Consider the following 72,089-nt stretch of genomic DNA (forward strand, 5'->3'; position numbering starts at 1 on the left):
AATGATGCACAGGAGATTGCCATCAACAGGGCTGGGATCAGAAGATGAAACTGATGGAGCAATGCAGGATAAGCTGGTTATCAGTACCAGACCTCCCAGTAGATGAAGGAGGAAGTCCAAAGTGAGGTAAAGCTGTAAAAAATCCAATACTGAAAGTCATTGAAGTCTAAAGTAGCAGTAGTTCATGTCCACAGGGGGTCCATGAGAGGTTTTATTAACAGGAGTGGCACTTGTTTAAAATCATTGTACGAGAAAGAGAAGGTCAAAGAGTAAAGAAATTAAGAACACTTACCTTGCAGCTGAATTTTTTTTGTGAATCAGTGTATGATTTTTTTTTTTATTTTTTTTTAAATAGTGCATGGAAACAGTAAACATTAGTCAGCAATGGTTGTTTCTTTTTTCAACAGAATTATTCAGCAGTGACTGACTATTCTGAATAATGGAAAGTGTTCACCGCAAATCAGCATATAATTAACATTTGAATATATCTGAAAATGCAGAGATTGAAAATGAAAATGCTTTAGATGCTAAAGATTCAGAAAATGTATTTTTACTTTCTGCTATAATATAGCTGATAATGTGTGACTATAATGTTCTCCCAACTGCAGCATGTTTCACATAATGCTAATATATTTATAATAATGTATATATATATATATATATATATATATATATATATATATATATATATATATATATATATATAACATTTTTAAAAACAGTAGCATTTTCTTACCAATATTTTGTGGTCTCCAATCATTTTTGTTTTCTTTCTTTTTTCTTTATTTGCATTATTGTAAATTCATAACTGTAAAAGTAAATAATGCAAAAAAATGATTTAGCATCTATCTATATTTTTAGTATCTAAAACAATACCCCTTTCGACATAGTGATCAACAATCACCTTTTTCCCAATTGTGCATTAGATCAGGGCATCACAATTGCTACTAATGTCACATACTGAGTGCAGTGATTATGTTAACTTTCTCATTAATAAGTAGCACCAGCAGGCCAATGCTTTTTCAAAGTGGAGACTCAACAGCTCCAACCAATAAATTCACAATAACAGAAATAAAGCTGACAATATGCAAGTAAGAATACTAAAATGTTCTTGGGAAGTTTCTTGCAATTAAGCCTGCATCAGCAAAAGACTCTCAAACATTGTTTTTCCTGTTCTTAGAGTGATTTGCTCATGTTTCTATATACGTCACCACATTCAATGAGTCAAGTTCCACAGTGTTTTTACCCAGCTTTTTTGGGTCTTTTTAAATGAAAACTTTTTATTAAACCACAACCCACCAAAAAATGTCGCTTTTCCAGTTGTGACATGACCATAGGAAAATGTGATCAACATCCAAAGACTTTAATGTGGCACCTTTGTGCATGCATAGTGGCGCATCATTTTATTATTTTTTTATTTATTTCATTTTGATGACCGAGGAAGTCCACTGCGCCATGAAGAGCCCGTTTTCAGTGGAGGCCCAGGAAGAAAAGCTACATCAGAAAAATTTATTGTACATAGTTTACATGTTACAAGCAAACAGAATCATTATGAATTATACAGTTAGTAGGTTTAAAAACATGTAGTAGATATAAAACATATAGTCATTGCAGATATAGTCATTGCACATATGTATTGAGACGTATACAGTATGTTAGATATAAACATATAGTCATTGCATGTAGTTAGTTAGGTATATACTGATCAAAGAAAGAAAAAAGTGTATAAGGATTTAAAGTCTATGGATGCAACAGATGCTTTGCCTGTACCTACACCACCAAGTCCTTATGTTTCCTTAGTGCCATCAGTCCAAGGAAACCGCAAATTCTATACAAGAATGGGATAACAAAAATGTTTCCTGATGGGGGAAAGTGCTGATCGGAATTTGATGCACTACATGCTGCAGTGATGAGGTATGTGTAAAAACACTGGCAAATTACTTGAAGTAGCACATGAGAGATCCCAAATGCTTCAGCTCTGAAGACTGCCAATAACTCCATCCACACTTCTTTTATTTTAATCAGGATAAAGGTACTGCAAGTTTTTGACTATTCCTGGGCCTGCAACACAATACAGACTTTCATTTTCATGGTTTATATGCTAGTGAAGTGTATTGTTTGGTCCTATAGTACTCCATGCTACTATATTCATGTTTGCCAAGCAATGCCAAGCATGAGATATAATGAGCATTTTATACTAATAAAAAGATAGTGAAATCGATTACACCCTATGCAGAACAGCATTCTTTCCTTTGTGTATTCTGGAAAAAAAATTGTTCACTAGGCTAACTAGCAAAAAAGACATTGGTATTGTTTTCCATGCAGTGGGACAGTTCCAAAGTAACTGCTGTCCTTCCTGACCCCAGCTGCATAAAGAAAGAGGGAACGAATTAAGGTTTTATGGGGTAAGAATGAGATTTTGTCAACTATGTATCAAAGCTATGACAGTCGCACTGTAATAAGTTTGATACCGACACAGATAGCGACCCTCACCACAGACTGCAACAGCACATATACTAATAAGCATTGCTGTTCAAAGACTCTCTTTAGCTCATTTATAACAAACTGTGGGAAAAGGATATGACAATAAGCATTGAAAAGTTCCACTAAATAATTTATCAGCATAAAGCTACTAGTCCTTTTACAATGCACCGCAACTGTTTCATGATAAGTAATTCAAGAAGATGAAAGAGTAATTTTGAAACTGTGGCGTAAAGATATTAAAAAAAAAGATATGATGTCTATCAGAATCAGAGATATTTGGACCATATAAAATATGGCCATGCTTAGAGGCCTTTGTCAGTGATGTTGAGACATACTCCATGGTGATTGCACCACAGTTGTATACTTCTGATTTAATCTGACCTATCATCACTTGTATGCGCTACCTTAGGATGTTACATATTATTTCAAATACGCATGCAAGATCCACTTTAGAATATGACTTGCTGTTGCTGTTACTAAGCTATTTAGTTGAATCTGACTGTTTCTGACTTCAAAGCATACCTGCCAGCTATACAGATTTTTACAAAATGTCCAGATTTTTGCCTCAAATATTTGGTCTTTTCCTCATAAAATCTGTGGTTTTCTGCCAAATCATGGAGGACTGAAGTCATTAAATAATGGACAAATTATAACAGATATTTTAGTTTCAGACTTCACATACTTAAAAAATGCATGCTAACACAACTCCTGTCATTTTAATGAATTTCTAAGTTTATAAGAGCAATATTTAAAATCAGTCCCTATTTTTGGGCCTTTACCCCCCCCCCCATTCTTTTAGGATTTCTAGATATCTTGCATTAAGAGGTTAAAACAATAAGTGAGAAGGTCACTGAAAAACCAGCCAGTAAAAACAAAATGAAAACTCCAGCAAAGCTAGAACTTCCACTGAGTGACCTCCCAAACCTCTTGTACTAGAGGCACATGAGATATATGCAAATGACCATTATGAACATTAGGTGTTTCAGCTAACTGACGATTCTGAATGCCCATGACTTGTTTCGTCATTTTAATGGACAATTTCAGGCCAATGAAGCCAAACCCCACTAGCTGAGAGGTATGCCTCAAAGACTATTAAAAATGCTTCTTTAAGTTCTTCCAAATTCATATTCATTATTTCAGCAATACTATCTATCCACTTTCTGCCTCCTTCCCTTTTACATTGCTTTTGAACTTTACTGGTTTCAGTGTGTTCTTTGCTGAATCATGCCTTCACATTATGGAGCCAACATATATGATTTTAATTTTGCTATCAATAAATGTAAGTCTAACAACTTGAAATGAACAATATGAGCAGTTAACCTGAAATGGGAAACTGGCTTATAACAAAACAGAAAGACATTACTTATGCGTAAAAATCATATCTGTATCCTTCTACAGGGAAGGTTCTCTTCCATTCTTAACTTTTTTTTTAATTTAAACTGGAATCATAGGTTCATAGGTTCATAGGTATGTACTAGGCTAATGGCCCTGGAGCTCTTACAAGCCTAGACCATAGGATTACCCTGGCATCGTGCCACCCGGCCTTAGTTCCCAGTGCCTCTGTCGAGTAGAGCCACTGGAGTGATCCCTGGGGTGAATTTTCTATTTCCTATCCACTCATCAAGATTTCTCTTGAAGAGAGCCAGTGAGGTGGTCTGCTTGACATGTATGGATAGTCTGTTCCATAGCATGGATAGTCTGTGGGTTATGTACCTGTCCCTCCAACATGTTTTTTTGACTGTGGTAATGAGGTTGAGGTCTCTGGAGTGTGTGGTGTGGAGGGATTGGGATTTTTTTAGATGTTGCATTTCTAACAGAGCTGGGTCAGACATGGCTTTGTAAGTCAAGCAGAGATCACCTCTAAGTAGGTGAGATGAGACACAGAATAGTTGGAGTTTTTTAAATCTGTCCATATAGGACAAATGTTTAAAGCCTAGGATCCTCTTTGTGAGGTATTTTTCTGGCCTCTACATTTGTTGCAGGTGTTTAGTGAAGTACATGCCAAACAGGGCATTGTACTCAATGACTGGCCTAATGAGGGAAGAGTAGAGGGAGACAATGACCTCTTTCTTTCTGGATGCAAAACCCTTATTAATGAGATGTGCCACATAGAAGGGCTTTTTTACCACAGTGGCAATGTGGTGGTCAACAGAGAGGTTGCTGTCAACCTGTGTTCCCAGATCTCTTATAACACCTTCTGTGTTCAGCAGACTACCATCGATGTGGTAATTCATGGGAACCGGATTTTTCCCAAAGGGGATGAGGACACATTTTTTGGCATTGAGCTTAAGGCCATGGTTCTGACACCAGTCATTGGTCTCAGTGAGGCCTTTCTGTAGGATGTCAACATCACTTGGGGAGTTAATAATAGCTCCCAACTTGCAATCATCTGCAACCTTTGTTAGCCAGAGTCTGTTCATGTTGGCCTGGATGTCAGAGATGTAGATACCAAACAGGAGAGGTCCAAGGACCAGACCCTGTGGGACTCCACTCATGACTGGTCGGCAGTCTGACTTGGAGTCAGCTACTTTTAATCTGTGGGTTCTACCCATGAGCCAGTTTGCAACCCACCTAGTGATACAGGGATTGATGCCTAGCTTAGTGAGCTTTTCTGTGATTCCTGAGTGGGGAATAGTATTAAAGGCCTTGGCCAGATCAAGGTAGGCTGTATTAACCACCTTGCCTTCATCCACAGCTCTGGTGACTGACTCAAAGAAGTTGACCAAGTTGAGCAGGCATAATCTACCCTTCACAAAACCAAACTTTGTGGGATCCAGAGTTTAGATATTCCCTATATCCTTGTTTATTAGGTCCATGATGATGTGTTCCATAGTTTTACATATCAGACTTGTCAGGCTAATGGGGCGATAGTTCTCAGGGTCTGTAGTCACTCCTCCTTTGTGGAGATGGATGACTGTAGCAGTCCACCATTTGGTAGGGACAGAGCCTGATGTGAGGCTGTGATTCAACAGGGCACACAGGTGAGGTGTCAGTTCACTCTTTAGTTCATGTAGAACACAGCCAGGGATATTGTTAGGTCCCATAGAAGCTGTATTCTTGGCCTTGGACAGTGCTGTTTTAACCTGTGCAGCAGTAATACTGGGTGCTGGGCAATCTACTGGTATTGTGACTGGTCCTTTAGGGTGGGGAGAGGAGTAAAGATGGCAGTGAATCTGTCTGCCAGTATATTGGCAATATATGTTGGCTCAGTATAGGAGGTACTATTGTGCAGTAGCTCAGAACAAATCTGGGTATTGCCATGGAGATTATTTACATAACTATAGAAGGTCTTGTGGTTATCTTGACTATCTGCTGTAATTCTTTTTTCATAGCTAGCTTTAGAGGATTTGATGAGGGATCTCATCTTTTTTGTTGAGGCTGATAAGGGAGGTTTTCCAGTCTTGGGACTTCACCTTATTCTACATCAGTTTCCTCCTTCTGTTGTACAATATGTTTATGGCAGGGGACCGCCATATTGGCTTCCTTTTTTTGGAGGAGAGCGTCTTAGTTCTACTGGGTATGGTGAGATCCATGCATTTGTTTATGTGTCCGTACAGTGCATTGGTGTATGATTCAGCAGTCATGCAACTATTCTCCATTTGCATGGGTGCCGTAAAGTTAGCCACCTCTGTTTTTAGGAGCCCAAAGTTAGCTTTGAAGAAGTTCTTCATGGCGGTTACCTTTGCAGGGCTGGGTAGGAGGGATGTGGATTTCCAAGGTGATTAGTTTGTGGTCGGATCTAACCAGGGAGGAGTTGTCTATTGGCTTAGAGCAACAGTCACCCATGTTAGTAATGACCAGGTCAAGGATGTTCCTACCTCTAGTGGGGGTAGGAATGAGCTGGTCCAGGGCACTGGAATTAATGAATTCCAGGAAACATTGGGCAAGTGTATTGATACATGAGTAGTTTTCCCAGTTAATGGAGGGGTAGTTGAAGTTGCCCAAAATGAGAGTGTTAGGTTGGACCCTAATAGTCTCCAGAGTGCTTAGGAATATGGAGTGTGAGTCTTGGGACATGGTTGGGGACCTATAGCAGGCTACAACCTGAATCGCTGTCTTACTCAATGTTAGCTGCACCTGAAGTATCTCAGATGCGTTATTTTGGGCTACCAGTCTGGAGGTGTGCACATCCTTTATGAATATGGAAACACCACTGCCTTTGGAGCTTCTGTCCAAGTTCTGGGGCCGAAAGGTGTTGAATGAGTTATAGCCTGGTAGTGCAGGGGTGCTTTCTGCTGTCTTGAACCAGGTCTCTGTTATGGCACAAATGTTCTCCATTTTAAGGAGTGCTTCGAGTGAGTGCATTTTGAGATTTAGACTTCTAGCATTTAGCAGCATGACCCTCAGACTGCATTTATTTGTAGCTGTTATGGTGGTAATTTGGTCTTTGGAACACCACCTAAAAAAGGCACTATATGGGTGGCAAGAGCCTTGGCCAGTATCTGGAAGCCCAGGGGTGACAGATGCAGGCCATCTCTGGCATAGCATCGAGGTCTGTCAATCATGTCATCCCAGGCAGACAAATACTGGATCCCTTAGAATGACACCAGACACTTAGCCAATTGTTGAAATCAGTCATTTTCTGCTTGTACTGTGGTATCATTCTGGGTGATGGTAGGATGCTGTTCAGGGCTAGGGTCATACCCACCTGGGCTACATAATCTGACTGCTCCTTTATGTCTCTTTTCATGTAGTCTTGGGAGGTATGTTTCAGGTCATTCACACCCACATGTACAATGACAGTCATATTTCATTTTATTAGAAAGAAAAAGAACTTTAACCCCATCAATTTCACAGTAGAACTAAAACAATGTGATTGGAAACCCCTAAAATACCTGGAATTAAATGAGGCAGTTACTTTAATAACACCTTCTTAAATGTATTAGATCTTCATGCCCCTCCTAGAACCATAAGAACCAGATCTAATCCCACTCCATGGCTTACCAAAGAAATAGAGATAAAGCATAGGATCACTGGAAAACTGTCTAGTCCCCAGCTGCAAAACAAAGATACCAGGAGCTTAGGAATAAAGCTAAGAAACTAGTAAAACTTGACAAAATTAATTACTACTCCAAGCAATCCAATCCAATCTTCAAATCAAGCACCAAAATAGCCTACAAAAATGTTTAGGCAGCCATTAACAAATTACTACTACCAGGCAAAACTGGTACCTCCTCTACCACCTTAGTAAATAACTCTGACAGCATTCCCACTCAATTTAATAAATTCTTTACTGAAACAATACTTACCCTAGCCAACCAACAGAAATATCAACATACACACCCTTCCTGTGAACCCATCATTACTCCCATAAGGAATAGCTCTTTCAAATTCCAGTCAGTCTTTATAGATAGGATAAAAAAGTACCTCAAGAAACTTAAACCCACTACTCTGGCTGCTGACAAATTACCAGGGGAATTCTTAAAAATTGCTGCTGATGCAGCGGCCTACCCTATAGTCATTCTAATTAACAGATCCCTCTCAGAAGCCACCGTCCCAGAGATATGGAAAATATCTCACATAATCCCCCATATAAAGAAGGTAACTCCACAGAGCTTACAAACTACCGACCTATAGCTATTATATCCTCTCTAGCAAAAATCCTTGAGAAGTGCATACACTTCCAAATGATTCACAACTTGCACACACACAGGCTCTTATCAAACACCCAGAATGGCTTCCAACACTTCCATAGTACCACCACTGCCTTATTGTCCTTCTCTGATACAGTAAACTCTCATAGAAATTCTGGCAAATTTGTTTCTGCCACTTTTCTTGACCTCTCAAAGGCCTTCGATATGGTTAGACATGACATTCTTATCAAAGAACTGTCCGAATTAGGACTCTGTCTTCCCGCCATAGCCTGGTTCCAGAGCTATTTTGCTGTACGTCAGCAAGCAGTCTTGTGGAAACAAGAACTCTTCCCCCTTCTCCCAGTTAATCTTGGTGTTCCCCAGAGTTCTATTTTAGGCCCTCTGCTGTTCACCCTCTGTACCAATAAGCTTCATTCCTCCACTCCCAAAGCATCTGTCATCCAATACGCGGATGATTCTATGTTAATTTGTGCAGCTTCCTCACTACAGGAACTTCACACATTAACTCAGGAATCTTTCCTCTCTATAGAAACATGGCTATCCAATATCCAACTCATCCTAAACCCTGTTAAAACCAAACTACTACTTTTTAAACCCACTAGGTCCACCTCATCAACTTCTATCTTTAATATCATGTCCATTAACAAAACTACTATCTTTCCCACAGAGCACACCAAACTCCTGGGCATTGAGATTGATAACAGTCTAAGATTTGATATTCATATTTCCCAGACCATCAAGAAAGCTCACAAAAAACTAGGTACCATCTATAGAAATAGACAATCCCTTAGCCAACTATCAAAAGCTACTATATCTCACACTCACCTTATTTCTACCTTCCTCTATGCCTCACCTATTCTCACCAACCTTAGAAAAGCAGGCCTAGCTAAGCTTGACTCCTGCTATAACAAAATAGCTCGATTTGCCTCTGACTCCCCATTTAGATCTCATCACTGCTCATCCTTGAAGCTGCTCAACTGGCTGGAACTTCCTTAACTCCGGCATAACAACCAACTCTCTCTGGCCCATAAAATTTTATATCAACCAGAAAAAAACCCTGCATTGCAAAGCCTACTTCAAATCCACACCAATAACAGAACTCTTTTCTCCAGTAAGAAACTTATTCTCACAGTAACTAAGTCAAATAATACGGCAGGTGATGCCCTCTTTTCTAATTATGTATCCAAAATATGGAATGCTCTACCCTATAACATAACTACTATGACATCATTCATACAGTTCAAAAATGCATTAAAACTGCATCTCACTAATAACTTGTATGCTCTTGCACGTCACCAGGCTAGACCCTCCACTATGTTAGCCCCTATGCCACCTTAACTATCTCACACCTCAAGAGGAACAGATAAGTTTATATTCTATTACTGTAGAAATACATACAATATAATAAAATAGATTGCTATGGTTTAGACCACAATAACCTTTAAGAAATTGTTGGTTTACACAACTCCCTCCAGCAATGATTGAGGTCATTGTATATATATATATATATATATATATATATATATATATATATATATATATATATATATATATATATTTTATACTAATTAAACTATTACTGTAAGATTTCTCTGTTTTCACTAATTGTGACTGTTGTGTATGAATATATTACTATTAATTAAGACTTACTGCATTTTGTATCTAAATATACTTTGTAAACTTTGTAGTTTATTTGTTACATGTTATTCATATGTGTGGAGATTTTCTCCCCGGGCCTCCACTGAAAATGGACTTGTGTCCAATGGACTATCCCGGTTAACAAGTGTAAAATAAAATAAATAATAATAAATAAATACTTGTACCTGTTGCTGAGGGACCTGAGTGGATGTGTTATGTTGTGGATCCTGGCACCTGACAGGCAGCTGACTGTTACTTTCTCCTTATTCAACCTTGTGAGTGGGACATCAGTGGCCTCACTATCAAATAAACTATGACTAGTGTGTTGGGCATGCTGTTTTGCCTTAGGGGCTTTGGTTGAGTGGCATACTGTTTAGGAGAGTTATGTGTCTCGTGATTAGTGTTGTGTTGTGGTGGTCGAGTGCGTTTCTGCCTTGGAGGTTTCTGCTGTTTGGGTAGATTTTTATTGAGAGCCTTCGCGAAGGTGAGTGTGTGGTTTGTGTTTTTATGTGAAGGCAGTGCTGGAGTGTGTTTTGGAAGGGTATGTGTTCAATGTGGTGTGGTGCAAGTGTTGACCTAATTTGACAGTGTAATCAGTCAGTTTTATTGCAAAGCAGATTTAAGGGAAGGCTATTGATTGCAGCTGCAGAACCTTTCTTTATGTTCCTACAGAGTTAATGAATATTGCTGAAGACTGCTTAATGTGCAGTTCTGGCAAATGATAAAAGGGTTGACTAGTATATCGTATACTTCCATTTGTTTTAAATTATAACTTGATATAATTTACAGTATAAAGGGTATATCAAACTACTCAGATGCCATAGCCCAAACTATTGCCAGCTTCTTCGATTATCATACAGTTTTGTATATTTTTAAACACCATTATTGAATTATCACTTAAGACATAGGCAAGTGTACATTTACATAAAATAATGCAAACCATATTAACATGTTCCTAGTTACAAACATTATGCATCGCATATGATTTTTGTATGTTTTATTTATTGAACATTTGTTTACTGGGAACATCTGACAGAGCCACTAGTGTTCACATTTAGTGGAGGCCCAGGGAGAAAAGCACCATTTAACAGAGAAAAATATGACAAAGACATTACATAAAACAGTTGAAAATTATACATTTCAAAAATAATCAACAAAATTGTAAAGTATAGAGATAAAACAAAATATTTTACAAAGAGTACAATGAGAAAAAGCAAAGTAAAACACTATACATAATTTCTGGAGAGCATCTTTTTGGCAATTCACAGTAGTAATAATTAAAAGTCATGTGTTTAGTTTAATTGTAACTGTGAAGGGGAGAGAGATTAGGATAGATTACTATAAATATGAAAGAAGTAATAGGAAGAGGTTATGTAAAGTGGTAGAGAGGGTAGGATAGCCAGGTGAAGATAAGGAAGTTGTGATGGGTAGAGAATCTGTACAGATAGGGGTGGCAAAAAGTATAACTATCACCGCTCCAACATTACATAAAGCAGTCAATTCCTGCCCTCATTAAATCTCACTCTTCATCCAAAACATTTTTTTCTATGTAATTTGCTCCTATAGGTTCATAGGTTTGTACTAGGTTATTGGTCCTAGGGCCTATAGAAGCGGGTCTATATCATTCTGATGAAAAGGCAGAAGTTTGAACACCATATGTTCGAACTTCTAACCTCAAAGTGCAAAACCATCGAAGGCTTAGAACAGCGATTTTTTTCCCAGGAAAAAAAATCCCTGTTCCAAGAAAACACACACACACACAACACAAGCACACCAAAATAAATAATCCACACATATACACTTCACAAAACCCTACTTCTAACCCTACACTAAACCGTACATACACTGCTATCTATCCACTTACTTTAACCCAAACCCTAACCCTAAGGTCTGTAACAATCGTACACTCACCTCACCTGCACCCTAACCCTAAATCACCTACCCGCCCTAACTCTAAAGTCTGTCACTATCGCACACTCACCTGACCCACACCCTAACCCTAACTCACCTAACCCACTCCCTAACCCTAAAGTCTGTCACTATTGCACATTCACCTCACCCGTGTCCTAACCCTAACTCACCTAACCAGCGCCCTAACCCTAATGTCCGCACAATCGCACACTTAGCTGAACCTGACCCATAACTTTCCACCACAGTGCTGAAAATAGCGAAGCCACAGAAATGGCCAACTGAATTCTTTCCCTAGGAAAAAATGTGATATTCTGCAGCTTTGCTATTTTCAGCGTTCACTGTTTTGGGTTCGATATTAGAACATTCGATGTTTTCAAACTTCGATGTTCTAATATAGACCCTATAGAAGCCTAGCCATAACAATTCCCTGGCTATTTTTTCCCACAATATTTACTTCCCTGGACCCCTGTCTAGCAGGGCAACTGACGTGATCCCTGGAGTGAATTTCTTATCTCCCATTCAATCGTCAAGGTTCCTTTTGAAGAGGGCCAAAGAGGCACTCTGCCTGACATGTATGGGCAGTCTATTCCAGAGTCTGGGGAGTCTCTGGGTCAGAAGCCTATCCCTCCAGCATGTTTTGTTCATTGTGATGACAAGGTTTAGATCCCTGGAGTTTGTGACTCTGAGGGATTGGGATTTCTATAAGTGTAGCATGTCCAACAGCTCTGGGTTTGACATGGCTTTTTATGTTAAGCAGAGATTGCCTCTGAGTAGACAATATGCGACAGACTATAGCTGGAGTTTTTTTAGATGGTCAGCATGGGGCATCTGCTTTAGGCCTGTGATTCTATTAGTGAGGTATTTCTGCAGCCTTTCCAGTTGTTGCAGATGTCTTGAGAGGTATATACCAAATGAGGCGTTGTATTCTATAATGGGTCTAATGAGAGATGAGTACAGTGGGACAATGGGCTCCTTTCTTCAGGATGAAAAGCCCTTAGTGATGAGGTGTTTCACACAGAAGGATTTCCTGACTGTTGTGGTGATGTGGTTATTGAAGGTGAGACCACTGTCCACCTCTGTCCCTAAGTCTCTTATCACACTTTTGGTGCGTAGTGTACTGCAACCTATGTGGTAATTCACAGGTACATATTTTTTCCCAAAGGGGATAACTATACATTTCTTGGCATTGAGCTTGAGCAATGGCTCTGGCACCAAGCATCTGTTTCTGTAAGGCCCTTTTGTAGAATATACACATCATTTGGGGATTCAATAATAGCTCCCAATTTGCAGTCATCTGCAAACTTTGTTAGCCAGAGTCCCTTAGTGTTGGCCTGTACTTCAGAGAAGTAGATGCCAAACAAGATCGGTCCCAGGACTGAACCCTGAGGTACTGCAATTGTCACTTGGATTTGGAGTCGGCTACTTTTACAGTGTGGATTCTGTCAGTAAGCCAGTTGGCAACCCATCGAGTGACGTAGGGATTAATGCCCAGCTTAGTAAGTTTATCTATGATTCCAGAGTGAGAATGGTGTCGAAGGCCTTGGCAAGGTCCATATAGGCTGTGTGGACCGCCTTACCCTTGTCCATAGCCCTGGAGACTGATTCAAAGATGTCAGTCAGGTTCAGGAGACAAGATCGGACCTTCACGAACCCAAACTGGGTGGGGTCCAGTGTTTGAAGGTTGCCAATGTCTTTGTTTATAAGTTCCATGATAATATGTTCCATGGCCTTCCAGATCAGGCTCGTCAGACTTATGAGGCGGTAGTTCCCAGGATCCAAGGTGGCTCACCTCTTGTGGAGTGGGATAACTGTAGCTGTGCGTCACTCAGTGGGCACGAAGCCTGAGGTGAGGCTATGATTAAACATGACACTTAGGTGAGGTGCCAGTTCATTTTGTAGTTCATGCAGTACACAGCCTGGGATGTTGTCTGGTCCCATGGATGCTCTATTCTTAGCTTTGGAGAGTGCGTTTTTTTACCTGTGTGGCCGTTATTACTGGAATTTGGCAATCTTTCAGTATTGAGATAGGGGGTGAGATGGGGGTCAAGTTGACACTGAATCGATCTGCCTTTTCTAAAGATTCCAATACCATTTTGTTTATCTCTGTTGCAATATTCAATACTTCAAGTACAGTTGGTTTAGACTTTGAGTTCCATTTCTCGTAATTGCTTTTTGGGCAGCCACCAGAATTAAACTTAGCAGGGCCTAACTATGTATAGGCAATTCACATCTTGCATCCCAGCTCAGAACTATAATTTCTGTACTCTTAATTGCAGTCATCCCTATTGATAAAATCCATTTTCATAATAGCTCAGTTTTTAGAATACTTAACTGCTGCTTTAGGCTATAATGTTCTGTATAGTGGTTGTCATTTTTCTTAAGGATCTGCATCAAATCAAAATCCCACTCTCTTCTTATTTCTTGAATCCCCCGTTTAATCATCATCTCTTTCCACGTTGAATTACATCTTTCTGCTTGCATTATGTATATGAGCCTTAACCATGTGGCTTTAAAACATCCTTCAAATCAGGTAATCCTAAACCACCTTGTTCTTTTGGAAGGATCAAGTTACCAACTTGGCCATTGCCCCCTTCCCCTCCCAGATACATTTTTTTCAACTTTTTGTTAATTATTGTCCACAACTACTGCTCTGGTTAATAAAAAATATGCTTGACCTGTATATAAATCTAAAGGGACTAAAAACATTTTCACTGTTTGCATCTCGCCATCCATATCCATAAACAAGAGCTTCCAGATTTTCCGTTTTTGTATTACCTTTTCTTTAGTCCTTTCCCACATATCCTTAGATGCCATAACAGAATCCATTTGAATCCATATTCCTAAATGTTTCATGGTATCATGTTCCCATAAATATGGGTATTGCCAGATCAATTCATGTGTGGGTATATAGTTTACAGCTACAATCTTTGTTTTATCTTCATTAATTTTTTATCCTGAAAGACTTGAAACTATATCAAGATGTTCCACAACACTGAGATGTCCTATTCTGGATGTATCAGATACAAAATAATAATGTTTACAAATACAGCCAACTTTTCTTGATTACCATATCAATTATATGCTTGAATTTTGTGTCCCTTATTTTCTTTGCCAATGGTTCTAAATATAAAACAAATAACAAATGGGAAAAAAGGAAACCACTGACTGGTTCCTTTGTTCAGACACAATTTGTCAGAGAGGAACCACCCCCCCCCATTAATGGGTGGAGTTATAGTTGATAGAAATAATTGGACCCTATAGAGCAGCATCTTGCAATTGTCAGCTCTAAGGCCATCTCAAAAATGTTAATACAGATACGTATCTATTTCTAAGTACTCTGTTGTTGATCCTATCATCATTAAAGCAAGGAGATCTGTAGAACACATCAGGCTCATATACTTGTCATTAAGAAGTTTCTTATCTTTGGAGAAACCACATTTATGCATTAAATACCATGTATTCCAATGCAGAATCATGCCAATGCCTGTTTTGGCATTAGTAGGATCAAGACAGAGAAACAAATTAGGAGATGTGCTGTCATACTCCTCTTCTGGGATGATGTATGATTGATCAAGATTATCAGTAAACGCACATTAAAAATAAGTGCCAGGCATGTGTTTTACTGACTAGTGATTAACATGCCTATATGCAATCAGTAATATGTAAATAATGAAATTTGTACATAAAGATAGAGATTTCACTAACGAAAGGATTTCTCTTTTACACAACATACAGCAATCTCAGAGCTGGTATATATAAGTGGAGGAAATGGGTGATGCAGGTTCCTATGTTGGGAAAATGTGGAAGATCTTCTCATTAAAATTGCTTTGTTTTTGTGATATCTCTTATTATGACTGCTACTTATTGTCAAGTATTTGTGATGTTTTGTGATCAGACTTAGGAGTGCTGATCATACAACTCTCACAGTTTCATTGGATGGACTATTAGAATTATATCAAAGAAATCCATGAAGATATCAGATGAGAAAATAGTGCAGTTCCTGCAGAAAATAGGGGACAAGTCTGCTTGAACTATTTTTCCAGTATAGTATATAGACACGTGGCCAGATAATATGTCAGACCAACAATATCCTGTAAGAGAATAATTTTTATTTTCTCCCAACCCCTTGCCAGCCTGCTAACTTCCAATATATTCAGTTTTCCCTTTTAGACTCTGGTCAGTCTTTGCATTACATTAATTTGTCGGTTCTACTTTTTTAGTAGGAATTTGACATTCACTGCATAAATTCAGAGTCCAAGCAATAACAGGAGAATGCCAACTGAATGGTAGGCATCCAGTTATATGGTAGGCAAATGCCCTAGTCAAAATTCTCTAGCCATGTAAATGCCACCTCAGGTCTCATATCAAGACAAGCAACTAGCCTATTAGGACTGATCCAGTCAACAAAGGATGAATAAAAATAAACATATTAAAATATGGATCAGGAGGCACACAGTAATGTGTCTGTTAGTATAAGAGTGAAGAGCACATGGGAACCTGTGGAGCTGCAATGAGCAAAGATACTAGGAGCAGCAGTGACTGTGCAGGAAATCGTGTTATCGCTAAGCATTACTCCTGCTCACCTTGTAGCGTGATGTGGCAAAAAGTAGCACAAGCGAAAATGATGCTGTCAGTTTATCACCTACCATTTTTGAGAGGACAAAGATATTATATAGGTACTGTTGGACATCCATTGCCCATAAACAGGATCATGAAGAATGGACAGACTTCTGATACTGGTATATACAAAGGAAGCATCTTTTATATTAGTTATTGGAACCTTCCAAAGTCCAAAAAGCTACATATTGAGCATATCACGTGTCAGCTTGCAAAATACTCAGTAAGTTCCTTGATATATTACTTATGCGTGTGGGTGAGCATACCTACGTTTTCCAAAACACCAGGAGACAGAGAGAAGCATAAAGTGAGGGAGAGAGAGAGAGAGAGAGAGAGAGAGAGAGAGAGAGAGAGACACCATCATTTATGGCTTCTATGACACTGTCCACTTTTCAAAAGTACTGGGTATCATAGATTGTATGCATGTGGCAATAAAGGCCACAAAAGATGCTCATAGACACTGTTCTACCAACAGGAAGGACTACCATTTTATCAGCTGACATGTAGTTTGCAATATACAGGGGCTGTTATCTAGAGTATCTGCATGGCACATCGGCGATTTCCATGATTCCTACATCAAACATACAGGACATCAGTTTTGCAAATTCCTATGTAGTAAAATCCTATAGGATAATTTTACAGCAGGTATAGCTAAAGAAGGACCAATATGTATCTATAAAATTACAAAAAAATGCTTCCTTGATACTGCAGAAAGATAGTAAAAGGCTATAAATGTAATTCACAATTTTACTATCTATACTACAAAATTTATAGGGGATTTTGACAATATGCACAAAACCATTAACCTACATGTGTAGCCTAACTCAATCAACAAAGACAATATCTCAAAGTTTTAAGTGTGTTCTCATGATTATCGCAAGGTTCCATTATCCAGAGATACCTCCGGCTACAGAACAATCTGCCAGTTTGCTAAATCCAAGAACAAAATGCATGGTGAAACACCAGAATATGTTCAAAATATGACATTTTAGCTGAATAGCAACAAGGCTTTAGGCCTGAATATAAAACTCAAGACATCAACCTTTACATTAATCTCTCTAATATATTCTAACATGGCAAATGGCTAACTAATTGAAGCATTCCTTCTAGATTTAAAAATGAATGAACAGAAAACATATTCTTTGTTTATTTTGCTTCTTTGTTTAAGAGTTATCTTATAAATAGATCAATTAGACTTATAGTCCATAACTCTTACTTTGAAACAGCTATGTTCACTAGGGATGTTCCTTAACATTCAGTTTCAGCCCCACCCCCCTTTTTTCTACCATACATATATGGCTTACCATGGGATCTTCTACATATGCACTTTATTATGTATGGAGATTACATTTTCCTAACCAGAACTTATTACTTATCATGGCAACTAATCCCATGTTTTCAGGAAGACATTCCATTGGTTTAGAATTGGTACAATAAAAATAATATGGAAATTAACTCAAATAAATCAAATCTGATGCTCTTTGTAGATTCTACCATACAAGCCCAACTGCAGCTTTCCACTACCACAGACTAAGCTCTTAATTCTCTTCTCTTTATTGTTCAGTAATCGTGCATTAGAATACTACCCAGGGAATATCTGTTTTTTCAAATCTATAAAAATGTGCTAGCATTTAAAGATCTAAACCAAGTTAAAGTGGCTTATGCAATATCACATCTGCACTCAGCTAAGGCTTGCTAGTTACATCTCTCCATGCTTAATACTGAGTTAGAGTAAGTTTTCTATATTGTAACTCTTTAATCGGCGCAGTACAATGCTTTACTACAAATAATTGTAAATAAGATTATCAGATTTATCCACCTAGCAAGTAATAGAAAGTATTGGTGCTATACAATACAAAATGCAAATACTTTCCCAGTTAATGCTAGGACCTACGTTTTTAGTAAACATTAACCTTCAAAGTACTTAGTGATGGGTACTCCCCCCCCAGCTACCGAGTTAACAGCATGTGATTCACCATGTTTCTTCTAAAGCAATCATAGTCTCAAAATGCAGATACTTCAGTCTTTCGCTGGCTTTTGGTAAATCAGCTGGTACTTCATTACTCAGTCTACCTATAAGATCGATAAATAGATAACTTCCGTTTAAAAACACTTAAGAAGGAATTTAAGAAATAATTTGAACATGTTTGCTTCAGAGATGCTACTTAGCCTGATTGAAGACATTTTTCAAAATTTGCCAAAAGAATATTTTTATGATGGGATAGTTGATTACATCTAAGGTTGAACAAATTGTAGTGATGATTGCTTTTGCCTCAGTAAAGATTTAATTTAATTTTTGCAGCTATAATGTCGTTAATTTATTTATATATAATGCCTGTCCCTATTTTCTTTATGTTTTTAATGAATATCCCTGTATCATAACTTTGACAAGTACACTGATGTTTCAGAAAAAATTGTGGGCAACAGTTATTTCTTCATACCAGCTGTAAATATCTGTTTATTTTTTTCTCTTCATGACTAATATACATATATTAATTGTCTTCCTATTATTGTGTTAGATTTATATGTATTTACAATTGTTGCATTTGCCATGTGGCGTAGGCTGCAGCTGGAAATGTTCTACTACCAATCCACTTAGTTAACAAACAAGCAAAACAACCGACAAACAAATACTCAAGAGAGGAGGACAGAAAGAGGAAACTTAAAGACAAATGTAAAAGAATTTTCATCAATACAGTCAATGAAAGACATGGAAAATCAAATGGCAGGCAGCTATCATTGATAGAATAGGCAGGAATTTTTAATTTAGCAAAATAGATAGATTTCTGTCTCAAAGACTCCCCCATTTGTGGAATAGACTCCCTCTCCATGTCAAGCAGAGTAGCTCTCTAATCCTCTTTAAGTGGAACAAGGACAACTGGATGGCAAACAAAAAATGCACCCCTGGGATCTCACCTGTGTCTCTGCTGGACAGGGGAGACAGGTGCTGACTTTGAGGGAACATGGGTAAAACTCTTGTCTAGGCTTATAAGGCTCTCCGGGCCTATAGCCTAGTATCATCCTATGAACCTATGAACATCAGGAAAAAAGAAGAATAAGAGTCAAGGTGGGTAACTCTGATTTTCTTCTACAAATGTCCTAAAATAATTAGAGATACTACATGTAAGCAGAGAAACTCCTTGAGGTTTTGTTTTGGAACATTGTTACAGAAAGTATTTATATAATGCAATTGATCAGTGAATGGGTAGATAATTGATTAAGTGATTGAGTTGAAAAGGAAAAGAATGGAACAATACAGATATTATTACGGAATACTGATGTTTCAAAAATAAAATCAGTAGATTAAGCATTTTACAATATATTAAGCAGTTTGAAATCATTAATTTTCAGAAAACCTAATGGAAGAAAAAGAAGATATAGGTTTTTAAGATCTTGAAAACTATGAAAGTCCAATAAGAAGGACAAAAAAGAGTTAATGAAAGTAATGACTAAGCATTAAATTATACATTTTGACTAAATTAATTAGCTTCTATAAACACTTATAGCTGCTCCGGTGGCATAAGGCCCTATGTACCAGATGATCTGAGTTCAATTAGCAGCTGTGGTGACCAATGGAAAGGCAAGAAAGGGATGTGTATGCCTGCCTTGGATGGAATGGTGATCCTTGATATGCTCCTCAAGGGGAGGTATTGTCCAAAGAGGGGAAGAGCCCTTGGATGCAATCAATGAACATGGGGGTGGGAAAAGGGAAGTGGGTAGGGCATGAACAAAACCCTCCCCAGATGGATGCAGAAACAAGCTGAGCCCCCAAGGACACCCTTAGGATCAATGTCTGGCCACAGCAATACTGGTGTAAGTCTAGACGGTAGAAGGATGGCTAATAGACCCAGTATGGATGTGGGGCACTGGGACCCTGGTCAGTAAAAATGAGGTCTGAAGCTATCAAAAAATAAACAGATAAAAAACAAAGAACATTTAAATGTATATGTCCCACCAAGGAAAACCACAGATGGCCTAGTTCTGAAGTCTTGGGAAGATCAGGACAATGTAATAAACAGAAGCAAATTAAATTATATAAATGGAGGTGCTAATATTCAGTGATTTTAACAATGAACTGGAATGAATGAAAATCAGTATATAACATAGCTGAAGAACAGGGAGTCTCCAGATATAATATAAACGTATACAGGAAGTAACTGCTCAAAATAGTTGAAGACTATAACTGAAAAATTCTTAGTGACCATATACAAAGTCAAAAGTTAAAATATACACGCTGCAGTAAAATCTGTGATAGATGCAGACTACATGATAAGTGAAAATTAAATAATGACCTGATATAAAATGGAAGTCTTGCTTATATCTGATAGTGATCAGTATAGCTGAGTCTAGAAACAGCCTTTAATTATCTGGATAGAGCAAACCTGTGGGATATGTTGAAACGAAAATGCTATGCAAAAGAGCTGTTGAGTATTATATTGAATTCTATTGTAATAATCAAGTTATCAAGTTAATGTGTGAAAATAATAGGGAACTGCACTGATTGATTTATATATATATATATATATATATATATATATATATATATATATATATATATATATATAAGATCACTACATAACCTCGAGATTTTGGAATTCTATAGCCGAAACCCCTAAATACCAAAAGACCAGAAGCGCAAAATTCTAAATCCCGATGTTCGGAGATATTGAAGTAACGGTTCTGGTGTTGCGGTTTGTTGATGGATAGGTGGAAGTTCAGGTAAGTATCTATGTTTATGTGTTGGTTAGGGGCTTTAGTGTGTGTCAATGTGTATTGTGACTGTGATGTGTGTGTGTGAGGGACTAAAATGTGTGGGTGTGAGTTTCCCTTGTGTGTTTGTTCCATCTCAGAGTTAGTATATTTAAGTAGGGGGGGGTCTGGGCGGTTCAGCCCCCCACATGTGGGTGCAGGGGTTCTTGCACCCCTGCTTATGTGTAGTGTAGGATGATATGTTTGATTGTGGGGGGAAGTTGTGTGTATGTGTATGTGTGTGATGTATGTGTGTTATATGTTCGGGATTTTGAATTTCGCGCTTCTGGTCTTTCTACATTTAAGGGTTTTGGATATATAGTCTCGAGATTTTGAAATTTGATATTTCAAAATTTCGAGATTATGTAGTGAACCATTATGTTGATTATCTACTGATTCTAACACTGAATTTCCTTTCTGTAAAATGCATCTAGCTATCACGGAGAACGTTGACAAAATACATATGTTAAAAAACAATGTTAAAAAAGCAAAGTAATGCTTTTTAATTAAAATAAATAAAGATATAAAGTATGTTAAATGAACACCAGTGAGAAGTTAAAGAAAATTATAAATAATTAGGATTGGTATATATTAGTAATAATTAATGGAAATTACATGTGCCATAAATTAAGTTAAGACATGAAAAGTGTATTGAACAGTTTACCATTTTGGCCAAGCATATCCTCAATAATGAATATCATTACCATTTTAATTCTAAAATTACTAACCATAACATGTGGTCAGAATGAGAGCAGTCAACTTCTCCAAAACAGTATACAAACTCTTACATCATGTACTCAGTTTATTCAAATAATTTGAAGATGTTATCCCTAAGAGAGAATCAGTAGCATACATTAAGGTATTAGTCAGTTGCTCAAAATAGTTTAGCTAAAAGGAAATATTGAAAAGATGATCCCCCACATTGGTGGGTTTAGTTTTATTTATTTAGTTTAGTTACTTTAATCGTGATTGCCAAGCGGTTACTTACCTCGCGTGAAACGTCAGTCTTCCAGATTTCGGTCTTGTGAAGGTGTCGGTGTTCTCTTCTTGGGCAACTGGGTGTCGGGTAAGTAAGCAGTCAGACTACTGAAGTAGACCTGTGTGTATATATATATATATATATATATATATATATATATATATATATATATATATATATATATATATATATATATACACATTTTTTTTTTGGGAAAATTGTCCTTTACTGGTTCTTAATAGTTAGAAAGAAAAATAAATGCTTAAGTGATTCTTGTTTTGCTGCACCTTGTGAAGATAATAAAGACGTTTTGGAAAGCAAAAGATAAAGAAGTAGTAAATCATGATGACTCGACTATCTCAGAAGTGGTAGAAACCTTATGTAAGATTAATATCCTCAAAGCTAGTTTACTGGAAAAATAGAAATTTAGACATCAACCACAATTACATTATTTTTATCAGATTTTTATTAACTAATAGAAGAGTTTAACGAACATTAAGAATTATTGAAAAATTGATATACTGTGTTCTGTTAAACAAAATCATTTAACGAGAGGTGTTTTGAGATTTTATAACAAGCATTTGGTTGGCAGAATAAATTTCAAGTTGACCTTTGAAGCTGAAATGTTATAGTGGCAATTTAACATGTGAAATGGACTGAAAATTTCTTTTTGAAAGTTATAAAATGTGGGTTATACAGGAAAATGACAAATGCCTAAAAATGAAGACTGTTGATATTAAAAGTACCAGTTACAACAAAATAGCCAACATCGTATTGATTTGTGACGTCTTTACCTCACAAGACTCTCTCAATTGGTCACAGAAAACACAAGACTAAACTTTAAAACAAGTCATATCTCCCTTCTATGCCTGTTAATTACAAACATCCCTATCAAGATCTCAAACTTTGGCATTTTCCCTCCATCAGTTAGTGACCACCACCCATAAGCAGTCTTCGTAAAATGCGTAAAACCTAAAGCAGTCCCTTGTTAGTCACCTTCATACCAAAACCTGATAAAACCATTAAAGCCTTCCAAAGCAAGTTGTCTTAGGCAAACTGGCACATATTATTCCCAGGATTCAGTAAAGTCCACACGGTCATATTTCACCATGTGCACATTGCTGCATGATGCGCACAGAGCCGTGGAAAGTTTTAGATTCAGTAAGTGCATTGTAGAGGTCCACACCCCCTCACAAACCGGGAAATACCAAGGTATGCTAATTACAGCATATGCAGTGGAATTGCATGCTAATAAACCAATCGAACATGGTGGAGCTATTCAATAAGCTATAAAGCATCAGTGTAGACTCCATGCTGGTTTGTCCTGCATATTCCAAAACTTTTGGAATACTGCCACAGAAAGCAATCTACATGGACAGAACCATGTCAACTGTTGCATTTACAATTTAGGTCTTGAACATGGGCTGTATTGTGTGATAATAGGAATGAGTGGCATATCCTTGTTTCACACTAATAGAGCAACATATCCTTGTTTGTGCCATAACAGTAACTCATCTTTGCTCCCCCAACCACAAAAGAAGAGTCTATCCTTATTTATGCCATAAAAGTAACTTACCTTTGATCCCCCCCACCCACAAAAGAACAGTCTATCTTTGTTTGTGCCAGAAAAGTAACTCACCTTTGCTCCCCCACCCACAAAAGAACAGTCTGTCCTTGTTTGTACCATAACAGTAAGTCGCAAAAATGACAAAAGGCAACAACAGAAACCTGAATCAAGGACCAACAATGAAAAACCAAGAGAATTTATTCACAGACACGTCCACCGACTAAGCGCTTTCACCTAAAAAGGCATCCTCAGAGTCGGTTAGAGCATCACAATCAACATATATATATACATAATTAAAACTTATTAAACAATGACATCACATTTTAAATGCACCAATGAGCCCAAGCACTGCCTCAACCCAGTTAAAGATACAAAACCTATTCTAATACAAAGCTAAAAAATACTAAAAAAGGAATAGAACACAAAATAAATCACAACCATTAACTACATACTGTAACTTATACATATACACTTATGTATTGAAAAAACTACAAAAATATAAATATAAAATACATATATCTCAGCCTAGAGACCTTAAAATGATGACTCTGTTAAACAGAATAGGTGCAACATAATACAATACCCTCACCCATTAAATTAAATACAACTTGCTTTTTGTTTTAACACTGGTTTGATGGATATACATTCATTGATACCCGGACACCTCATGGCATTTAATCTCACCTGCCATTGAACTTCTAAAAGGGCCACCTTGTTGCTTATGTCACCCCCTTGATCCTCATATACCCTGTCAATAACAAAAAACAAGAACTTTTAAAATTCTTGCAATGACAACTGTGTATAAACAACGCATTATGTGCATCTTTACTCTTTATACTGCGTACATGCTCACTTATTCGATCTCGCAACCTACGTGTAGTCATCCCAACGTAGAATGCGTCACATGTAACGCAAGAAGCCACATAAACTAAACATTTTGTGTTACAGTTACACTGACCTGGGCACGCAATTGTACGATCAAAACCTTTTACAACCAAGTGTGTACCCTCACTAATAAATCTACAAACTCTGCAACTACCACACTTGGACATATTTGATTTCCTGACCCTAGGCACCCTTTCCATAATTGCTTTTAAGTTTACACCTTTACTAAACACAATCCTAGGTGCCTTCCCAATTATGTCCTTTGTGTCCTTATCTAAACAGTGATTCCATACTTCACGTACCGATGCTGCAATGACAGTGGCCTTCTCATTATAGTTAAGAATCAAGCAAGCTTTATTCTTCCCTACATCCTTATTCATGTTGTTCAAATCCATACTACTCACCACTTTGACTTCACTTCTCAATATAGGTTCAAAAACAGTGTTCCTTTCCCTAACTACTTCCTTTTTAACCTTTAATAAAAGATTAAGTGGATACCCCCTGTCCATAAACATACCCACAAGCTTGTACATTTCCTCTCTAAAAAGAATGTCATCACTGATTATCCTAGATAACCGTACCATTTGTCCCTTTGCCACCCCTCTTTTTTGATAATAGGGGTGACAACTGGAAAAATGCAAAAAGGAGTTGGAATAGCTATCTTTCCTGTATAATGTACTAGCCAATCCTTCACGATCCTTGAAAATTGTCAAATCCAAGTAGTTCACCCTATCCACACAATATGTGTATGTGAATCGCAAAAAACTAGTGGAAGAATTAATGTATTCAATGAACTCAATAACACTGCTCTCATCACCATCCCATAGGATGAGTAAATCATCCAAATATCTGTTGTACAACACTACTTTCTCCCAAAATCTGGATTGAAAAATACAAGTTCTCTCCCATGCCAATAGTACAAGATTTGCGAAAACTGGCGCGCATCTTGCACCCATGGCTACTCCCGAACACTGTTGATATACCTCACCTTCAAATTTGATAAAATTATTTTTCAAAACAGTTTCCATCAAATCACAAATGATATTAATCTTGCTTTTGTCAAAACTGGAACTAAGCAATAAACTGTCACGAAACATTTCCATGCCTTCACTGTGCGGAATGACCGAAAACAAATTCACCACATCTATTGTCAAAAAACAAAAGTTCCTAGTACACTTAACAAAAGCCTTCAACCTCTCCAAACAGTGCCAAGAATCCTTGATGATATGAGCTACATCACTAATAACTATTTTGCACGCTTCATCCACAAAAGCTGCAAGGGGTTCAGTCTTAGAACCCCTGGCAGATACAATTGGCCTAAATTGTAGCTGCTCCAACCCTTTATGTACTTTAGGTATACCAAAAATATTTGGAGTAACAGGGTATCTAACTGTAAGAAAATCAAATTCCGACTCTGTTATTTCACCTTGAAATAGGGCATCCAATAAATACAAATCAATTCTTCTATAGGCCACGTTCATTTCATTAACCGATACCCTTGTGTAAGTATCTGTATCTGCAAGTAAACCCATCATAGATGTCGAGTAATCTATTTGGTTCATCAACACCATTTCCCCCCCTTTGTCTGGTTTCATGCATCTAATACTGTTCGAAGATTCAAGCTCTTTGAGAACACTTCTCTCTGCAGGGGTCAGGTTATCAGAACTAGTATCCTTTCTCCCACATATCCTCCTAACCTCGAACTCCATGAGATTTTCCAAAACTGAAACCACATAACTACTAGGTGGTATGAATATACTCTTCCTTTTTAACTTGGAATCACAGTTATCACAATCCATCTCCTTCTTATCATGAAAATATAGTTCCAGGTTTAGTCTCCTCATAAACAACTTAATATTAATCAAAACCTGGGAGACATCCAATCTGAAACTAGGTACAAAACTAGTTCCTTTAGTGAACAATTGAAAATGCACATCCCCAACTATCATATCAGTGTAATTGTATATAAAAAAACCTTGTTGTTTAATAATTTTACACTCAACACATAACCCAATGGAATTGTCACTTGCACACCCATATATGATGTCTTTTTGCCTGCACTCTAATCCATTACAACTATTATCACTAGTACAATGAGGCGATACTACTTCATGCAAATTGCCTGCATCATTAGAGTCATTCACTTCCCGATCATCACCATTGACTAAACAATTGCTGTTATTGCTGTTACACATAACACCATCATGTAATATCATACATTCATTACAATACACACCCCCCCCATTGTTGACACACATTAAAACATCAGTGCGATTGGGCTCAACACATACATTATTAGCATCAATGTCCAATTTGACAAAAGTCCCTATAGCCTCCTCAATTGGTGGCCCCTCGGACTGCTGTCCAAATATCTATCCACCCTCATCGGTCTCCGGTCTTTGTTCCTCAGTCTCTCGGACCTGCGAGGTCCCGTTGCCTGCTCCAAAAAAACTTCTTCTTCAAAACCAATGTCATGCAATACAGTTTTAGCCATATCAGAATTACTGGCATGGCCAGAGACAGATCTACCTTGCCCCACCTCACCCTGATGAAAAATGTCACCAACCCGTTTGTATTGCAATTTATTACCTGGGGGGTAGGCAGTGTGATTTTGATAGTCAAGCCTGTCCCTGGCTAACTTTTTGTGTTTCAATGCCTTACTTTTGGCCACAAAAGCTTCTAGGTTCCTAAGAACCCTATGAAATTTTTCTTCATATTGAAAAAAAATTAAGTCTGTGGTAATGCTGTCGTGCAATCTACAAATTTCACCTCGCAGTGCTGTTAATCTAGCCACATTGTTCCTGATAATAATGTCTAGCATATCCAACCCTGCCTTATTGAAAAGGGCAATCAATTCAGAGAAGGCTTCACTGCCTTCTTCAATTCCCATCGGCAATTTCCATAACCGGAGCCCTTTAGGCACTTGTTTAAGTGCCTTGGACTGCTCAAGAAACAAATTGTCAAGCTGGAGTGCCCTGTACTTCACACAAAGCTTGTCATACCTTGCTATCTGCTCTTCCAAGCTGTGGAAACTCGCCGACTGCATATCAGAACGAACCAAGCCATTAACATCCATTGAAAATACCGGAGCCTCAAGCCATGACTGCAAATCATGGCTCCGTCTTCCTCTTTGCACTTCCCCTGACAAGGCCCCTCTGGCAGGTCGACTCCGATTGGTTGAGGCAGCACCAACACCATCAGACTCCCTCCGATTGGTCCCTGGAGCTAGCACACCAGAATCCGGAACTCCACGAACAGCCGAAACACCGGGCAAACTCAAACCCGTTGTTTCCCTTGTGTTGGAAACAACATTTGCAAAGGTATCTGACCTGTTATAATTTTGCCCTGGTGGAATAACATGTGAAATGGACTGAAAATTTCTTTTTGAAAGTTATAAAATGTGGGTTATACAGGAAAATGACAAATGCCTAAAAATGAAGACTGTTGATATTAAAAGTACCAGTTACAACAAAATAGCCAACATCGTATTGATTTGTGACGTCTTTACCTCACAAGACTCTCTCAATTGGTCACAGAAAACACAAGACTAAACTTTAAAACAAGTCATATCTCCCTTCTATGCCTGTTAATTACAAACATCCCTATCAAGATCTCAAACTTTGGCATTTTCCCTCCATCAGTTAGTGACCACCACCCATAAGCAGTCTTCGTAAAATGCGTAAAACCTAAAGCAGTCCCTTGTTAGTCACCTTCATACCAAAACCTGATAAAACCATTAAAGCCTTCCAAAGCAAGTTGTCTTAGGCAAACTGGCACATATTATTCCCAGGATTCAGTAAAGTCCACACGGTCATATTTCACCATGTGCACATTGCTGCATGATGCGCACAGAGCCGTGAAAAGTTTTAGATTCAGTAAGTGCATTGTAGAGGTCCACACCCCCTCACAAACCGGGAAATACCAAGGTATGCTAATTACAGCATATGCAGTGGAATTGCATGCTAATAAACCAATCGAACATGGTGGAGCTATTCAATAAGCTATAAAGCATCAGTGTAGACTCCATGCTGGTTTGTCCTGCATATTCCAAAACTTTTGGAATACTGCCACAGAAAGCAATCTACATGGACAGAACCATGTCAACTGTTGCATTTACAATTTAGGTCTTGAACATGGGCTGTATTGTGTGATAATAGGAATGAGTGGCATATCCTTGTTTCACACTAATAGAGCAACATATCCTTGTTTGTGCCATAACAGTAACTCATCTTTGCTCCCCCAACCACAAAAGAAGAGTCTATCCTTATTTATGCCATAAAAGTAACTTACCTTTGATCCCCCCACCCACAAAAGAACAGTCTATCTTTGTTTGTGCCAGAAAAGTAACTCACCTTTGCTTCCCCACCCACAAAAGAACAGTCTGTCCTTGTTTGTACCATAACAGTAAGTCACCTTTGCTCCCCCCACCCACAAAAGAACAGTTTATCCTTGCTTGTGCCATAATAACAACTCATCTTTGCTCCCCCCACTCACAAAAGAACAGTCTGTCCTTGTTTGTGCCATAAACTCAAAAAATTACCCTGACGCAAAACGAACTAAGTAAAACAAAAAACAGATACTGCTTGGTAGTAGAAACCAAATTTTAATCCATAGTAACTTGAAGCGCTTTTCTTTTGTCCTCACAACAAACTTCCTCAGAAGTACATACAAAACCCAAAAGCAGGTAATATTCAGATACTCTAACATAACTATGTATCTAATCTACACATAACCACATGACCCACAGCATATACATAGAAATTAACGCTAGAACTAAAAATGTATGTTAAAATACCCTCTTTAAAGGAATGTGTTTCACATTTCTAATATATCATATAAACACATATAAAAATGTGTGCGCGTGTGTGTGTGTGTGTGTGTGTGTGTGTGTGTGTGTGTGTGTGTGTGTGTGTATATATATATATATATATATATATATATATATATATATATATATATATATAAACTCTCCCCTCAGTACTACATAAAAAATATATGTGTATATATAATCAAAACTTTTCAGTTAACATACAATCCCAAAAATTACATTTTTTAAAAACTGAATGTTAACATTAAAACCTATAGGTCAATGGTGCTTGATAATTAGCACCATAAACCTACCAAAATCTGGTTTCAATACTTGATAACTAAAACACATACAAAAACTTCTATTACTTTAGGTAGCTGAACCTTGAATTTATTCATCTCTCCAAGCTTTTTAATTTTAAATTGCTACTAATTGAACAGGTATCATTTAGCCCATTGAACCTGTAGGCATTAAGTCTAATTTGCCAAGCCAATTCAAGTTTCTCTAAATACAACAGTACTGGACCTCCTCGCAAAGGCCAGGAAACTTGGTCAATGGCCATATACTTAAATTTATGGTCATTGAATGACTGAATGTGTTTGGCCTGTGCATTGTCGATTTCGCCTTTAGATATCGTGTACTGATGTTCATAAACCCTCTCACGGAGTCTACGCTCTGTTTTATCAATGTAATATGTTGGACAATATTGGCATCTGGCCAAGTACACAACATTCTTAGATTGACAATTAAACTTAAATCTAAGTTTATACTCATACTGATTGATAGAAAACATGTTGGATGCATCCATGTGTCTACAAAAGTTACAGGACTCACATTTGAACATGCCTGTGATTTTTGGGACACTGAACCACTGCTGTTCCAACGAGTTTTTAAGATTTGTGCCTCTCTTGTAAATCACTCTTGGGTGTTCACCTAACTTACTAAGAAGTATTGGGTTAACTTTAATTAACTCCCAATTCTTCTCTAAGATTCCATTAATTAATTTACTGGCTATACTGTACATTATAATAAAGCTCATCTGGAACCCTTTATTACTGGAATCTGATTTATTAGGATCCACCGTATTACCATCATTATTTGAAACTAATGGACTACTGTCGACCATTTGGGCGACACTATAACGTTTACCACTTAAAATAGGATTGTACACCTTGTTAGACCTCTTGAACTTAACTTCTACTGTTAAGCAGTCTATTAAATCCTCAGGGTATCCTTGATTTAAAAACATTGTTTTAAGGAAATAGAATTCCTCTAAAAAAATCTTCCTGATGGGTAACAATGTGCACAGCCATTACTAGTTGGCCCTTGACTACAGAACATTTCTGGTGGTGTGGGTGACAACTTGAAAAAAGTGCAAAAATGCATTCAAATATGTATTTTTCCTATGTATTTTTGCTACGAAACAGTGTTGGACTCTGTCTTTCATTAACCAAACGTCTAAATATGCAATTGCTTCAGTGTTGAATGATGATGTAAACTGAGGAAAATCTGTGGACTGGTTGAAATATTCAACTATTTCTATGCTAGTCTACAAATTATCCTTTAGTAATATAAAAATATCATCCAAAAAGCAGGTGTAGTGTACTATGGACACGTAAATTTAAGTATATGGCCATTGACCAAGTTTCCTAGCCTTTGCAAGGAGGTCCAGTACCGTTGTATTTAGAGGAACTTGAATTGGCTAGACAAATTAGACTTAATGCTTACAGGTACCCTGGGCTAAAGGATACCTGTTCAATTACTCCCTCCATGTTTGGTTTTAATTGATTGCAACTGTGACTAATTAGTGTTTGGGAGAAGGAAAACACAACAGCAGTGCAGGCTACCTTAATTCCAGTGGGTGTGTCAGGTCATATCTACAAAGTTTTAGATGCAAGGATGGAAATGCAAGTAAGTAACACACAAGTAACAGGTTGTGCCCCTTCACAGCCAACCTGTCCTTCATTTTTTGGCAACTGCATATGATATTATTTCCACTTAACAACCACACACATTATAAGGCCAGTAATATAGAATGGCTTACACACTGCATGTCTCAAATTACTGATAAGATACATGGCAAATGACCTACAAGCACAGAAATGTAAAACAGAGATGTATATTTGCAAACAATAATCATGACAGGTTGTGTAATCACTAGGTGCACTACTCCTAAACTACAAAATGTACAAATCATACTTATATGGTTTGATATCACTGTAGATGCTGTTGCATTTGGCTGTGTCCATATTAAGTTCCTTGCTGCAAAGCTGTTTGTGTGGCAAAGAAGGATAAGGCACCCATCCTGTGTTCTGAAGGTGCATTGGAGTGAGAGTTCAAATCCAGACCTATGTAGTAATATTTTATGTCTACTAACATTTTCTAGTGTGTATGTCATAAGTTGCAAATACCTCTCCCTTTTCTTTCTTTTTTCTTTTTTTATTGGCCAGTGTTTGCAGGATGTGCCAGTTAGTGCAAGCATGTGAGATGGAGAAAAATGAATGTCATGTTTGTCTATGCTTATTTCATTTGCATGAAGTGCAGCAGTGTGCAAACTGGACAACTGGACTACTCAGGAAGCAGACGGGACACAGACAGCCAAAAATAGAAAGAGGATGGATTCAATGAATACTATCAAGCATCATGCCAACCCGATAAGTGACACTGCACTGTGGTTAACAGTGAGACCTTAAGAATGAATGGGAAAATAGGGAATATTATGCAACTAATCCTGCAGTAGCAGGTGTTAAGTATAGGCCCTGGGTTCTAGTGCAGGTTGCGCAACCTTTGTTTAACTGTTGTGACATTGCAGTTTATAGCAATGAACTTCAACACAGGCAAGTGTTTTTTTTAACATTCTTGTGGCAATGGATGGAAATGCAGAACTATCATATACATGGTCCTGGGTTTGAATACAGCATACTCCATACACTTTTACTGTTGTCCCTCTTCCCATTATAGTCACTCTCACTTATAACACTTGACATGCTGTAGCTGATATTAATTATATGTATAAGGGCTTAGGCCCTAGTATTATGTAAGTTGTGTATTCATTTAACAATGTATTGTCACAATTACTCTCAAATGTGTGACTGTGGGTATATTGTGTACTATATTCCTGTAAGTATATTTTTACTATCTGGACTGTCATGGCCTTCACATTTGTCTAATACATATACACAACTGCCTATAATCCAATAACGTTGAATTTGTTTTGCTTGCTACTGTTGCTCTCTGTTTACCATCCCGCAAACACAGTGCTCGGAGATGTGCACTGCTGAGCATTGTGTTTGTGTGATAGTAAGCAGAGCACAGCATTTTCAAACAGTGTGCACACTCCCAGTAAATGTGACAACTGAAACTGGTGTGAAACCATCACTCTCCATTGCTCTGGATCTGTGGCAGACATGGCAGGCGTTTCTGGAGAAGGTGTCAGATTTTGGGTATAGAGATAGGGTGTCCAGGTGTCCAATATTTTTATTGGACTCCTAGTTAAAAGCCACAGTGCCAGGCTTCTGCAGGGGGGCTATTCTATTTCCCATTATAAGTCAGAAGCATGGAATAGTTTGGCCCGGGCTGTAGCCAGTGCCACCAGTATCCTAAGCATCACTATAGGTGTAGGCATCACTATAATGCTCTACAGTAGAGGAAGAGGGATGCTCTCTATGCTTGGATCAAGGAACTTAGAACTGTGGACATCTGACAACTGTGTAAATATCAACTACAGAGAGCATGTGGAATATGTAAAGCTGAATATAGGCAAAATTGGTATTCATAATTGTATTCTCTTCTGTTTTGCCACAGCTGCCATGGACAAGGAGGTCAATATAAGAACCCACAGGGCTAGGTTGGTGAGGATGAGGGAAAAAAGTGGCATGTATGCAGTAGAAGAGTAGTGGTATTGCAGCATTAAAAGTTAAAGATACATTTTTTGGCACTTATAGAGTTGCATCAAATTGAGCATGCATATCTCAACTGTAAAAGCAAGCATGGAAATGTCAAGGAGTACTTGCTGCAATCTTTAATATAGTGTGCATCTGTTAGGAGGTGGTAGTCTTAAAAGTAAAGGATAAGATAATAGAGTCAAATAATTGTATTGATGCATTTTATGTCACATATGAAGGTACTAATTTTATCTCTTTTTTCTCAACCTAACCCTTTTTTTATTTTTTGTTATATTTTATTATGTGTCATCAAAATGTGTCCATGTCTTCCATGTATACCACATCACTAAATGCTCCACAGCACAACAGGGTAGGCCTGCCCCACAGGATCCACCTTTTCTCCCCTCAACCAGCTCCAGCACCGTTGCTCAGCACTTCTGGTAGCCAACCTCGCAGTGTCACCTGTGCTGCCCCTGCACTACCTGCCCCCTCAAGTAGTCCTGCCCTTGAGGCTGGTCCTGTAGCACCCTCTGGCAGCAGTAGTGGAGATGGTGATTTTATCATCTGCACTCAGATGCCAGGGATGGTGTGTAAGGTTGTCCACTGCACTGTTGGTGCACCCTTCACCAGCTGGAGAAGTTGCTTTCCCTCATTTTAAGCAGTAGTAGTAGGAGGAGAAGAAGATGTAAAGTACTCCAGCTAGAGGTAGAGTGTGGTGACAGTGATGATAGTCCAATGGGTGAGGACTTGATTCTCCTTGTCACCTAGCTGGAAGACCATGGTTTCTAGATGCCACCACCCTCATTCCAATCATGATGTCCCCAAACATTTGTGTCCATCACTATCACTGTCTCTTTTCTTGTTTGTATTGTCTATCTGCAATTGCTTCTTCACTTACCCAACTTACCTGACCTAGACATACCTACATCTCTTCCCCGACATTCTTCTTTCTCTTTCAAGAAAAACAAATGGGCACCTGTCCCACAAAAAAAAAAATCCCATACATAGCTCTCCATTTCACACATGTCTTCATGACACACTTGATTCAGACCAATTGGCTATACAACATGATTGTGTTGTGGTCACCCCTCTCTCTAGAGGTGACAGTCCAAATTCAGTTAATATTTTGCACATATGTTCACTTTACGCTATTAAAGAAATGGATAGCTATAGTTCATTCCTACCTCCATCCAGCACACTTCTGCCCTGCTTTCCCTTTGTCCTCCCCCTGCTTGCTTGTCATTTCACCACTGTCTGATCTTCCTCATTTCTTTTCTGTAATGTATTATTGCCCGATGGTGCATATCATGCACCAATGTGCAGCAATACTAATAAGAAAGTAGCTAAAAGTATTACATACAGCTGTATTTAAACCAGTTCCATATGGCCCCCAAAAGGAATGTATAGTATCATTAACTGCATTAATATGTGCTGCCACAGAGCCAGTTAAGTAGCAGTATTCCGGAGACTGTAATAACCGTCAGATTTTATTCTTTCCCCTGCTTTCTACCCATTTCACCACTTTCTTATCTACCCTATTTTAACACATTTAATCAGGTCAAAAAATAGAATCACACACAGCACACATAAGTAGCAGCAACAGCAATGGATGCCCTCCACTTTTCGGGCTCCATGTTTGTGAGGAGGTGTGCATCATGCACCAATGCACAGCGACAGTGAGCAGTGGCAAAATGCTGCTATCTCCATGCAATGCCACTTAACCCTGCTGCGCTATGCCAACACACAGCAACACATCTTGTATAAACAATTCATTTCATTGCATTATTACTCTTTAATGAAAAGTATTTTAAAGTATTAGTAAAATCTGGCCCAAAAAAGTAATGTTTCAATGCATTAACACATGCTGTCACAGAGTCAGTTAAGCAGCAGGTGTATTTCATAGACTCAATATTAATTGTCAGGCTTTAGCAATGTGGCTCAGTTTTGTGCACTGCTTACCTACATGCAGACATGCGTATCTTGCATGTGTATGCACTTTGCTAACCATTGCACAAATCTGCTGCTCACTGTGCTATGGAAATGTACATATTATGCTGTATTACTGCTGTTTACTGTCCATTTCCTATGCGTGATATGAATTTGCATGAGGGCCCTATCTAACTAATAGCACATCATATATTTAGGGTATATATTACATCACCAAAATGCAATTCTGGTGAACACCTATACATTGACACGTAATCAGCGAAGTGATCTGCTGAATGTAGTAGGGCAAAGACATAGTTGGCCAACAAAAGAACTTTGCCCTTTTCTCCACTGTAGCATGATATCAGAGTTGGTATATATAGTTAGGGGATGTGGGGGTGAAGCCCCTCATTTAGATGGGTTCGATTCCATGTAGATGTTGGTACGTTGTGCTGTGGACAACTATTTCCTTGCCCTCATTAAATTCAGTGAATCACTACGCTGACTAGGTGTCGATGTATAGCTGTTTTCCGGAACTGCATTTTGGTGGTGTGATATAGACCCCATATTTACAAGACATCAGTGTGTTTGCACCACCCAAGCACTGCAACCCTGGGGTCTCAGTGCTTTTTTCACACATATATCAACCACACTACAGGATATCAAATGTTGAGTGCTATGTAATGCACATCAATCTGGTAACATGCAGAGCTACAACTTCTGACCCATGCACCTAAAAAGCCTCATCTGCAAGACTTGTGCAGGAATCAACATGGATGCTATCCACAAGCCCTTTCTTGCCCATTAGTTAAGTGATTGATATCACAGTTGGCATACATATGCTGTGTCCAAACAGCTGCCTGAACAACCACAGCTTGTGGGCAATCTTTGACTCCAACTGTGACATTAGTATAATAGAGGCAATATCAACACATACCAAAAACTGCTCCCACAGCCATGACAACACCTGCATTGACAAGAAACATGGAGGGATTTGATAAATCAGGAAAAAGACACACCACCCAAGCATAATGTGGACATCACACCCTGTAATCAGAACAATAGGTATGTGACCTGTGTCCTGGGGAAGAGGGTAACTGATAAATATACCAGCATGTGGTCACAGTGCTGACTACTCAGTTGAATGTAACACAACTGCTGCATGTGTGAAGGACATGCATATCAAAGGCCATAACAACTTCGTGGTTATCAGCCTTCATCACACCAATAACTGAGTACAATGCACCCTTCTACATGTACCGCCCTACACATATTCCAGTAATGTGTAACTGACGTGTACCACCTTTCTCACACTGCACTGTCACACAGCTTATTGAGCATACCTAGGCATTCTTTCTGTGGAATATACATGACTGTCTGATGGTGCAGAACACCAGTCGAGTCGTTACACCAGATGCATGTGTGATACCTGTTCTGGTGATGCACACACTACGTACATAGAGGTTTGACAACATCAATAGCATGTATTTCTTCAGTGATAATGTGTATTGTACCCTATATATATATATATATATATATATATATATATATATATATATATATATATATATATATATATTAATACACACAAGGCAACTAGCATGTATTGCCAATACTGTCTCATACAGGTATAGCAGTGTCCCTCCTAACACCTCCAGCAGATGTTACAGTACAGGACAGTGTGTGTGATTACCTCATAGAATGTGGATGCATCATAATAGTTGTACATGTATGTTTGTGCAGAATCATCTCTTATCCCTCTAAATAACATATGTTATGTCAAAGGCATGGGATTACTGATGGTTTTATTCTGATATTGTCCATGATTATGTTTGGTTATTGTAATGTTTTTTCATGATCCTTTACCTGTGCCCCACTTGCTAGAAGGAGATCACACTCATATTCAGGCATATCAATTTGCACAGCTTCACAATATGCACCCTACCCCAGTTGTTTGTCAGATCCCTGGTGGATGTTCTCTGCATTATGCATGTAAGGATTCTTATCTCACACAGACATCCTCCCCATTGTTATGTCACCTTATGGGATAGTCACAGACAACACATTTTTAATGTACAGTCTGTACTGTACCATATAGATATGTGCATGGTGTTGCTGCTACAGATATCTTACATTGAAATGTCCTCCTCTGCTGTACATGAGGGAGTTTCACCTGTCCTCTTTCCCTGTGTTCATTTCTACTGTTTATCTGTGTGTCCCTAATCAATACAAACATTTCCTCTGAATGATCATTTTACATGGCAGTCCCATGTCTTGTTACAGATCATTAACACAGCTTCAGTACAGAATGTCAGGAATGGGATCTCACAATACTCTGTAGTGTAACTACACTGTCCTGTATTGTGTTTGTACCATATATGTCACATTCATACCTATCAACAGTGCAGATATTCCCAGGATGTCCAGATGCTTTCCTTATCAAATTTGTGGCTTTCTACCATATCACTGGGATGATCTCTGCACTGATGTGACTCAATATTACATACATTTGAGTGCATACCTCTCAACTGTCCTGATATGTGAAGAATGTCCAGATTTTGTCTCATATTTGGCATCTTTTCCTCATTGCATTTTTGTTTTCTGGCAAATCATCAGCATGTCATTGCGGAGTGAAGTCAGAAACTGATGACTGATATTTCAGTTTCCAACTTTGTGCTCTTCAGGCAGTTTATGCTAATGTTCAACCTGTTTATTCCATCAATGTTCTAAGTTTGGAATTGCAATATTAAATATCAGTCCCTACTTTTGGGCCTTTCTCCCCCCATTATGTATGCCTTTGTTCCTATATCTTGCTCATAGAGAATGACAGGTATGTTGGAGTTTTATTCTACCGCATGTCTATGTGACATCTATGGCAATTATGTCCTTATTTCTGGTTAAATGTCCCTGTATTATGTTGACCTTTGTGGAGATATGTTGAACTAACAGATGCACAGTTATATGCGAAGCTCTGGTGATAATAGCGGCATTCTGCACAAATCAGCAGAACATAGGTGCTGTTTCCAAAGCTGAATAAAAATGATTGCAGCACTGATCAACATTCCTTCTATGATCGGTTGTACATAAACTCCTCAGTCTTCAATCCTTTCCTTATTTGTCAGCAGATTTCACTAGTAAAACACCCACTAGAATCTATGATTCTTAACACCTTAAGAACATAACCTGAAGGCCCATTATAACAAATTACATATGACTGACCACTTCCTTTTGATTCTTGGTAAATAAACGTGGCACTCCATCCCTGTCTACTCCTTCTAGAGAGCTAGAGCCATCTCATTCTTCACCAAGCATCGCGTTTTAACTAAAAAAAAAAAAAACGTTCAGCCTTCCCAATGCAAATGCTTTCAAAAGTATAGTATCACTTAAAAATTCCCATATTAGTTCCTGAGATCTTACTTCACATTCAAACTTAATTCCTCCCTGACTCAAAACATACTAAGAGTTTCCCTACATTCCACTAACTCACCTAAGAATTAGTTATGGTCGATTAAGTTTTCGTTGTTGAGAAAGGTAACTCAAAAAAAATCATAAAAAGTGAAAAAAAAACTTTTTTGCAGTGGAGTAGTCAAACGTACACCCCCTATGTGCAAGACATTGCCTTGCATCCTCTAATTTACATATACAAACTCCACAGTTGCAACACTCTGGGGAAAATTTAGAAAAAAGAAAAGAAAAAAAACTACAACAGGCTGCCCATGCACTCCATACAAATAACAAAGTAAAATTTCACTAAAGCCACTCAAATGGGGATATGTTAGTGAAGTATGTAAGCCTATACTAATCAAGTCTTAGTAAAGCACTGAACAAATATTTTTGTAAAATCCCACGTCTTCCTTCTAATGAACTCATCCCTACTACCACAGCAAGCGACTGCTTCCAGAGTTTTCTCTTCACTTCCTTAATCCACTTTTTCTTTTGAATCTTTCTCTCCCTCATTTTCTTTTTTTTTTATTGTTATATTGTTTTTGTACAGCTAATTCATATGATTCTACTCCAAATAATATTTTCAACAGAATTTCTCCTTTCATTTTACCGTTCACAGCTTTGTCCGTGTCAATATATCATTCCCTGTAACTTACTGTGCCTATCCAGGATTTATTTACTGTAAGAAATTGTAACTTTTTACATTTATATTTTGTTCTCAGCAGTGTCTATAATTTATAGCTCATATTTTATATATCTTAGCAGTGTATAATTTTAGCTTTAATTTTGTTGGTGTGTAACTGCAGACTGAACTTGAATATGTTACACTGACAGCAGTGTCCCACCAGTGTCAACAAATATAAATAAATAAATAAACAAGCAAACTAACAAACTGTATTGTTACAATGCAATGCCATCATACGTTTGTGTGTCAACATTAATTTTAATAATTCAATTTAATGATTTGTACAGCGTTACATTCTGGTTATGCACTCATTACATTACCACAGTTAGAGCTGCTACTGTGGGGAAGCAGAATTAATAGAAAATATAGACATCTTTCTGGGAATTTACAAAAGATTATCATGAGTGTTAGACCCTACCAAGAGCTTTCAGTCCTTACAATTACTTTCTGATTCAGATACTGATGTACCCTAGTGATCGTCTGTGAGTGGAGAGTGGTCCCACCAGCCATGTTGCATCATAATGAGGCAATACAAGGGAGTAACTAATGCTAATTATTTATAATCTCTCCCTGGATATGCGTGTTGCTACCCCTTTACTCTGCCAAATAATTCAGATTATCAGTCAGCTACATAAATTAATTCAGCCGAGATATGTCAGGCCACCATTCTAGCCAACAGAAAGACCACATTGCAGGTAAGTAGAGTCCAGTGGTGCTGTAATGGTGAGTAGTGTATGAGTGTGAAACAGTGAAAAAAATAATTTTGCAGTGGTGTAGTCAAACTTGCCCTCCATATGTGTGGGACACTGTCTTGCATACTATGATTTATAATGTACATGTGTAGCAATGTGTGTGGATGCCTGCAAGGGTATGAATGCAGTCAGATGACAGCTTGTACATATGATAATGTGCGTCATGTGTAGGTGAATGGTTAGTAGATGAGAATGTCTGGGAGTCCAGTCAAGGGTGGGAGATATGTTTGATGTTGTGCAGACAGCTTTGTGAGTGTATGAATGCCAGTGGGTGTTTGTGGGTGTGCATACAGGTCTGAAAATATGAGCTTCAAAGTGTATGGGAGTGCTGCTGTTGACTGCAAGACTTGCTGGAGGAAATTATTACCAGGAAGTGCTTGTTAGCATGGGCAGTAATAAAGAGTGATTCAGAAACATGCACATTGTGGATAAAGCTATCTTTGAATAGCTTTTTCTGACACTGTATACACTTGACCAGTACATATGGGTGCAGCTAACCTTTCTAATTCCAGCCACCTGTATAGTCCCCTCTTCCATCTCTTTCAGTGAGTAAAAAATAGGAATCATGTCAACAGAATGAATCCTTTTAAAATAAAATGACCAAAGACTGCATTATTAAATGCACCTTAGTTGAAAATAACAAACATCTAAGAATTTTTCTGAAAGGGCAAGCTCTCCAGTACCCTCCTCCCCCCAACATTCACATGCATAAGTATGCTAATTTGAGAATTCCACTTCCATGGGAAAAGGGCAGTGACCACATTTACTAAAAGTCCATCCTGATCCAATACTAACAAATGTAGGGAAGCAGCTCAACTAATAATAGAACATTTCATGCATATCCAACAACATAGATTTCAAACAGTGCAAAAATGTCATGGCAGTTTCCATTCAGAATTCTTTAAAAACACAACATTCATTGAAGCTGTCATTCAACATAAAGGAGACAGGAACAAAAAATGTCTATGCCACAGACTTTGATGGAACTACTCATTCAGAATAAATGCATGATCTTATCTGATGTAATTTGCAGCTCAGATATTAATGAAAGTGAGAACTTATTGCAACACTTATGCTAATATATCTCTATACTAACCATTTTAAAATTAATAAACCAGTGAGCTTACTAAAACTACTGGACTTGGTAAACATGTAAAAGAAAAACATGCCATATTTATGTGATGTGAAAAATATGATTGTTAGTAAGTAATATACTGCCATGGAAGCAACTGATTTATGTTTCCTTACTCCATTCTAATCTTGCTAAGTAAATGGCAAAGAAAAAAACTATAGCAGATGAGTATCTTATATAACAGGAAACAACACATATATCTAAAACTTGATATGTGTATTACAAAAACCCATAATTATATTTGTTATGGCACTTTGTTAATTTCTGTTCTTGTGGTTGTTAGTGGGGAGGCACAGATATCCAGTGGTTAAAAAATGTTGCTATACAGCATTTTATTTATTTATTTTACATTTGTTTACCAGGAAAGTCTGACTGGACACAGGTCCTTTTTCAGCGGAGGCCCAGTGAGAAAAGCTCCAGTTATGCAAAAATTACAAGTTTGAGTTACAGTTACAGGTAATATAAGACTTACACACAGTCACAAAGAATCATGCCAGGAGATGCGCTGGGATTCCTGTGACCCTTAGGATAATTAAAGTGATATTTGAGAATGAACGAACAAATGAATGAACTAACAAATGAATGAACGAACGAATGAAAGAATGAATGAATGAAAGTACGAAGTGGCACTAAGTGAGCTTAAAAGCCTCCTAGGTTGCGTGCCTTCATAATGGGTCCTAACTTTCTAAAAAAACTAACAGCAGATAAGATATGCAGCCGATTTAATAAATCCATTAACTTCCTTCAGACGTATAATAGGTAATAATGTCTCAGTCCTTGACAGAAAATCTGAATTCATTATTATCTGGAAAAATACATGGCAGGTGGGAGTCCTAACTCTGCAGTAATATGGAGGGATTGGATCAACATTATGCATTTTTAGTCATCTTGGATATTTATAACCTACCTAGTGCTTTAAAAAAGAGAAATGTACTCTACCGAGTGTGTGCGTGTGTGCGTGTGTGTGTGTGTGTGTGTGTGTGTCTGTGTGTGGGTGGGGCACTACTGACATATCTGGCAAGTGTTAAAACTGATGGTTTACAGCAGTACACACTGCTAATGGGTGAGAGGAAAAATTAATTAAACAGGATTTATTAAAGAACTAAATAAAGGGAAAGTTAAGAGAAAACTGAGGTCTAACCAAAGCACTCAAATCTTGGAGAAAGAAATACAACTAGACCTTATTTGTTACAACCCCCTCAAAAAGGACTCTACATAAAATAAGTGTGGATGTAGCATCAACTAAATCCTATCTAACTAATGCCTGGGAGTGTGATCACTGGCTGGAGAAGCCAAGAAGAGTTTGGTGGGCAACTTTAGGGCTACTTACTGCTTGATTGATTTGTGGTGATCAGTGGCTACTGAGTTTATAGAAGTTTCAGAGTGTTGAAAAAGGATGTGATGCTGTTCAAAAAACTTGTGATGGTGTCCTTTACCATGGAAACACAATCAAAGGAATAGAAAATCAATAGCACATGTCAGATGGAGAAAGTGAAGGAATGGTGGGTGCTTATAGGTTCATAGGTTCACAGGTAGGTATTAGGCTATCTGCCAGAAGGAATTTATAAGCCTAGCCAGAATGTGTTGGCTTTCGCCACCCCCTTAGATTAGGTCCCTGTGCCTCTGTCCAGCAGAACCATTGAAGTGATCCCCAGGGTAAACTTTCTGTTTCCCATCCACTCGTCAAGGTTTCTTTTGAAGAGGGTTAGCGAGAAGCTCTGCTTAATGTAGATTGGAATCTTGTTCCAGAGCATGAGAAGTCTCTGGGACAGGAATCTATCCCTCCAGCACGTCCTATTTATTGTTGTGGTGAGATTTAGATCCCTAGAGCGTGTGGCTCGAGGGGATATGGTTTTCTTTAGGTGGAGCATGTCCATCAATTCTGGGTTAGACATAGCCTTGTATGTCAGGCAGAGATCACCTCTGAGTAGGCAGTATGCAACCGAGTACAGCTGGAGTTTCTTCAGTCATGCTGCATAGGGCATCTGTTTGAGGCCAATGATCCTCTTGGTGAGGTACTTCTGTGGTCTTTCCAGCTGTTGCAGGTGTCTTGTAAGGTACATCCCAAATGGGGTGTTGTACTCTATGATGGGTCTGATGAGTGATGCGTAGAGGGGCACAATGACTTCTTTTGATCTGGATGCAAACCCTTTTGTGATTAGGTGAGCCACATAGAAGGATTTTCTTACTACTTCGGCAATGTGATTATCAAAGAAGAGGTTACTATCTACTTGGGTCCCCAGATCCCTTATTACGTCTTCTGTATTTAGGGGGCTACCACCTATGTGGTAGTTTGTGGGTACTTTGTTTTTTCCAAAGGGGATGACTATGCACTTTTTGGCATTTAGCTTGAGGCCATGGTTTTGACACTGGGTATCTGTCTCAGTGAGACCCTTTTGGAAGATGTCTGTGTCCAACAGAGAGTCAATTATAGCCCCTAGTTTGCGGTTGTCTGTGAACTTGGTCAGCCATAGTCCTTCTGTGCTTGCCTGTACCTCTGAGAAATATATGCTGAACAGGAGGGGTCCTAGGACTGAGCCCTGGGGAATGCCACTTGTAACCGGTTTAGAGTCAGACCTAGCTCTCACAACTTACCATGTGGGTTCTGTCTGTGAGCCAGTTGACAAACCATCTCATGACATAGGGGTTTATGCTCAGGCTGGCGAACTTGTCTAAAATACCTGAATGGAGAATGGTGTCAAAAGCCTTTCCAAGGTCTAGCCAGGCTGTGTGTACCACTTTTCCCTCATCTATAGCCTTGGTAACTGTCTCAAAGAAGTCCACCAGGTTTAGGAGGCATGATCTGCCCTTAACAAAGCTGAAATGGGTAGGGTCCAGTGTTTGGAGGTTCCCAATGTCTCTGTTTATGAGATCCATGATGATGCGCTCCACAGCCTTTCAGACCAAGCTAGTCAGGCTTATAGGGCAATAGTTCCCAGGGTCTGTTGTGGCTCCATCTTTGTGGAGTGAAATATCCGTTGCTGTGCACCACTGGATGGGCACGTAGCCTATGGAGAGGCTGAGTTTGAACAGTGTGTTTAGGTGATGGGTTAGTTCATCTTTGAGCTCATGTAGGATGCAGCCTGGGACACCATCCGGTTCCATTGATTCTGTGTTTTTGGCTTTGGAGAGGGCTGTTTTAACCTGAGTGTCTGTGATTTCAGGGGCACTACATTCTTCTGGTATGGTTATGGGCCCTTTTGGGGGTGAGAGGGAGGTGAAGTTTGCACTGAGCGTGTCTGCCAGGATGTTGGCGATATCGGTCAGTTCAGTGTATTTCATGCCATTCTGCACTAACTCCGAGCAGATCTGAGAATTGTCTCTTAGATTCTTGAAATAGCTAAAGAATGCCTTGTGGTTATCTTTGGAGTCCTTGGCAATTTTTCTTTAGAAGCTAGCCTTGGATGATTTTATGAGGGATCGTAGTTTCTTGCTACTACTTATCAGGGATGTCTTCCCTTCTTGGGATTTTACTCTTTTCTGTACTAGTTTCCTCCTCCTATTGTATAGCTTGTTTATGGCAGGGGTCCACCAGACTGGTTTCCTTTTCTTAGAGGAGTGAGTCTTGGTTTTCCTTGGGATAGCATGATCCATGCATTCTTGTAGGTCAGCCATGTTGGTGATGATCAGGTCCAACATGTTGTCACCTCTGGTGAAGAAGCAGAAGGAAGCTTTGAAGAAGGAATCCAATGATGAGGTAGAGAGGGAAAGGGGTGGCAGATGGGACAGGGTAGATGTGGAGTGATATCATAGCAAGACAGGATCAGACAGCACTGGTTCCAACAAAGCAACCCACAAAGAGAAAGAGTTGAAAGGGGAAAAAGTTGCACCTTATAACATATGACAATGCCAGAAGGACTGACACAGTTAGAGAAAAGCCTAAGGGAATGAGACAGGGGCAATGTGCTAAGTATTCCTACAGGGCAACTGTGTGGACCAAGGAGATTGCAGTGACTGTTTAACCAAGATTAGGGACCAAGATATTTGTGCACTGGGCATCCAAGCACATAGCCAAGTAAGGCAGCCACAGGGATAATAAGGTCAGAAGCTCCAAGCACTCATGACTGGCATTTCACTTATGAAGAGCATTGGGCTTGGAGGAAGTGAACCACTGGCTAAGCAAAGTTATTGTAAAGTTATGAAGCTTGTGAGAGTTTCACAGTGATGGGGAAAGGCACTCACATGTAGTTACACAAGGGGCTAGAAATGTTCTATCCAGGGTAATGTTTGTTGTAGATCAGGCGAGCATTGGGAGGGTAACAAAGTCTCACCGGGAGTCTTGTAATGTTAATAATATCCTATACAAATATGCCTTGGAAAAACAGAATGTAATATCTGTAATAGCTGAAGTCTTGATTAAATAAAGCAAAATGTCGTTGGGTTAGTAAGAAGCTGACATCGGTCAGAATATGAAGAGAGATTCTATGCAACTGAAACTGCTCACCTAGCATCATCCGGGGTAGAATTTTGAAATGCATATCTGATGAGCTGTATTTTTAGAAAAACTTTGCAAGGAAGTGAAAGGGAAAACAGAAAGGGCAATATGCACATATAAGACAGGCGTAGCTTTAAGAAAAGTAGGAACAAGACAAAGAAACCTGGAATGCAATGCTCTGTAATGCTGGAAACCTAGAGCAAATGGGTTTGCTTCCAACCCTTGATGAAAGTAAGTATTGGATGCTCAAAAGACATGCATGTTTTGCTAGGGGTAGGCAGAACTTCATAGGCTTTCAAAACATGTTTAGAAGCTTTGCTTGCCCCATTGTGGCTTTCTTGTAGGATAAATTCATATTCATCCAGCAAACTGTAATTTGAATAATAACAGCTTTGCACTGCTCAGTGCTAGAAGTTTAAACTGCAAATGTTCTGAGCTTACAGCTTATGTGACTCTTGACTATATCCACATTTCAGTGATTATTAAAACCTGGTTTCAAACAGTGGCAGCACCAAAGTATTATGTCTTCCATACATTTGGGTCCAATGGGTGTTTATGTATCTGAAAAAAAATTACTTACAACATTATTGTTTCCTATCGGCCCCCTTCCATGCCCCTGCCTGTGAATTCTGGGTATTTCAGTTAAGTCAAAAACGTCAGCGTTAAATATGTTTTTTATAGCAAACATCAATTACCCTTCAATTATCTGGTTAAGTTATACCAACACTAGCAAACAAGCCTAGAGATTCCTTGACTTTATAAATACAAACTCACTACTACAAAGTGTCACCAACCGACCCCAGGCAGAGGTGCTAAGTGTCATCAACCACACCTAGTCAAGGGTACTAACCTCCCTGAGCTTGTACTTATCATCTTCCCACCCCAATTCATTCATCCCCAGTTTACATCCCATTATTTTATTGTATACCTCACTGTTATTAATCCAGACCTCTTCACCCCCCCCCCCAGAGAAAACACTGAGTTTCAGGATCATTCTAAAAATGACAGTTGACACATACCCCTGAACAAGAAAGTCCTGGTATCGATTATGCACTGCCCTCTAGATTTTACTACATTATGAATAAATGTTCCCACCCACAAAAATATTGAGATAAATTCAAAAATAAGCCTGTTTGGTGGCACTCCCATATAAAATACCTGAAAATGTATGTATCAGGAAAAGAAAATCCTCATGACCTTTCACTGAAAATCCCTTTTTCCCCATTACAATACTGATTTAAAATTTGATGTTCTCTGCAATTGGAGCTACTTGAACTTCTGTTCTAATGTCCTCATTTCTTTGTCTGTCCCACAGTGTGCATCCTACCACCTTTCTCAGGCACTTTATTTCCATCTCCACTAGTTTCCTCATCTGCTCTGCCTTTACTTCTCAGATTTCTGTAACATACAGCAGTACCGGTTGCATCACTGTTTGTACACCTTACTTTTCAGCTTTTTTGTCATTCTTCTGTCACTCACTATCTATGACACTCTGTGCTATTTGGCAGCAAAGCTTCTGATTCAGGGTTTGGCCTCCTCATTAAGACTCTCATTTTTCACAACCACCCCTCTCAGATATGTGAAGCTACTAACCTGTTCCACTATTGTCTCTTCTATCTCAGTTCTCAATGTCTAGACATTTTTCCCTTCAGCTGCCATAACAACCATCTTATCTGTACTCAGTTTCATCCCACGTGTCTTCAGTTTTGCATTTTATTCTCCTATCATTTGCTCAAGTTCTTGTTCAGAGTCTGCCTGTAATGTCACATCATCTGCATACAACAGCTATGCCAATCTATTCTCTCTGAGCTGCTTGCTAATGTAGTCCACCAACAATGTAAACACCAATGAGCTCAGAGTTGAACCCTGAAACACACCCACTCCCACCAGGAACCTCTCTGTGAGTCCAAACACTTTCTGTAACTATGTAATTGGGTCTATGTACATAGCATGCACTAATTTTACAAATGTGTCTGTGACTTCAAACCATTTCAAGACAGCCCAGATCAGCTTTCTTGAGACCTTGTCATGTGCTTTTTTTATTTCTCACTTCTCAGCTATCTGCAATGAACACTGGGTCGGCTGTGCTGCATCATCTGAACTGCTCATTGCTTGTCTTACTTTCTACTACTCTGTATTTGTTTATTAGTCTCTCTGTACAAAACTTGCATGCATTGTGACTGGAGTTTGAGACCTCTGTGCTGTCCGCAGTTGTGACTATCCCATTTGTTTCTGTACACTGGCAAAAGAATGGTTATGCTGCTGTGATTTGAAATATCTGATGCACTGTCATCTGAGCCTGCTGTTTTCTCTGACTTTGTTTTCCTTAGTGCTGTTCTTACTTTTTCTATGATGGGCACCTCCTCTCCTCTCATCATAGGCTTTGTCTGGGATAGTGCAATTTCAGTGGGATTAAGTTTGTTCAAAAGGTGCTGGAAGTATTACTTCCATCTGCATGCAATGTCCTTTGGATAAATAAACAGGTTGTTGCTGAAGTCCTATATGAGGGGTGTCTGATGACTATCTTATTTATCTTTATGTCTTTACCTTGAAAAATGATTTAATTTCTTTGTACGATCTGCTGAATCACTTTCTAGAAGCTGGTAGAGTACATCTAATGACTTGCTCTTTGCTATTCCAACTCCTTTCCTAGTCTGATCTGTCGTTTCCACTTCCCACTTTTTCCTGCATGCTTTCTTTCTTTTAATGACTTCTTGGACTTCTGTAGTCCACCACTAGCTCACCATATGTACCTTATTTCCATATCTGTCTCAACTGTATATCTGTTCTGTAGCCCTCCAACATGCTGTTTTGAGGAACTGCCATTTTTCTTCTTCAACTCCACCTATTTCCTTTTCTTTCTAGGGTGCTTGAGCCCTGACTATGTCCTTGAAATCTTGTGCATCCTCTCCAGTCACCTTCCAGGTCTCCACCGTAGTCTCTGTTGACCTTAGATCCTTCTTTGACCAGTGTTTGCAACTGATTGTGGCAACCAGTGGTTTATGCTGTGTGTTGTCTGTTTCATTGTGGATGACTTTGCAATCAGTAATTCTACCGCAATGTCCTTTCCTCACTAGGAGGAAGTTTACCTGTGTATTATGTTGACCACTCTTGTATGTGATCTTGTTTAGACAAGTATTAGCCACCATCAAGCCATTTGATAGACAGAAGTCTGGGATGATCTCTCCTTTATTCCTGTTGTCCCACTCATGTGAACCCAGGCAGCCCTAATATCCTGCTCTGTCTGTCCAGATAGAAGCATTCAGGTCCCCCATTATCAACACCAACTCATGTTGTCCTGTTTTATCTGTCAGGTCTGCAACTGCTGCCAAAGGCACACTTTTTTCCTCATTATCAGATCTCTGCAGTGGGGTCATTGGCTGAGATGATCAATTCTGAGTCATGATTGCCAGGAGTCTGTCATTAACTATGATGGCATCCATTATTGTCTTCAGAATCCTCTCCCTCACAACAATTCCCCTACCATTTTTAGTCTATCTTCCTTCTGAGTAGTAGATTCTGAATCTCAAACCAAGTGGCTTTGGTGCACTGCCCTTCTGTCTTGTCTCCTGTTTATAGAGGATGTCCATCCCTTTCATTACCTTCATGTCAGTCACTCCTAAGATTCACACTGTAAGTAATTCTATTTACTCATTGGCAAGTTGATTGTTTTTAGAGCTAGCTTTTAGTAAACAGAGCTATTACAAATATCCCAAGCTGGGCAACTGGGCACCAGACAGTTGTTTATTGCTTTATGGTGGGCACAGACTGGCAAATAGAGTCATATTGTGCTTCCCGCTGTCACCATGGGTTCATGGGTTTCCTGGAATAGGTTGGAGAAGGCCAAGTGCTACCCATGCCCATATTTGATAACATTAGTCAATGAGAGTAGATCACTTTTCCCCCCAGTAGGCACCATTCTTTTCTGAGTTTGAGGTGTAAACACCCAGCATGTTTTTAGAAGGTAAGATGAACCCCATGGAGAGACAAAGGGAGACCATGCAAAGTCCACACAAGTACAGGCTGGAGGTGAGGATCGAAAGACCTTAACCATTATGCTGTGTCGTAATAATACACAGTCTTCAGCACTATAAGGATGAAATGGCTAAGATTATTGATAACTTTTCAGCCATAAGATAAACTCATCAGCATATGAACCTTTGACTGTGATTAAAACCTGGGCAAATGATGAACGGCACTTTAGTAAAATCATCCCAAGATATAAAATGTTCAGGAGTGACAGGAAACATGAATGAGTTTCTGTACAAAGTATGGGCTAGCGATACTAGAGGAAATGGTATGAGAATTAAAAGAAGAAGATTACGTAGAAGTTAAGGACCATGGTCATCAGATTGCAAGACAGAAGGGAGAGCATGGTCATTCGACTGGAAGGCAGAAGGGAGAGTATGAAGGGAGAGTGCCCTCATCGGACTGCAAGACAAAAGGGAGAGTGTGGTCATCAGACTGCAAGAGAGAGAAGGGAGAGCATGGTCATCAGACTGCAAGACAGAAGAGAGAGCATGTGCATCCATCTACAAGACAGAAGGGAGAGCATAGTCATCAGACTGCAAGACAGAAGAGAGAGCATGGTCATCAGACTGCAAGATAGAAGGGAGAGTGCAGTCATTGGACTGCAAGACAGAAGGTAGAGTGCGGTCTTCAGACCGCAAAACAAATGGGAGAGCTATTGTTGGTCCAGTATTTTCCATCACCCACTAGTCTGAGAAAAAGAGGGTAATTACAAAATCAGCAGAAATCCCAGCTCTGCAGCATAAGGAAAAAGATAAGGTTCATTGGGAATCTAACTCACCTGGGAACAACCTGGAGTATTCCTCTGCTCAGGCCTACCAATAAGAATGAACTGGCTAGGTCAGTGTAACCCTAGTTCTCAACCTCTTAGCACAAACAATCTGGGCAAAGCCAAAAATATTGGGGGGAAGAAAGCCACAAAAATAGGGACACATTTTAAATATTGCTGTTATAACCTTAAAAACTTGCTAGAGTAAAAGGTATTGTAGTGCCATGTATTTTCTGAAGGATATGAAGTCTGAAACTCAAATACCTGTCAATCTTTAGTGAATTTAATCCTCACTGATTTGCCACAAAAATCCAGAAAACCCTAAATTTTATGAGGAACAGACCAAAATGTGAGACAAACTCTAGACATTCTGTGAAAATCTGGACAGCTGAGAGGTATGAGTGTAACTGGCCAGCTTCTAACATCCAGTAGAAGGTCTAGAAAAAGGGAATATTCTGGATACTGTACTGTCCAATGGAGAAAAGGCTCAAAAACTGGACATCCCCTGAGGATGCACTTCATTGTAAATAGAAGGAGTTTAAATGTGTATAGCAGACCTCTTGGATTTTGTTGTGTTAATTCATGACTCTCTGGAGCATTCTAAAAGTGGAGCGCAGAGGAAAACTGAGTTTACTTCACAATGGTAGGTGAGGCAAAAAAGTTACTAACTGGCCATGCTCAGTTAAGAAAAATGTGTTTTGCTAGGATACTTGGATTATGCATGGAATATCAGCAATTGTCTGCTTAGTCTGTCAGCAAGAAAACTGGACTGTCTTGGGATGTGGATGTGGACTGTCAAAAGGAAGCAGTTGCTGTTAAAGGTCAACTCCCACGTTATCATGGTTATATTGCATTGTTAGGGTTGAGATGACCCCTTGCCCCTGCTTGTGTTGATATATCATGCTACTGTCTGCATGGACTGCAGTGTGCCTATGTGATAGGTGAACCACTTGGAGTAATATCATGACTGCTTTTATTTCTAAAACATATTTATGCAGTTCTGCCTCTTATTTCTACAATAAGCAGTACACTGAATGCATCCCCAGATGCTTCCCCATCAAGTGGATGCAGTGCTTGTGGTTACTAAGGTTGACAGAGAGGGCATCCCAAAGCATCTTCCCTCCCAGAAGGATCGGCAGCAACATCCACCACTTGAGGTAATGATTGCAAGACTGAGAGGTTTTAATTGTGATCTGTGAGTGAATTTGTCACCTGCATCCACTGTATCTTACTGTTCAGTGGAGTAGTATTAAGTGGTACCTTGCATGAGTCCCCATTTGTAAGATGGTTTCCATGAAGCTGAAATGTTTTAATCAATTCTTAACCGCTGCAGCACTGGAAGACATGAAGCAGTATGAAGTGGGAAAGAGGTCACAAAGATGGTGCTGAAAGACAGGAAGCAGTATGAAGTGGGTAAGAGGTCACAAAGATGGCGCTGAAAGACAGGAAGCAGTATGAAGTGGGTTAGAGGTCACAAAGATGGCGCTGGAAGACAGGAAGCAGTATGAAGTGGGTAAGAGGTCAGAAAGATGGCGCTGGAAGACAGGAAGCAGTATGAAGTGGATAAGAGGTCCCAAAGATGTGCCATGAGCATAAAGGCTCGACAAATCCTATTATCTAGAAAACAACTTATGAGTATCAGTAGCTGTGACTTGTTAAAATTCATGGTGATTCTAGCTGAAGGATTGTAGCAGATACTTTGCTGCACAACACTATCTCAGGGTTCAAATGTTAGAGACCACTAATTCAGCTAAGCGAAGACTGAATCACCATAATCAGATGTGAATGCTGACCGTGCACATCAGCGTGGTGAATATTTTGATTGTAAAGCTAAGAATGAATCACAGTTTTCATATCTAATAGTGGCTGGCTCTTATACAAAAACATAGGAATCCTCCACACTGCTTTTCAGTCTTAAACTGTAGATAAGAGTCACAAATCCCTTAAAAAAACATTCATTATTCTTTAGATCAGCATGGGAGAAGTGACCAGAGGTAGACTGTGCTAAAGAAATGTTGGGGTATGAAAGTGATTAAGCCATTTAAGCCTAATAATGAATGGATATCTCTGGATTTCTTTAGCACCAAAACTAATCTAAAATAAAACCTGAGTCCCTGCTGGCCAGCTCAGACCTCATGACTGAGGTTATTACCTAAGAGGCTATGAATGTCCCTCCTTGCTTATTGTCCTTGTTTGTGATGGACCAAGTGGTCTGGATGGAGAAATAAAATCAGTAAGAAAAGAAGAGTGGTATTACAGGAACTGAGTTCATCTCCAAGTCTCGGTGAGTACCTTCAGTGGAAGGACCATGCTTTCACAAAAGCTCACCAAGACAACACTGGTATATAGACTGTACAGCATATGTCGTGAAAAACTGTAGATTAAAAATAAAAAAAAAAAACAGATGGGCACTGGTCCCATGATAAAATGTACCCTATTCTAGAATATGCAGTGGTGCCAGGACTGGAAAAAATGCAGTATAGAATCCTCGGGATACTGAAACAATTCTACCACAGGGTTAGGCCAGACTCAGGGGAGTTGTGGAAAGAGAAGTAGGTCATAAAAAACAATAACTGACAGAGTAAAGAAGATCCATACAGATGACAAAGTGGATACTGAGGATAAGGAAAAAATAATGTATTGCTACTATTATGGAAGAAGCAAGTTCCATATGGAAGATATTTAGAAAGATTAAAAGGGAAATTAGAGGAAAGAAAGATACTTTCACTGTCATATTATTAAAGTATAAAAATGCATTCATCAGTACAACAAATTTATGAAAAGATTACATAGACATAGGAAGTTTGAAATGCCAGAAAAAATGAAGTAAAAGAAGAAAGAAAAAAAACAGAGATTTTTGAAAGATATAAAAAAGAAACATGAACATGGAAAAACAAACTGGTCTGGCATAGATTTATGCAAAAGAGAAAGCCAAGTAAAAAAAAAGTAATAAAAAAGAGAAAGCCAAGTAAAGATATTTGAAGACAAATACAGGCAAACGCTTCCAGATATGGAAGTATCACAACACACACACATGCACACACGCGCACACACACACACACACACACACACACACACACACACACACACACACACACACACACACACACACAAAAATAAGAAAACAAGGGGAGAATGTAAAAAATAGGACTATTAACACAGAAGTTGAGCAAACAGAAACTGAGGTTCGGGATTACCAGTGGAGTGAAGCTTTTAGTGTGGAGAATCCAGTATAATAATGTTACAGCATGAAGGAATAATGGGTCCCCAGATTAAAGAACAGGAGGTGGAGCAGGAGGCATCTGAAAATTTGCCACATGGTGTTGTTCTGGAACCTTCTGAAGGAGACTTGTATGAAAGTTCAGTTAAAGTTGCACAACAAGGGAAGGACAAGGTAACAGTGGCAACTCTCACGTACATAATATTGCAGAATAATAGGCCATTAGGTTCTCATATGAAGGAGCAGCAGATGAAGTGAGGTACATCTGAAGAGGATATGTCACAGGAAGATTTTCTGGAGTTTTCTGTAGATTATTCACAGGAATCGGAGAGCAAACAAAACATTCTCAGTCCAGAAGAAAATGATTTTAGGGAACTCCAGCTTGATTTAACTGATTCAAGCCTAATAATGTATTTTTGTGTACTTCATTTCACACCCATACCCCCTTATCTCATCCAGAATTTTTTGGATCTGGCTTCATAAACTAAGTGACTTACCAACTAATAAAATGCAGTATTAGAAAGGGCAGGAAGTTATTAACAAAATTACACTAATTATTACTCTAGGATGTCCTTCAGTGGATAAATTAATGTTTATTTGCCACTTATTATTCATATATATTCATAACTGAGAGACCTATATATTTCTAAGGGATACTTATTAGATGACCAAAGATGCATTCTTTCGAATGCGTCTTGGTCAAACTTGAAAAGATGAAAAGGCAAAATGACAAAGCGGCATATAAGCGAATTCTTTCCCTGGGAAAGAAATCACTTGGCTGCATCCGTTACTTTGCCGTTTTCGTTACTGTAGTGTGATCTTGGAGTTGGTATATTTAAGTAGGGGGGTGTGAGGGCAAAGCCCCCCACTTTATGTTATGCTTTAAGTGTTTTTTTTTTCTTGGAACAGCGATTTTTTCCTTGGAAAAAAATTGCTGTTCTAAGCGTTCAAGTTTGTAAGCTTTCACTTACATGGGGTCGATAAATCATTATTCGCTTTTCTAAACATTCGATGATTTAATATAGACCCTTTTCTAAGGTATATGGTGTAAAATACAAATGTAGGAGACAGATCAATTCGCTGTCAATGTGGTTTTATATCACACTATACAGGAACTATCGCTAGCAGTTTGCTAGTAATTATGAAAATAAGCAATATTTCCTTATGCACTTAATACTTCAAAAATCAAGTGACTTACGTGCTGGTGCATGACATTAGGTGAAACCTTAGATGATGAAGAGAACTAGCTTTGATATTTGCACTCTGAGTTGCATATAGAGAGATATGCAGTATTATGCACTTTGCTAATTACACAATTAAGCATTAAACAACTCCTAAATCCTGATAAAGCCACCACTCCCTTTCCAACCTCCCCCCACACACCAAGAGTACAGCAGCCCAATTTAAGTCCTTTATTAACTCCATACAGTCCCTATTAAACAACAACAACTCCCCACTTACTATTCCCAAGGTTACTACTCCTTAACCCATCACACTCTCATTTCAGCCCATTCAAACCAGCTGCATAAAAAACTCTTTCTTTAACTAAAACCCATCACACTTACCACAAATTAACCTCCCAATGAATTTCTAAAACTAGCAGCAGACTCCATTTCATATCCAGTTTCCTTACTCATTAGCCATTCCATCACTGCACAATATGTCCCTAAACTTTGGAAAATCTCCCACATCGTCCCCTTGCATAAGGGAGGCACATCCTAAGAAGTATCAAATTGCAGACCAATTGCCATATTTCACCCTCCTCAGCAAAATACAAGAAAATGCATACATTTACAACTACTGACTTACCTACTACAAAATAACATTCTCTTCAGCTCCCAACATGGTTTCAGGTCCAGACACTGCACCACTACTGCTCTCTTAAGCTTCACAAATTTTATCAATCAGGACAGAAACAGTGGCAAACTTGTATCTTCCATTTTCCTAGCCATGTTAAAAACTTTCAACACAGTCTCACATCCAAAGCTACTGCATTAATTATCCACCATTAATCTCTCCCAATCATCAATCATATGGTTTCATAGCTACCTGTCCGAATGTCAACAAGCAGTGAAGTGGCAAGACGAGATCTCAGTCCTGCTGCCTGTCACTGTAGGGGCCCCACAAGGTTCAGTTCTAGGGCCACTTCTTTTCTCCATTTTCACAAATAAACTCAGTACTGCATCCAAACATGCTACAATTCTGAAAAGTGCAGATGATTTCACTGTCAGCTGCACAGCCCCCTCCCTCTCTGAATTCTTGCTTAAATCTCAAATAGCCTTCACTGACATAGAACACTATCTTACAGAAAACCACCTCATACTAAACCCTAACAAAACAAAACTCATTATATTCGCTAGCAGCAGATCTTCAATACCCCCCTCTCCTTTTTACATCCTCTCCTGTAATAATACCAAAATAGAATCAGTTGACGATACCAAGTTATTAGGAGTCACTAATGATAACTCACTAAAATATGACAAGCACATAGCCCTCTCCATTAAAAAGGTCCACATTAAACTTGGATCACTATATAGAGCCAAACCATTCCTCACTCCAACCACAAGACATTCTGTTGCTAAAACACATCTTTATCCAATATACTGTATGCTTCGCCTATCTTCACTAACCTCAGAAATTCTGAACTAAACAAATTAGAGGCCTGCTACCAAAAAATTGCAAGATTTGTTACTGACCTCCCCAACAAAACACAACACTGTACAGCCCTAAAACAACTCAAATGGCTTGAATTACCAAATCTGCTGTCACTCAACCAACTCGCTATTGCCCAGTCCACTATACACCAACCCAAGAACTGCTCATCCCTTAAAAATCTAGTACAACCTTACGCAACCAACTGAACCTTATGGTCATCCAACAAACTACTATTAAAACTAACCAAAGCCAATAATACCTTTGGGGACTTTCTATTCTCAAACCATAGAGGATAAACATGGAACTCGATACCTCAACATATAGTCAACGCTACTACTACCTCCAAATTCAAACTCCTTCTCAAGGAACACCTAAATAACAACTGGTTATGCTCCTGCACGAATCTTGGATGAACAGGACACACCCACCATCCCAGCTTCTCCCTCACTGTCCTTGCATAGCTCCTTCTCCAGTCTCCTAACAAGATGGTCCCCTTACACCAGTCATTTGTGTCTAAAAAAAGAATGATACAGTTAACATTTTACAGTACACTCTGTATATGTTTGCCTACATGTAATCTTTTCTTATAGTCTTGGTTGTAATATACTACATTTTGTAAACTACTGTTAGATGGTATAATTGTATCTGAAATTTATCATGCTTTACAAAATGTGTCTTCTAATTGTATTTAGTAGCTTATGAAGCTTTTCTCCCTGGGCCTCTGCTGAAAACAGGCTACTATCCCAGTCAGATCATCCCAGTAAACAAATGTCAAATAAAATAAATAAAAATAAAATGTTTTCATATTTTTGTAAGTAACTCAGTGAATATGCAATTATAGAGGAATTGCTTGCTGTCATGTGGAAGCTTATGCCTGGCTAACAAAAATGTTTTAACAATACATGTCTAGGTTTTACAGTTTTCAAGATATGAACATTTGTTTGTGAAAGTTTAGAAAAATATAATTTGGGGGTTGTGTGCACTATAGTATGACAGTGTTTATGGAAAATAATATGAATACACTATTATTACTGTAAATAATATTTTTTTTACTGATAGCATTGCTATTTGTACAGTTTTAGTAGCTTTTTGTTCACAAAATATTTACATTTGTTTATTTTATGCTTTTTAAGTTTATTTTTCAGAAAATACACAGGAATGCAAGATGTGTGTAGGCTGGTACAGGTGTGACATGCCACACCATATAGGTGTTAATGAGTTAATCAATCTGTAGATAGACATATTCGGATAGATGAAAGAAATAGATTACAGAAAGAAAATAACATCCAAATCATGAGAAGTTTGTTAAAACAGATTTACTCAGGAATCAAAACTATTAAGAGAAATTCATGTAATATAACAGAAATACATAGTACATATTACTGTGCAGCTGAACTAATAATGGATAAAATGCTGCCACAAAAAACACAGAGCAGCAAAGGAAAGGTAGGAAAGAAGCCAGATGTCACCTTGGTAGAATCAAATAAAGAAAACTATAAAGCAATTAAGACAAGAATACAGAAAGGGGAACAGAACTTCAAGCGTACCCAGAAAAATAGATGTGGTAAAACCAATGCGCAATAACAAAACTAATCCAAAACCGAATAAATACTATTTCTAATAATAAACTAATCATATTGGCACAGGCAGAAAAACTTAGAGGTTGCACAGATAAATATAAAAAAGTAGAAAATAAGTGATTCACTAATGAGCCAAAAACATTCTTCAGAGAAATGTGAAACAAAGCAAAAGAAATAGGAACATTACCATTAAAAGAAGAAATAGGCACAGTCTGGATAAATATTTATGACTGTGTTAAACACAACAAATATGCTGAATGGATAGAAGAATTAAAAGAAACACCAAGGAACTCTGATATAGAGGATATTAAATAGGATTAAGTGATGGACAGAGAAAATGAGAAAAAAATTATGACAATATTCTAACTGGAAAACTGCAGGCCCAGATGCAGTACTTACCTTCTGGCTGAAAGCATTAATATCTTTACACAGAGATTTAGAGCTGAGTAAGATTTACTGATGTGTGCATCCCTAACAGACACCAGCTTGATTAACAACAAGAAAATTGATACATCTCCTTAAGAGTGAACATGGAAGTCATTTTTTTTTAACTATAGACAGAAAACTTTCCATCTAACAATATGCAAACTATATACTGGAATTGATGCAGAGTTTATACTCATTAAAAATAAATAAATTATGGCAACAGAACAAAAGTATAACAAAATGAAGTCATATGTTCCATATGAAGAATGATTTGTTGCTAAATAAAGCCATAACAGACAATTGTTAAAAGGAGAAGAATCTAAATATGACATGGATAGATTACACAAAAATATTTCACAGCATCCCACATTCATGAATAAAGGAATGCTTACAGATGTATAGGATGCGTACTGCATTGATTAATTACATTACAGTGACCAAACTTTAGCACCAAACCATTTTACAAGTGAGCCATGACAAAGGGGTAAATTAATATCTGAGTGATAAAAACTGAAAGGGGGATATTCCAGGGTGATTCCTTGTTACTGCTATGGTGTTGTCTCGGCCTTAATCCATTAAGCTGTTTAGATAACAGGTTAGGGTTATGTTACAATTTGGCTCCCACAAAATATCCCACAAAATAACCTTGTTTAAAGCTTTCAAATCTAGTTTTTGTAGATGACTTAAAACTATATAGTTCATTAGATGAGGAGTTGAAAGTAAAACTACAAATGGTTAAAACATAGGGCAGGATTCACGAAGGCTTGCACGGAGTGTAAGAGACGTGTAACACTCCATGCAAGCCTCGCGATCCAGGAACAGCCCGAAACTCCATGTAAGAGACCAGCTAAAATGTCTCTTACACGGACTGGGCGTGGATATGCTAAATACCTCACTTGCAGCCGAAAGGTATGCAAATTAGGTATATTAGCGATCCACGAAGCAGAAACCAGCCCGTGTAAGAGACGTTTTAGCTGCAGAAATGTACTCAGTTGACAACTGACTACGTCTCTGCAAAAATCACAACGGAGCCATGTCAGCTCCAAATAAAGGGTGCATATGTGTCAGGCAGAATCCCAATGGCCAAATATGTGGCCATTGGCAAGGTAACCCGATGCAAATATTAAAAAAATATAATTTTTTTTTTGGCGATCGCCGATGTTTAAATGCAGCGCAGCCCCGCGCAAATGGGCTGCGCTGTATAAAACATAAAAATGAAGGTTATAAACCCACAAATGTGGGTTTTATGCAATACATGGAATGACAATGCAGGGACCAGCAGACCAAAAACAACATGGCCACCGTGTAGTGGTTGCTAAGGGGGGAAGCTGAGTCTAAGACATGTAACTAAGCATTAGTAGGCAGTCTCATGTAAATGAGGGTTAGGATACTGAATCCCACAGTCACATAGCAAATGAGCACAGTCTGAGTAGTGTAAGAGATACATAAGGGGAGGAATAGAGTAGGAGATAGGTGACATCACAGGGGGGAATGGTAGAAAGAAATGCAGTTCATTGGAGATCAGTGTAACATGACAGATGACAGACACAGATCAGGGAAAGAGGAGTGCCACAAGATAAGCATGGGAAAGTCAAGAAATGGAAGGTGTACACTGTTAATTACACCAAAGTTTCTTGCTGGGCGTGCATGCGCACGTGTGCGCGCCATGAAGCGCGAGTAGGGCAGTGAGTGCGCGTGTAAGGCAGACTGAGCATGTGGGAGCGTGTTGGTAGATTTGTAACACTGTCTGCGCTGGTGTGCACGTGTTTTAACCCGAATAGGCAGATCCTGAACCGTGTAAGCATGTGTGCGCGCGTGTAAGCCACTGTGAACGCGTTTCTGCTGGTATGCACGCTGCTTCCCCCTGAGGAAACAGAAAGGAAAAAGGAAGCAACAGAATTAGTAGGAAGCTAGCAGGGAATACTGCTGGAGCTAGCAGGTGAAAACAATTAGAAGCAGGCAATTACACAGGCAGAATAGTAGCCCAGCCCAGCACTTAAAACTCTGCAAACAGAAGTGCAGGATGTTTCTCTCAAGAGACACTGCAAGACAGGAGTAAGCTATTAGAAGTGAAAACTGAAAAAGCTGAACTCAGAGCAGAAATGTTAGGGGCTGCCATAGCTGTCATAATGAGACATAGGCGACTTGCTGAGGGTGGTGACAATGCAGATGGTGCCAGACAACCCACAGTGAGGAGACGGAGAAGAGTGTACAGGCCCAGGGTCACCTACCACGGGTTACATGAGCTGGAGATAGTAGAGCGCTATAGAGTGGACAGAGAGCTCCTGCAGCAAATAGTCGAGGTGTGCAGGCCACGCCTCACACAAAGAACCAACAGAGGGGAACCCATCCCAGTGGAAACCAAGGTATGTGTTGGCCTAAGAATGCTAGCAACAGGTACCTTCCAGGGACCAACTGGTGATATGATGGGGATATCACAGGCATCAGCCTCCAGGGTACTGCACCAGTTCCTGGATGCCATGTCAGCACATGTCAGTGATCATGTATATTTCCCCAATGCCCGTGAGGTATTGGCCAGCAATATGCGTCTCTTCCAGCAAATAGCGGAATACCCTGAGGTAGTGGGTGCAATAGACTGCACGCACATACGCATCAAAGCACCAGCTGGTGAGCGGGGTAGGGCCTACATTAACCGCAAGGGCTTCCCCTCCATCAACTGCCAGGTCGTGTGTGATGCCCAGGGCATAATAATGAATGTGTGTGCTGGCTGCCCTGGGAGCTGCCATGATTCCCACATCTGGCATTTGACGCAGCTGTACCAGACATTTGCCAATGGGGACATCCCACACGGACACCTAGTGGGGGATGCAGGTTATGCACTGGAGCCGTGGCTGATGACACCCATCAGAAACGCACACACACCTGAACAGGAATGCCATAATGAGGCACATGCACAAACACGTAATGTTATAGAGCATGTGTTTGAGCTGCTCAAGTCACGGTTCCGGTGTCTGGACACATCTGGTGGAGCCTTGCAGTACTCACCAACTACATGCACCCAAATAGTCATGGTATGTGCTATGCTACATAATATGATCTTGCGAAAACAGCTGCAGCAGGACCAGCATAGGGCTGGGCCAAACAGCCCCCCACCATTGCCAAGGCCATCACAGGCAGAGCGTGACTCGGAGGAGGAACAACCTGAGCCTGCCCCAGTAGGCAGAAGGAGGCATGCCCAGTATGCCCTGGCCTTGGCAAAGAGACAACACATAGCACATACACTGGCTCAGTAGGAACCCTGGGAAGGATACCCCCTCTGACTCCCTCAAATAATAACAGGGATGCCTAAAATGACATGACCTGCTCACAAACATGTACAGGGAGTGTAATATGTGCATCAGACAGAGGCAGCCCTGCAGCACCACCTGAGGCATGAATGCCATGTGTTAAGTAATGTAACACCATGTACTATATGCACACCTGAGGACCCTGACTAACATCCACCCTCACCAAGCATGAAGCCACAAAATGACGATAGGATGATCAATTGCAATAACTGGCTGAAGTAATGCAGTTAGTCAAAGGGGAGCCAATGTGTTTCAGCCTGGGAAGACATGCTGAGCATGACATGATGCACCACCTGCTAGGGGTGGCATGCACCTATCAGTCCAGGCCCCATGGATACTGGCAAAGGCTGTCAGTACCCACAGCATGCCCCGAATAGGTAAGTCTCAAAACACAAACCCACCTTCATAGGTACCACAAGGGATAGGAACCTAGATGTAATGCTACCCAATGCCAGAAGTCTAAACAGCAAGATGCGTGCAGTGTAAATGCACACAGTATGGAGAATGTTGATATCAGTCCTGTAATAGAAAACTGGGTCAAGGCTCACATCAGCACCGTAACACTACCAGGTTACACCTCATACTGTGCTGTACAGCCGCAAAACATGGAACAAGCTACAAAAGGAGGGTGACTAGCAATAAATGTCAAGGATAACCACATCCCCATGTTGGTACCACAACAAGAAGCAGCATGGATTAGCCATGGTCAAATACCAATGGCTAAAACCGCCTCCCAGTATATAGCCTGCTGCAGACTACTGTCCTAATACCAGGAACTGCACCTGGCCTATGTTGGAATACATGAATATATCAAGCCCCCCAAACCACATTATATTGCTTGACTGAAAATACCCAGACATACACTGGGAGCATTATACTAGCACCAACACAGTAGGAGAAAAGTTCCCAGAATCCATACACCAAAATGCCCAGGAACAACATACCACTCCCACAAGAGGGGTAAGCATACTGGATGTGATAATCAGCAACATGTGTACTGGATGGCAAGATGAGAAGTGTATCCCTCACTGGTAAGACCAGACCATAGAGTAATCACACTGGATACAAACATCCTGACCACAGTCCCTGGCCAGACAACAACAGTGAAAAACATGTGTAAAGCATAGGTTGCACCCCTCCAAACCGATGTGGAATCCACGAAAGGCCCTGTGCAGGTGCAGAATATGGGACACACCGCAGAGCATGTGATACAGGCATTCCACGAACACAGCCAGGAATGCTTGGATTATGCAATCACAAATAACAACAAGACACAATGCCATACACGCAGGCATTTGGCATGCTGGACTCCAGCCATTACCAAACCATGCAAGAGAATGAGGAAGCTACTACATGATAGAGCAAACATAAAAAGGGAAGTAATCACTGATCAGTAGTATGGCAATAAAATATGTCCACACATACAATCCACCAAGGCCAGCCACAACAAGTAGAATCTGTGAATCCAGAGGCAATGTGACACCTGCCCCAAGTACACAGACAGCCCACAACTCCCCCCAATAAATACAAATATATGTGAGAGATGCAACCATTTATACAAACCGGAGGCTGAGCTCCCCCAACTCAGTACTGTCAAAACTAGTCAGGAGGAGAAGGTAACCACATACACCACAAACCCAGTCCCACATAGACCTATCACAACTGTAAACCAAACACATAAACACAGAAAAACATTCCCAGAGGCCCTAATTACAAACACACCACACCAACAGAGGCCTCCAAAGCAGATCTCAAGCAACCACAACCTCCAAACATAGCACATGCAACACATAGTACACAAAGCTGGTGTGCCAAACAGTTACAGGCCAGAAGGAGAAACAACATGCCTGATACAGTTGTAATAGGTGTCTGTATAGGCAGACACACTGCTGTCCCACTCACCAGACTGAACAAGGGAAAGGGTACAGTAAGCTGCCTGTAGGCTGCCACAATATGCCACATAACACAAGTACGCAGGTCACCCCAAAGCAAGCAGAAATATGATGCACTCATTGTCCATGCTGGTGTGAATGACCTGAGATGTACCTTCCTGGACTACATGAAAAGAGACATGGATGAGCTCTCTGAGTATGTACTCCAGGCCGGTATGACACTGGCCATTTGCAGCATCCAACCCTCACCAAGAATGATGCCACAGTACAAACACAGAATGATCAGCTTTAACAGGTGCACAGTTACAGCTGTCAGTCCAAGAGGGTCTAATGTCTGTCTGCTTGAGATGTCATGCATGACAAGCCATGCTGCTGTTCCAGGGATGGCTTGCACCTGTTACCCCTGGGCATCTGGATACTGGATAAGGCCTTTGCCACCTCCATAGAGCCGTATGTAGGCAAGGCCAAAAAGACTAACCCACCACCCTAGAAAACATAAGTGGTAAGAAACATAAGGGTAATGCTGACCAATGCCAGATGTGTAAACTGCAATATGCATGCACCTGAGACACTTCCCAGTATGGAGAACATTGATGTCTGTGCAGTGACAGAAGCCTGCTGCAAGCCTACTGATAGCACACCAGCACTACCAGGTTATACCACATATCATGCGTTATGGCCCCAACACCTGGACCACAACATCAAAGGAGGGGGAGTATCCATATGCAGCACAGACACCCATACGGCCAGGTAACTGACAATGTATGAAGCAGCGGAGACCACCCATGTGTACCTAAGTGTAGTCAAAACTGCTGTACAGTCTGTAGCATGCGACAGACCACACTCTCACACACAGGAACCCCACCCAGACATCCTGAAGACACTGGACAGTATGAATGTCCCACCAAATACCAGACAAGGTACTCACAAATTACCACATAGGTGGTAAACCATTATGTATGCAAGGAGTAATCAGGGACCTAGGGACACAAGTCGACAGTAACCTGTCATATGACACTCACAATGCCAATGTGGCTAGGAAGACTGTCTATATTGGACACCGTATCATGAAAGGATTCACATCTACATCAACAGAGGTCATTGTGCCCCTGTACTGTTCCCTTATCAGACCCATAATCTGGTACAATGACTCATATGGGATGTACCGTACCTGACACCTGCAGCGGTTAGGAAGACCTCAAAGGTACCCCACCAAGAGGATAAAGGGTGTGAAATATATGTCATATGCTGCCTGGCTGTAGACACCCCAGCTGAATGCAGTCACAGACTGCCTACACAGAGGCATTGTATGTCTGTTGTACAAGACCATGTCCAACACAGGAGTAATGGACATGCTCCACCACAGGAAATCAAAGCCATTGGAGCTGTGAGAGTGACAGATGTCAGCCTCAACACATAATGAAATAGGATGTGCTGGAGGGACAGATACATAACCCAGAGGCTCCCCACACCCAGAAACAGGATCCTAATCCATGTTAGGCAGAGCCCCTCACTGACACCCCTCAACAGGAATATTGCCAAGTGGATGGATGATCGTACATGTACACTGGGGGTCTTCACTGTGTCACGTCCAAACAGAGGCACAGTAAAGAAAATCCTAAATGGCCATAAAAGTCACATAGCAAGGGGCGGCGAAAGACACACACACTCTGGCTAGGCTTACTAATGCCCTAGGGTGGATAGCCTAGTATGAACCTATGAACCTATGAAGATACAAATTGTACAGGACACTAAGGATAATCACAAGGCTTACTTAACTGATGGTAGGAACCATGTTGGGAACTCACAGATATGCTCCGAATCACACAGATATTACAAACAACATACCAAACACACACGCATATTGCCAACATACAACCTGACAGGTTCAGTGCAACCCCCCCCCCAGAATGCAAAATATCTATCCCAGCAGACTGCTGGTCCCCTGACATTGCAGATGCTGAGGTAACAGCCATCATCTACAAAGCAAAACACACAGCAGCAAAGGTATGTGATGGTGTCCTGGGCTGAGGCCAACATGGACTCCATGAATAATGGAATGCCAAATCAAACTACTGGCCAATGTCAGCCTTACCACAGGATATGTACCCAAAGAGCAGTGTACAACAACAGTGGTCCTTCACAACAAAGGTGTTGCCTGAATGGATACTGCAAACTACCGCCCCAGGATCCTGACAAGCTTGGTCTGCACAGCTATGGAAAGGATCAGTATGTACAACAGACATAAAGCTATCGTGGACCTACTGACACCGGACCCTACCCAGTGTGGCTGTCGTAACTGCAGATCCTGCCCCTAAACATGTTTGACCCATTTGAAACAGTCATTAAGGTCATTGATGAGGGCAATGTGGTCCACACAGTGTAGCTGGACCGTGCATATGCTTCCAGACAATACCCTACGAGTTCAGTATGGATATGTTCACCAGCTTAAATATAAACCCCTATGTCAGTAGAGGGGTTGCAAACCAGACCAAGGACAGAACTGACATGGTCAGACATGCTGCATCCATGTCAGACTACAAAGCAGATATGAGTGGCATCCCACAAGGCTTGGTCCTGGGACCTCCCCGTTCCGTATATATGTCCCATAGGTACAGGCCAACATGGAAGGACTGTGACTGAACATGTATGCAGAGGAGTACAAACTGCCCACCATATCCGACCCCCAGCTGACACAAGCAACCCACAAAAGGGCCACATAGAAACAGACAACTGGAGCCATAGCCATGTCAGCAAGCTAATTGCAGAACTGTGTATAGACAACCACCGTGGATATACAGTAAGTGCCCACCAATTACCACACAGGTGTTAACCCATTATGTACCTAACATGTAATGAGAGACCTGGGGACACAAGGTGATAGATATCCTGCATTGGACAAACATGTGGCTGTAGTGTTCGCAGAAACATACCATATACCCACCCAATCATGAAGGTTGTCAGATGTAGATAAGGTGAGGTCACTGTGGCTCTGCAGTCATCCTTCATCAGTGTCACAATTGACTACAATAGCCCCTGTGGGATATACCTCAGCAGACACCTCCATCAACTGTAAAGTCCACAACAGTACCCCACCAGGAGTAGCAAAGAGCATGAACAGATGCCATGTGTTGCCCGAGTAAACAAACTGCAGCTCCACACACTGCCATACTGCCCACCCAGAGGCAAGCTGTGCCTGATGTATGAAGCCATGTTCAAGCTGGAATCAATGAACATGCTGCACCTTGTACAATCTGAATGGCAGTGAGCTATGCACATGAGAGACCTGAACCCCAGCACTGACATACATAGGACAAGCTGTACAGAATGATCCATAACACAGAAGCCACCCCCACTCTTGAGTAAACTCCCAGTACAGGTTAGCCAGAGAGTCACCTATCGACACCCCTCAAGAGGAATCCTGATGAGTGGATGGGAGATGGTAGGTTAACCCTGGGTATCACTGTTATGTCAGAGGTAGACGGAGGCACAGTATACTAACCATGACATATGTCATGGCAAACTCCAGTTACAATGTGTGTCGAAGGACAAACACACTCTGTGACTAGCATCAGAAATGGCCTAGGGAACATCGCTAGTGTTTGCCAATGTCCACCTATGTTGTGGAATACACTACCAATGTTGGACAAGCCTGGTGTAGGTAGTCCATATCTGAACATAATGCAACATGGCCATATGTGCACAACTGGCCCCTACACAGTCTGTTGTGCTCACTATGAAGATGTCAACCAGTGATAGGACTAAAGCCCAGGATACTGTCCACCACAGTGAAAGTACTAAACCAGTACACTATACGGTACTACAGTGTTAGGTCATTATGAAAGGATGTTGACAACTGTATGCAAAGTATCCCATGCAATCCCTGCAGGCACAGTATAATCCCTGTTGTGGCAGACACGAAGCAGTTGGCCAGTTAGTAAACAAAATGACACCCAACACACAACCATAAACGTGAGATATTGTTGAAGTTCACACACACCCAAATATGTGGTGGACTTCAGAGTTCAACATATGGAAAGCTCACACTGGGCATGCTCGCACACTTTGATAAATGAGGCATATGTCAGACAACATGCCATGGAAAGGCTGAACTGGGCATGCTCACACACTTAGGCCATATCTCCATTTAGGAGTTGGCCACACATATCTGGTATTTGTACGTGTCATTCCAGGAACCAACCACAACACAGCAATCTGCCCAGTGCACACAGTAAATGACTACAGAGACATAAGTGATATAGTGGATCGCCCTCATATTCAAACATCTTCCACAGATACACAAGTTGTTCATAGGAAAAGGGAATGCTATGACAATAAAGACCTGCAAACAGTCTAACAGCACAACAAATATTGTACATCTGACAATTGAACATATGGGTGTAGAGGTCAATACTAGGCTTGTTGCCCTAGGGAATGACTGCTTAGCCAGAGTGTGCTTGGCATCTGCATCCCCAGTACAGTAGGCTACTGTGCCACTGTAAAGTAGGTCACATAAGGCAATGTGTGAGGCTAGTGAGCTGTGCCTCTGTCAAGCAGGGGCAAAGTGGAGATCCCAGGGTTTGAATGTGCTAAGCCACAGCCATGTAGTTGGTGTGTGCTGGAAGAGGGTTGCTGAGGACCTCTAACAGTAAGTGGGCGTCAATAACAGACTAAGGGGAGCCCTATCTGCATTGTCTGGACAATTCCACTGTCAACACTGTGCTGTGATGATTATGTGGGAATGAAGTGTCGTGCCGGTACTGTTCACAGATGTCCTCCCTCTGTGGGCTACAGCTCTGCAATGTATTAGCTCACTCTGTCTGTTGGACGGCTCATATATGGCTGGTGTACACCTGACAGGTGTCTTGTTGTGGAGCAGTCATGGGTATATGTGGGATAGCATGATCAATGCAAACCTTACACATGCTCATTATGCAGAGTGGCCAGTATAGTCCCCCAGCATGGGTCCTTTGAAGTCGTCCACCCCAGTCTTCACAAGTGTAGAGTATGCTTGTGCTAAATACAGTTTGTTTGCAGTGACAACCTTGCCTGGGGGTGGCGATGGGATATGGATGTCCAGGGAAAGGTGGGTATGGTCAGATATCAACAATGGTGGTCTACCTCTGGTGTGGAACAGTGAGTGCCCATGTTGCAGATGGACAGGTGCAATATGTATTCCCCCATGTGGCTGTGGTGAGTGGTTCTGCCATAGCACATGGACCCACAAATTGTAGTGGCTGTAGGGTAAAGTGGTAGAGGCCTGAGTAGTTCCACACACAATATGCCTGTACCTGATGTTAACAACTGGAATGGTGTATGTGAACACCTGCATATCCCGGCACTGTTCCCAGGGAAGCAAAGTGTGTGTCCTGGATGTGGGAGTGGTGTTCTGGACTGGTTGTGTTGTGTGTTACAGGTCCCGTGGTCATGAAGCATGGTATAGAACATAACCTGCCAGTGCGATGTGCATATCTGACCCTGACGTAGGTGGCTGCAAATGCATATATATGCTATCCCCCACCTGACAGGTAGTACTAGATGTACATACCTCTGTAGAAATAAAGATGTCAGCACCCTATAAATACTGCAGGTGCAGACCAGATGCCCAGTAATTCGGTTAGCGCGCTCTGCTAATGCGTCTCCCTCAAGTGTCATAATATAGTTAGGTAGGAGTTTGAACCATGCAAATGCTCAATGTGTGTGTGTGTGTGTGTGGGTGAGCGGGGTTGATGTGTGTGCAAGTCTGTGTGAGGGAAGTGTCCCTTTTGGCAACTGTGAAAACACTCTACAGGATGCACATTCCCCTATCTAAGCACGGATGATGTCAGCACCCTATAAGTACAGCGGGAGAAGGGGAAACCTCCCAGTAATGCGAATAGTGCACTCTGCTAATGCGTCTGTCACGAGTGTCATAATATAGTTAGGTAGGGGTTTGAATCCTGCAACTGCCTAGTGTGTGTGGAGGGGGGTTAGTCTGTGTGAGGGAGATGTCCCTTTTGGCAACTGTGAAAGCACTCTACAGGATGCACATTCCCCTATCTAAGCACAGATGATGTCAGCACCCTATAAGTACAGCAGGAGAAAGAAACCCTCCCAGTAATGCGAATAGCGTGCTCTGCTAATGCGTCTGTCACGAGTGTCATAACATAGTTAGGTAGGGGTTTGAATCCTGCGACTGCCCAGTGTGTGTGGAGGGGGGTTAGTGTGTGTGCAGATCTGTGTGAGGGAGATGTCCCTTTTGGCAACTGTGAAAGCACTCTACAGGATGCACATTCCCCTATCTAGGCACGGATGATGTCAGCACCCTATAAGTACAGCAGGAGAAGGGAACCCTCCCAGTAATGCGAATAGCACGCTCTGCTAATGCATCTGTCATGAGTGTCATAACATAGTTAGGTAGGGGTTTGAATCCTGCAACTGCCCAGTGTGTGTGGAGGAGGGTTAGTGTCTGTGCAGATCTGTGTGAGGGCGATGTCCCTTTTGGCAACTGTAAAAGCACTCTACAGGATGCACATTTCCCTATCTAAGCACAGATGATGTCAGCACCCTATAAGTACAGCAGGAGAAGGGAAACCTTCCAGTAATTCAAATAGCGCACTCTGCTAATGCGTCTCTCTCAAGTGTCATAACATAGTTAGGTAGGAGTTTGAAACCTGCAAATGGCAAGTGTGTGTGCTTAGATGTGGGGAGTTTGTGTGTGTGCAATTCTGTAAGAAAGATATGTGCTTTTTTGCAATCAGGAGATCACACTACATGATGCACATTACCCTTTCCAAACACTGATGATATCAGCACCCTATACATACAGCTGGAGAAGGGACACCTCCCAGTAATCCGAATAGCGCACGCTGCTAATGCGTCTCTCTCAAGTGTCATAACATAGTTAGGTAGGAATTTGAAACCTGCAAATGGCAAGTGTGTGTGTTTGGATGTGGGGAGTTTGTGTGTGTGCAATTCTGTACGAAAGACATGTGCTTTTTTGCAATCAGGAAATCACACTACATGATGCACATTACCCTTTCCAAACACTGATGATGTCAGCACCCTATACATACAGCTGGAGAAGGGACAACTCCCAGTAATCCAAATAGCGCACTCCGCTAATGCGTCTCTCTCACGTGTCATAACATAGTTAGGTAGGAGTTTGAAACCTGCAAGTGTGTGTGTATTTGGATGTGGGGAGTTTGTGTGTTTGCAATTCTGTATGAAAAACATGTGCTTTTTGGCAATCAGGAGATCACACTACATGATGCACATTACCCTTTCCAAACACTGATGATGTCAGCACCCTATAAGTACAGCTGGAGAAGGGACACCTCCCAGTAATCCGAATTGCGCACTCTGCTAATGCGTTTCTCTCAAGTGTCATAACATAGTTAGGTAGGAGTTTGAAACCTGCAAGTGTGTGTGTGTTTGGATGTGGGGAGTTTGTGTGTGTGCAATTCTGTATGAAAAACATGTGCTTTTTGGCAATCAGGAGATCACATTACACGATGCACATTACCCTTTCCAAACACTGATGATGTCAGCACCCTATAAGTACAGCCGGAGAAGAGGAACCTCCTAGTAATCCGAATAGTGCGCTTCGCTAATATGTCTCTCTCACGTGTCGTGACATAGTTAGATAGAGGTATGAATCCTGAAAGTGTGTGTGGGAGTAGTAGAGTGTGTGTAATTGCAAGTGTGAGAAAACAGATCCTTTTGGCAAATACTACACTACACCAGATGCTGCATATTCCCCCAGTAAACACAGGGGATGTCACCACACTATCAGTACAGCCAAACAGGGCTACTTGGCCAGTAATGCCAATAGTCCACTCCGCTACTGGGTCTCTTACCATTGTCAGAGCACAGATAGGTATGTTTTGGAAACCCACAACTGCCACATGTGGTTGTGTCACACAATATGACCTTGTGTGGGTCTTTGTGCATAACAATGCATGCCATTGCCTAAACCAGCAATGGCAATGCACACATGATGTATGTGTGTGACACATACACATAAATACCTGTGACCTGCAGTAGTTACCATGTCTGACACGTGCCTTGAGTGGATAAATGGTATTCGCAATGCATAACAATATGACTTTGTCTTACTGTGCAGGGGCCGCACGCGGTATGTGTCTATACAGTGTGGGTTGTATATGGTATAATACCTACAGCAGGGGATACACATCTGGTCTGGGCCATATAGTCTATATGTAGCCGATGAACAGGTGCTGCATGTTCCCACCTGTTGTGGGAGTGGTAACATGTTATTCCACTGCAATTCAGTGACCACATGCTGGGAATCTTTCAGCTAGTGTGTTATAGCTACAGTAATGCTCACGTACAATGTTTGGCTGGATGCAGTCCAGCCATATAAAGACATTTCTTCAGACTGTCATATTGCCAGTGTTGTTATGGAGGATAGGTGGGTTTCCTGTGTATGGGAGGGTTGTGTGTGCCAGGCTATGAACCAGAAGGCAGTCCAACACACTGTTAGCTGCTCATGAATAGGCCCTGATGCTTTGTGCTGTGCCAACAACCTGGAGGTGTGTGTATCTGTGGTGCCTTGGGATACCACCCCCCTGTCCATGTGTGTTACATGTGTAGGGGACAACAGGCATGGTATGAGGTATAACCTGGCAGTGATGGGTTGCACCTGTGAGCCATGAATCAGGACTCTGGTACTGCACAGACATTGCAGTTCACTGTGCTAAGGACAGTGTCCAGTGCATG

The sequence above is a fragment of the Protopterus annectens genome, chromosome 8.part1, assembly GCF_019279795.1.
Source record: "Protopterus annectens isolate FY-2018-M chromosome 8.part1, PAN1.0, whole genome shotgun sequence".
NCBI lineage: Eukaryota > Metazoa > Chordata > Ceratodontiformes > Protopteridae > Protopterus > Protopterus annectens.